Below are 72,089 nucleotides of genomic sequence, written 5' to 3' on the forward strand. Positions count from 1 at the left end.
TGGGTCAGAAAAAAAGGACCAAAAAATCAAAAAATAAGAAAAGACTTGGGTTGCAAAACACCCAAAATTACTAGGTGAGCAGCCTTCACGGGCCCTCACTGACACTTCTAGGGGATCCAAGTCATATGAACCTACGCTCTGGACGAGTGTTAGAGCACGAGCATATTGGTAGTGCCTCCATTTACGCGGGCACCCATTATTCCTCCACCCTAGGTTCTGGACCTTCGGCCGGGACTCAAGGTAGCGCGACCCAAGATCCTCGTATCGCGTCTAGTGATTCTTCCTCTGGCTACGAAGTCATGGAGGGGCATCCTACACCAAACCCTGATAGTTCAAGTCAAGACATGCATGCCATGGGCCCACGGCCCGGGTCCAGCATGTTTAGCCGCTTAAAAGAGACCCTTAGTAGAGCTACTCGCTCCGAACATGCGGTTAATGAAATAAATGAAGAGAGTGGGGAAGTAAATTCGTCATTCATGCCTAAAATGGACCCTATGCTTCTTGAGAATGTGCATGTGAAAGTTCCATCCACTGCACCTCCTGATCCTTTAGGACTATCTCCCTCTGAGGTTTTACTACGCGATGGTAGGAGTCTTGCCGAAGTGCAAGAGATAAAACGCTATATGCAAGCAACCAGGGAGAGGGAAATTGAGAACCTACAAGGGCTAGAACAAAGTCGAGCCCTGAAAGAAAAGGCTTCTATGACAAAAATTATGCCAGCCGAGCAACCGAGTGCTCCCAAGGTAGCAGTCACGGAGGGGCAAGCGATGGGGAGCAATAATGCTTCCACTTCAAGGGAAACCTCCAGTACGCCAGGCCTAGATGGGATATTCCTAAACGAAAATTGGGAGTATGACCTACAAGCAGAAGCTTTAACTGATCGGTACACAGGACACACCTATCATGTGGGTTGGTTAGATGTTCTACAATCCACATCGGGTGCTACTAGCATAGATGAGCAACAACAGAAAGTCTGTGATGTCCTCCATAGGATTGTCGAGTTAGAAAGACAGAACACAGGGATCAACATGCCTTCAATAGGCCTAATGAGATTCTTGGATACGGGAAAGGCCAACCAACCAACCCTATCACAAATGGAGACTCCCTCAGTGAGCCCCCTTGATCCTCCATATGTTGTTTCGCCAGGAGCCTCAGTACAATCTGAACCCACAAGTGGCAGCTTTACCTTCCCAGATCTAACTCATCTTTCTCTTAATGACACTACAGCTACCATGCATATCCCAGTGGTGAGCATGACAAGAAGTACACCATGGAGTTCATTTGTTAATACTGCGCCGATGCCTAGTAGCACAGTGCCCCTAGCTATACCTACATGTATGTATCAATCATGTGCACCTGTCGTACCTCAGCCTCATGTAGCTCCTACACCTCCGATTATTCCAAGAGCTTACAATCCACAATGGAATTATCCAAGATCTTATTCAAGTGGAGCCATGCCATTTAATAATAACATGCCATATCAAGCACCCCCTATGCCTAGGGCCACGCCTGTAAACTTTGGACCACCGTCTGGTACACCACCATACGAAATTTGGGACCCAAGAGCCACACGTATGCCAAGGCCAAGGCCAACTCCCATCTCACATGTGGTTCCAAGAGCACATACACCCATTATACCTGCTCAAATAGGAGATTTGGCAGCATTTTCTCAAACTATCGGTCGCTCTATTGCGGAAAACATGCGTAGTGCACCTGATAGAGAGCCTAGGAGCAAGGCAGTTCAAGTAGCTAAGCTCACACAGAAATTCAGTGGAGACGGAGATGCTAGAAAGCATATGGAAGTCTTTGAACATGTGTGCGATTCCTTGGAAGAGCCCAATGAGCTACATAAGTGTAAGGCTTTGAGTTTGACCCTAAGCGGAAAGGCTGGAGATTGGTATAGAACCTTAAGAGTAGAAGAGAAAACGATCTACTCTACTCTTAGGAGACTGTTCTTAAAAGAATACATACAAGAGGGAGTACTTTGGGGTGTAGCCTCTTAGCTCCAGAAAGCCCAACGAGAAGAAGGTGAATCCGTGAGAGACTTCATTGTTCGCCTAAAGAATTTGAATTCTCGATGCAATCCAAACGAGCAATTCAACAACAACCAATTTCTCGATAGATTCATTAGGGGACTACGACATGAAAGTATCTATAATGGCCTAGTCATTAGAGGTATCACTACTTGGGAAGCAGTCACCATGAATGCAATCCAATTGGAGGATAATTTAATGATTGCAGGAGAAAGAGTGTCTGCCAAGCCGAAGTCTAGTAGCTCGCAAGCATCAGGGCATGAGCCAATGAAGATAAAGCCAATCGTGAAAGAGCAAACGATATCTGAGATGACTTTGGCAGATCTCACAAAGGCCATCCAAGCCTTAGGGGTAATCGTGCTCCACAAAACACTCATATGTATCCAAGAAGGGAGCAACAATGGTGCTCAATTTGCTTGGGCCTACATACTACGAGTGAATGCCCTACTTTCAGAGTAAAGTTTAACGGGACTTGTAACGCGTGTGGTAGGTATGGCCATCAAGCGAAGGATTGCCTAATGCTTAAACGCATCATGGAAAATAGACCGCCTATAGCTTGGGCAGACTCACCTCGAGTTCCTACATTGATGCCTACCCCACCCATGGAGCAACAGTTGCCATTACAACACATGGTCCCTAGAACCCAAAATGTGGTCCAAACCACACCGTTGCCACCTCCAGTGCTAGGACCGCAACCCCCTCATCCAAGAGTTACACCTATGAACCAAATAGGTTGCGAGTCATCTAGTACTTATGTAGATTGCGAAGAAGACATAGACTCTAGTATCACCTATGGAGTCGACATGCTTGAGGAGTGTCCCATGTACTATATGGAAGACCATTGGGGACAAATCAAACCGGTATATCAAGCTACTGCGCTAGCAGCAATAGGCCAAAACATTAATAGTTTTACCAAGAGACCACCTCTTCAGTGCTACGAATGTGGTGGACCACATCGAGCAGCTGAGTGCCCCATTAGAATGCAAAAGAATGCTGCACTAATGCAAACAAGTCAAGGGAATGCATTGGCAATGCCAATACTCACTTGTAATCGTTGTGGCATAGATCATTTGATCGCACAGTGTCCTAACAATCCAAACGCACCGAAAATCACACCATTGAACATAATAGAGATTGTTGATGGGACACCACCAACTATAAACATAGCACCAGTGAATGCACTCACACGGTCGATGCTCCAAAAGCAAAATTACATCCTCGAAGAGAGAGATGCTGCATCCATTGGCCGAGCGAGAAAGAAGAAAACACGAAGAAAGAAATCCCTTAATGCTTCTAGCTCAAAACCTAGTTCAAAGACTAACATAGGGACAGGAGAGGATCCCGTGTATATGAATGACCCTGAGGATGACTCAGATTCGATAGAGACCACGGAGACCAAAACTGTTACTACAAAGGAAAAAGCCAGTGAAGAGGATCACGAGAGGGAATTACGATGAACACCAAAAGAGTATTCAAAGTTAAACTACCCAGTTGCGAACCCCCAAGATAAGCCACGAGAGACAAAAAATGAGGATTGCAAGAGAAAGATTGAAACCTATCCAAACCCAACAGTGGAAATTGAACGAGTCCAACAACTGAGGGGTTTGGTGGAAGAAACTCAACAAACATTAGAACCTGAACCCAAACATATCCAGATGTCGGACACAGTGTTTCCCACACAAGTTCAACCTCACAAGAACTACAGGCCGTTATCTATACCCAGTATCATTCGGGAGGAGAGTGAGGGTAGGACATCTGAAAGTGGACACACACCTTTCCTACTAGAGAGAATGTTTGGTGAGGGAATGCCCGACCCCCTAGAGGAAGTGGAGATTCCATGTTCACCATTCTCTTGTCAGGGTCCTACGTCCCACAAGATGCCATTAAATGTTGCCAAATTGATGGATTTCATGTCTTCAGAAGTTAGAACCACCATCATGTCCAAACTATATAAAGACCCCGAGCTAGTCTCAGCTCTTCGAGCCTTCCTCAATGGAGAATTACAGGCCGGATTACCACAGTTTGCACATATGAACAAACCTGACTCGGTAATGAATGATGAGGAACATTTAGCACCACCATCTGACCTAGCGGGACATGAATCTGTAATTGAAGTACCCGTTAACAAGTTGGGGCAATACTTTTAAGGTGATGAATCTAATGCTACTCTACCAATCACTACTAAAGGATTAACTGTAAAGGGAGTCCTTGACGGTGGTGCGGGAGTCAGCATGGTGACAAAGAGTTGTTGGGAGTCTATGGGGCGACCTCACCTTGAAGCCACAAGCGTAGTGGTAAAAATGGCTAATGGATCTATTGTTACGCCTATTGGAATGCTAAAGGATCTCAGAATCAAGGTCTTGGGACACAAGGTAAGGCAGACTTTCATTGTTATGGATTTTTCCAAGCATCCTATGTCATTTGAGATGATCTTAGGGCGTCCATTCATGAGGGAAGCAAAAATGGTGCATGACTGGTCCAAAAACCACGTCTACTTACAGTTCCAAGACTCTGTCATTCCAGTTGATCTTTTAAGTGGTCGAACGCATCCTCTAGGAAATAAATTCATCATTGATAATCGATCAGACACAACAATTCACTTAGCTCCATTACAGTATTGTTACACGTGTAACGAAGACACGGATATTGGGGAGAACTCTCCTTATATGGATATCCTACCCGGAATGGTTGAGTCAGACAATGTCAATTGGGTACACCTAGCGGCAACTATAGATACATGGGGAGCTAGAGGAACAACCTGGGTAACACCAGATGGGGAAGAGATACCACACATTGCACCAGTAAACATGTTAGGTGTAGCGCATGTAACATCCGATGATAAGAAAGAGGCACACCTACCTGAGAGTGAAACCGATGATTCCTCAAAGGCTTCAGGCCAATACACATCAGAAACGGAATCTCAGGGAGAAATGACTCTTGTGTCCCCATCATTACTCGCATGAGTGACACGACGACATAAATAAGCTCAATTCTCCAGCTTGAACATAAGTCACACCAAATGAGAAAAATTAAAAGAAAAATTTATGTACATGCAAACCATACGCACAGAGTAGATATGACTTGAAGCTTTAGGACTAACCTCTGAGCATGTGTGCACTGCAGAGTGCCCTACTGTGACCCTTATGTTCATAATCTAAGCTGTGAATTGACATGACCTTGAAAGTCATAATCTAAAAATAAAGAGTGATCTATAGATGACATACCAAATAATTGAGATTGCAAATGGAACGCCCTTTCTTTGATGGTGAGAGCATCTATTTTAGGATCCCTAATTGGAATGTACAATCACTTAGGCAATGGCACTAGAGCAGGTACCGATAAGCTCACTTTGCTAGTGAAGTTCTGAGTGCTGAGAATTGTTGAAATTGATGTTGGCTCCACTCCTTGAGAACTTTTTTCGTTGATTCATGTGAGTCATAGTACCCACTTGCTTTTCACTAACTGATCCAATTGTTGTTTTGACTTGTTATTTTTCTTTGGTTGATGGCGTAGAGAAGACAAAATTGGAGATGAGAGTGTGGTGCTCTGAGGTACCACTTTTTGCTCTATTCTTGGCAACCATAGAGAGGTAGCTCTGTCATAATAGCCTTGTGCTTGAATAACTCTCTTGGGCACCCAAGTTTGTGTTGTTGTTTGTTGAGGTTTCCACTCTCGATGACTTGGCTGGTATTTGGACCGTTGCTTTGGTGGAGTCCTGATAGTTGGCATTGTGTGCTGATAGCGAACAACTGGTATAGGCTCCATCATTCGTGAACTCTTAGGAACCTAGTAGATGAGCTCTCCCCTTCCATAGCCTTGTCTTTGGAGAAGTGTTTTCTTTACTAGCCACCCAGAGTGTCTATATGTGGAACTAGCAGGAATCCATACTAAAGGATCAATTGAAACTTTGTTGGAAGCAGCAGATTGTGTGAAGATTTCTTTGTCTCGTAGAAGATCCTGTACACAATTGGAACTAGGTTCTGTAAGGGTACGAAAATTTACCTTGATGGTGTATGGGCATTCATCCCAATTCAGATGTCCTAATAACCACATTCAAGGGCACCACTTCCACTCCACTTTGAGATTCACTAAGAGGAAGTACCACATCAATGAAATCCTAAAGTAGCATGAGGTGTCACAACTAGGTTAATCAGTTTACTTGGGTAGTCCTTGGACATATATTCAATGCCATATCCTTCACAGTATATTGGGACTCTAGGACAGCTTGATCCTCTTGGTCCCGAGTTACCTTCCCTTCTTCTCCGACAATCTCTAATCCAATGATCTAAGCTGCATTCAAAGCAAGGCCCAGCTATACGGTGGAAGCATTAGGACCTGATGAAGCTCTCTGTGGCCATACTCGCCTTGTTGTCTATAGCCCCAATTAGTTAAAAGCATAAGTGTTTGAGCGTTCATCCTGATCATGTGATCTGGATTCAAAATCTCATAGTCAATGGCATAGTCTCCTAGTGGATTGAGAGCCAATTGATTGGAAGGGTTTTCATCCCCATAGTATGAGCTAGTTGGCACTATCTCCTGGGATAAGTTGTCTTCCTCTTGGACTACATAGCATAGTGGGACAGTACGAGGGGGTGTCGATTGAGTATCTAGGACTAGCCAAGCTCTTTCTACTGAATTTTGGTTGGATCAAGCAAGTATGCCTTGAGTCAGGGTACCTCCTATTTCCTTAAGATACCTCTGATGATTGTAGCACTTGTTGGTCTCATGATTTTTCCATCTTTGATAGGCATCACACCATTTCAAAGGGGCAGTTCTTTGCTTAAGAGATGCTGGATGGAATTTTGAGGTGTCCGACTAGATTGATTCAATCTTAGATTTTGTCTAAGCCTACAAATCACCATTTCTACAATGTTCTATGCATCTGGCCCTACTCTATCTCCTCCTACACTCAATACTTGAGTGCTATCTACTGAGAGATTCCCTCATCTATTGTCGTCTATTCTGTGAGCCTCTAAGCAAAAAGTGTCAAAATCTATGTGCTTTTGTGAGAATAGCATCTTACACATTTGCTCGTCACACAATTCTTCTAAGAAACAAGAAATAATGCATTCCTCCTTGGGAACCTTGGATTCCAAACATTGAGCAATGTATTGCTTTAGTGGGTATATACTTGCCTTAACAGTCTCTTGTTATTCCTATTTAAAGTTCAAGATTTTTGTTGTTGTGCTGTGCTTGATCCCAAGTTTGGAATGGGCTATGAGCACGTCAAAATCATAGAGCACATACGGCTTGAGTGTTTGAAACTCAAGTGGTGCGAGTTTTCTCCCTAAAGATTGGGCATGCCATGTATAGTGACTAATTTGTGTGGGGAAAGAGCCTCATATTTGTTATCCCATTTTTTGTTTATGCTTATTGGGGAGGAATCCCTCCCTTCAAAGACATAGAGTGTGGTTTCTAGGGGATAATCAATTCCATCCATGATTGTTGTTTTGCAAATTCACCTATATTTTGGTATAGGAGCACACTAGTGTTGTCTACATACACCCTTTTTGTTTGCATTGTATAAATTGGTTTGGGAATACCAAAGGGTTTAGAGGTTACCTCTTCTAGTCCCATTGTGAGCTGCAATGTCCCCATTACTTGCCAATGTATATCCTAACTTCCTATCATGTACATATACACAAATCAACAAAGATGAGTCTTTTTGCAACACATCCTGTCAAATACGTACTCCCGTGCGAGTTTGTGCATACAATTAATTAATAGTTGAAGTGAATAGTTGCAAGGGTGAATTTTAATTGTTTAAATAACTTTAGAAAATATGAGAAAGTCATGGAAGGACCTAGAATATTCTAGAAGGTTCTAGAAGCTTCTTGTTAACCCTCACGGCACACGGACACCCTATGATCTATAAACGTTGTATTATTTAGAGTCAGGTAACGGGCTTGTCGGACCAATAGGAAAAGGGTAGGAGTGATCGCCGATGAGAGGCGCACTTTAACTTGGACATTCAAGGGATTAGTTGGTTAAGCATGGGCGCCCAAGTGTGAATGGGGTGAGCTCCTATAAAATCCAACTAAACCTAATTTTTACTCATTCTCTCATTTGTGCAATAGAAGAGTGCTCTTGCTCCATCTCCATCTCCATCTTCTTCTTCTTCACCTCCTTGTGTGTGTGTGTGTGTGAGAGAGAGAGAGAGAGGGAGAGTGTGTGTGCGATCGAGCATTACGAAGGCACGACGGCAGCGAAGCGGTTGAGCGCGGCACGACTGCAACTTCTTCTTCATCGCGGCGAGGAATCCACCATGAAGGCGAGCGTAAAGCGGTGAGTGACACACCCTTTGTTCTCTTGAGCTTGCTAGTTTAGGCTTGTTGTGTGCTTGGAGCCGTTTGTGGCTCGCACACGGTGTATTGGCAAGTCCCTTGCTTCAACAGTGCGGCAAGGAGCGCACATTTTTGGCGCCGCTGCCGGGGATATGCCCTACACTAAGCTCGGTTAGCACTTTACGCTTCCTTGTGGTGCAGCTTCTATCATAGAAAAGGCAGGGAAGGAGTGTGTGGAGATTTCTGTTTTTTGCGTTTTCTGCATTTTCTGTCAAGTTTCAATTTCTGCTATTGTCTGTGCTTTTTCAATTTTCTGCATTTCTTACGTTTTTTCAATTTCTGCAATTTCTGCAATTTCTGCGCGTTTTCAATTTTCTGCAATTTCTGCGTTTTCTGCATTATTAAAAAAAAAGTTTATTTTTTTGAAAAAAAAACTAAAAAAAATAAATAAATAAATAAAAAATCGGAAAATAAAAACGCGAGGGAGCGGGCGGTGAAATTTTTCGAAAATAAAAACCGGGAGTTTTAAAACGGACGGGTTGGTTTCGGGATCGGGATCATTTCCCCAAGCCCAAGCCCAAGCCCAGGCCCAGGCCCAGGCCTCAGTCCTATGATATATACTAGACTCACTCTTATATATATACCCTACTCCCTCAAGAGAGAATGAGAGCATGTGGGACAAGTCCTCCACTCTCCTCCTTTCTCTTCCCACTTGCACCCTTAGACTTTCTAGTTTGGGCCTAGTTCCCTACTGAAAATTGACAGTTTTAGGGATTCCGAGGGCATAGAGTGACCAAACGGAGGGCTGTAAAGCACGGCACGACCCTCTAACCGATACGCTCGTTTCGAGCTATCACACGGCCCATTCCACGACACGCTCTAAAAAATCTAGTAAAAAAAAACAAACAAAAAACACGCTAAAAACTAGTCACAAGGCCTCCTAGAGCAGCTTTTTGACACCTTAGGGTATCAAAAGCACATGCACTTACGCTCTGGGCGGGTGCTAGAACACGAGCATATTGAGGGTGCCTCTGTTCATACGGACACCCATTACCCATCCACGATAAGCTCTAGACCCTCAGCGGGGACATAAGGTAGCACCACCCAAGACCCTAAAATAGCCGCTAGTGATTCCTCCTCCGACTCAGAAATCATGGAAGCATACCCTACCCAAAACACTGAGAGAGAAGGCCATGCACCTCCCGAAGCTCCACAGCCTAGTACTAGTATGTTTAGCCGTTTCATGGAAACATTAGGTAGAGCTACTCACTCGGAACCTGATGCAAATGAAGCACACGAAGGGGGTGGGGAAGTGGACTCCCCTTTCACATCGCACGTGGACCCCACACCCCCAAAGAGTGTCCATGTGGATATCCTACCAACTTCTTACCAAGAAGCCCCTGTTGAGCTGCCTCCTTCAGAAGTTCCCTCTAGAGTACCGTTGCTGACAAGTAAAACCACGGGGAGCAACATTGCTTCTACCTCACAAGAAACCGTTAACACGTCGACTCTAGAAGGATTGTTCATTAATGATCATTGGACATACGACCTCCACACTGAGGTGTTGACGGATCTACACTCTGGCCACGCCTACCATGTAGGATGGATAGAGATTGTACAATCCACCTCTAGTGCCACGAGCATCGAAGATCAACAGAAAATGATCTGTAATGTTATCCATGGCATTATTCAATTAGAAAGGCAAAACCGAGGGGTAAATATACTCTCAACTGGCCCCATGAGATTTCTGGATACGAGCAAGGCTCAACAGCCTACTCTATCACAAATGGAGACTCCTCTAATGAGCCCCATGGACCCATCCTACGTCATTTCACCGGGGGTCTCTATGCAATCTGAGCCTCCGAGCGACAACTTTAGCTTCCCTAACTTGGCTCAACCCTCTATTAAGGAAAACACAGTGCTCACTCCAGGGATAAGCCTGATAGAGAATGTACCGATGACATCTACGGTTAGCGCAGTGCCACTACCTAGTGTCGTAGTACCTAATATGGGGCCTCGACCATATGTGCCTCTAGCCCCTTATGCACACATGGCCCCCACACCTCCAATTGTACCACTTGCTTATGCTCCTCGAGTGCCGCTCCCTAGCTCTTATCCGAGTGGACCTATGCCCGGTTATGTTCCATATCCTGCATCATCCACACATATGCCAAGACCGGTACCCGTTCCTCTCCCACATATGATTCCAAGAGTACCTCCACCGGCCCTGCCTCCTCACATAGGTAACTTGGCAGCGTTTGCTCAAACCATAGGTCGATCTATCGCGGAAAATATGCGTCATGCATCTGATAGAGAGCATAGAAGTAAGGCAGTACAAATTGCCAAACTCACGCAGAAATTCAATGGGGATGAAGATGCTAGGAAACACATTGAAGTGTTTGAACAAGTATGTGATTCCTTAGGGGAACGCAAGGAACTACATAAGTGCAATGCCTTAAGCTTGACATTAAGTGGGAAGGCTGGAGATTGGTATAGGACCCTAAGGGTGGACGAGAAAACAATCTACCCTACCCTTCGAAGGTTGTTTCTAAAGGAGTACATACGAGAAGGTGTGCTTTGGGGTGTAGCATCTCAGCTACAGAAGGCCGAACGTAAGGAAGGAGAGTCAGTAAGGGACTTCATTAGTCGTCTAAAGCACTTAAACTCTCGCTACCCTGTAAATGAGCGCTTCAACAATAACCAACTGCTTGATCGATTCATTCGAGGGTTGAGGAATGAAGGAATCTATAATGGACTAGTGATTAGAGGTATCACAACCTGGGAAGATGTCACTGCCAATGCAATCCAATTAGAGGACAACTTGATGATAGCAGGCATGAGGGTGTCTACTGACACGAGATCCACTAGCTCACAAGCCATTGAGTATGAACCCATGACTGCAAAGCCCATTGCCAATGAGCCAAAGGTATTTGAGACATTCTTGACAGACCTCACCAAGGCAATCCAAGAGTCTCTTAAGGATAATCGACCCCCTCAAAATAGTCACATGTATCCAAGAAGGGAGCAACAATGGTGTTCCATTTGCTTAGGTCCACATAGCACTAGTGAGTGCCCTACGTTTAGAGTAAAATTTAATGGAACTTGCAACGCATGTGGTAGGTATGGTCACCAAGCTAAGGATTGTTTAATGATCAAACGTATGATGGCAAATAGACCACCTGTAGCCTGGACGGATGCGCCTCGAGCTCCTGTATTGATGCCTACTCCACCTGTTGAGAAACTACCGCAACACATGGTCCCTAGATCTCAAAATGTTGTACAAGCTACACCGCTACCACCTCCTGTGCTAGGACCGCAGCCCCCGCATCCAAGAGTCGCCCCTATGAACCAAGTGGGTTGCGAGCCATCAAATGCTTATCCAGATGGCTGTGAGGAGGAAATAGACACTAGTATTGCCTACGGACTTGATACATTGGAAGAGTGTCCTATATACTACATGGAAGATTGTTGGGGGCAAGTCAAGCCGGTTTATCAAGCTGCTGCTCTCGCATCCAGAGGTCAAAATATCAACACCCAGGCTAGGAGTCCACCTCTTCAATGCTACGAGTGTGGTGGACCACATCGAGCAGCGGAGTGCCCTATTAGGCTGCAAAAGAATGCTGCACAGATGCAAATGAATCAAGGGAGCACGTCTGCAATGCCAATACTCACATGTAATCGTTGTGGCATAGATCACTTGATTGCCCAATGCCCCTATCACCCAAATGCGCCTAAAATCACACCCCTGAATTTGGTCGAAATTGCTAGTGTGACATCACCAATACCACCCGTCACACCCGCTTATGCGATTACACGGTCCATGCTTCAAGGGCCAGGCCATATCCTCGAAGAGAGAGATACCATTTCAGTTATCCAAGCAAAGAAAAAGAAGACACGAAGGAAGAAGTCGCAGAATACGGAAAATTCAAAGCCAAGTTCCAAAACAAACATAGGAACAGGAGATGACCCCGTGTATATGAATGACCTCGAGGATGATTCAGATTCAATCGAGACAATGGAGACTAGAACCAATACCACAAAGGGAAAGACCGACAAAGAAAACCGTAACATGGAACCAAATGAAAACCGAATAAGAGAAAACCATAAGGAGCCTCTGAAAACACCACAAGTGTTTCCAAATCCAATCCAAGACCCCCAAGATAAACCGCAGGGGCAAAAAGGGAAGAATCGTAAAAAGAAGATTGGGACGTATCCAATCCCAGTAGACGAGATTGAGCAGGTGAAACATCTAAGAGGTTTAATGGAGGAGACTCAAAGGAAACTAGAACCAGAACCCATGCATGTCAAAATTCATGACACAGTGTTTCCCACGCAAGTTCTTCCACCCCACATGAACCATAGACCGTTAGCCATATCTAGTATCATCCAAGAAGGGAGTGAGGACGGGACATCAGAAAGTGAGCATACACCCTTCTTGTTGGAAAGGATGTTTAGCGAAGGAATACCTGATCCCATTGAGGAATATGAGATTCCATCCTCACCAGTTCCTAGTCAAGGACCTACACCCTGCAAAACGCCAATGAATGTTGCCAAACTAGTGGACTTCATGTCTTCTGAGGTCCGAACCACGATCATAGCAAAGCTGTATGGAGATCCTGAGTTATTCCTTGCACTTCGAGCATTCCTTAACGGAGAGCTACAAACGGGATTACCGCAGTTTGCGCAACCAAATAGGCCTGACTCGATTATGATTGATGAGGAAAATCATGTGCAATCACTTGACTTAGATGGACACGAGTCTGTGATCGAGGTACCCATTAACGAATTAGGGCAGTATTTTGAAGGCGACGAGTCTAATGCGACCCTACCCATCACTACCAAGGGATTAACTATAAAGGGAATTCTTGATGGTGGTGCGGGAGTTAGCATCGTTACAAAAGATTGTTGGGAATCCATGGGAAAACCCCGCCTCAGTGTTACTAACATTGTGGTAAAGATGGCAAATGGTACCATAGCCAAACCTATGGGGATGCTCAAGGATCTTAAGATCAAAGTTCTAGGACACAAGGTACGACATACGTTCATTGTAATGGATTTCTCTAAACACCTTATGTCATCTGAAATGATTTTAGGACGACCATTCATGAGGGAAGCACAAATGGTTCATGATTGGTCTAAAAATCATGTCTATTTGCAATTCCAAGACTCTGTCCTTAGAGTGGATTTGGTGACTGGTAAGGTACACCCCTTAGGCAGTAAAACCATTATTGATCATCGCTCTGACACCACAGTTCACTCGGCCCCACTACAATATTGTTACACTTGTAAGAAGGATACAGACATTGGCCAAGATTCTCCTTATATGGATATCCTACCTGGGATGACTGAATCAGACAATGTGGATTGGGTCCACCTAGCATCAACCATAGACACTTGGGGAAACAGGGGGACGACCTGGGTAACATCTGAGGGGGATGAAATGCCTATACCCTTAAATATGCTACAAGCAATGCATATCGCTTCCAACAAGACTCATCCTAATGTCACGAAGAAAACATACAAGTGGGTCCCTAAAGCTTCTTTAGTGACCATAGCTAGTGCTAAAAGACAGAAGCCTTGTAAGAAACGTACCACTCGCTCCAAGAAAAGTAAGAAAATGTTGCGATGGATCCCTAAACGACTATTGGAAGCCCAAGGCTACTATCAAGGAAATGATCAAATCTGGGTGCCAAAACGTAGATTGTGCTCTTACCTATCACCTGACCCAAGTGAGCCCAATCCCGTAGCTCCAAAACGAATCAATGATCGTGGAAAGAAAAAAATCACAGAATGCTACACACCCGCTCCCGAGCTAGTTTGGGTACCAAAGAAAGAACGATTTGTTCCACCTAGCTCAGGAAGGGGGGAGTCCCATGAAGCTTCTAGCTCCTCATGTAATACATCCATAGAGGTAAAAGCTTCTACACAGCCTCCATCTATAGTAGTGGACCTCCATGAAGCTACAAAATAATCCACACCTCCCAGTGTTCAAGAATCACCTGATGAACCACTTCAAGTTCGATCCTGGGAGAGTACCTTACCACCCTTGCAACTTGACGAGGCACCTAGGGTAATAGAAAACTACTGGAAAAAATCCTCACCTATTACCAACTGGAACAATTGGTTTCAAAGGGTGACAAGCTCATTTCAAATGGTATGATCTACCCAAGGAAGGGGGGAGTGTTTGTGGACATCCATCATTCACTTGCTTCCCTCTCAACCTTTTTCCCTGACCTCTCAATTCTAATCTTAGGGAATGTACATATAAAGCTTTATACTCACAAAAAAAAAAAAAGCAAGAGCAATTAGCAAACGAGTATGCACAATAAAAGTCAAAACATTGACTCAGACCTACACATGTCACATCTGGTACAGTGAAACAGAAACCTATGCCATAAAAAACCTTTGATCCTCATCACTTGAGTGATGGAGGGTAGGTAAGATTAGTACGATAGGAGTGTTTCTGTTTTAGAGTTGAGTGATTAGAAAAGTTCTCTTTTCCCACTGATGTGCCTCCTAGAGGTATTGTTTGTGTTTCATAGTGTGTACAGGAGCGTGTTGCTATTGATAGGATTTGGACCTTCATGGAACCTTCAGATCAAGCGCGACCATCGACACAAACAGGTGTTTCTTGTCCATTAGCATTACCCTTATCTTTTTTGCATCCATGTTTGTCTGCTTTGATTGTGATTGGTAGCATAATATTCAGCGCATTGTCTTAGTATCAAACATTTAATTCAATGTAATGTTTTGTCATAATCACTTGTTTAGGTGTAAAAATCAAGCAGTCCGACTAAGCTAGTTTGACCAAGCTAGGTGTTAGAGATCTTCTCTTAATACCATGGGGAATGCCTTCTTAATAAACAATGGTTACTTAGGTTCTTAATCTGATTTAGGCAGCATTGTATGACATGTACTAGGGCTTTCTAGTGGGCTTAACCCTAATGACCTTTAGTTTAAGTATTATAAAGGGAGTTTACTAATGTGATGAGCCTGGGGAGGGTAACAGTGTTATATGACCCCCCAAAGTTACAAAATTAAAATGTTGAAAATGAACAAACAAAAAATCAAAGTGCCACAATGTAAAATCTTACGCTGGAAGAGAAATCTCAGCTTGAATTGGTACTTCACTCACGTGTATTGCCTATGGTACTAGAGCCCTAGAGGTTCCCAGTGTGGGCGCTTTTCCTTGAGAAGCAAAAAACCCAAGGCATACAAAATAAGCACACACATCATAATTGAATCAATGTGAAAAGACTTTGGGGGATCAAAGAAAAAGTAATCAGTCAGGCGATGATTTCGTGAGAAATTCCTTTTATGGTAGCTTAACTACAAAGTTTTCTAGATATAGCCTCTAGTCAGCCCTCGAACATGAATACTTGGCTCTCGCGATTAAACAACTTAATTGACCAGTGAAAATTAAGAAGCTTACCCATGGTATTAATATTCGATCTCTAGTGCCTTTCGACCGTCAAATTAGCGACCCCAGACTTGTTTAATTTTCTACCTGTACATCTGTTTATGCATTTGATTACATTGCAATTTAATGTTCATTGCTAACAAATTGTTTGAAATTCTTTTACCAATCAATTTGTCTACCTAAACTGCATATGCTTTTTAAGAGAATGCCATTACTGTGCCAATGTTGTTTGATTTTGCAGTGACTGAAGAAGGCTAAGGACATTCATCTCAAATGCTCTTCCACCTCGACGAACCAGCTTCAAATCAATAGCTTCCGAGGACGGAATCTACATCAGGAAGGGGGGAATGTTAACCCTCACGGCACACGGACACCGTATGATCTATAAACGTTGTATTATTTAGAGTCAGGTAACGGGCTTGTCGGACCAATAGGAAAAGGGTAGGAGTGATCGCCGATGAGAGGCGCACTTTAACTTGGACATTCAAGGGATTAGTTGGTTAAGCATGGGCGCCCAAGTGTGAATGGGGTGAGCTCCTATAAAATCCAACTAAACCTAATTTTTACTCATTCTCTCATTTGTGCAATAGAAGAGTGCTCTTGCTCCATCTCCATCTCCATCTTCTTCTTCTTCACCTCCTTGTGTGTGTGTGTGTGTGAGAGAGAGAGAGAGAGAGGGAGAGTGTGTGTGCGATCGAGCATTACGAAGGCACGACGGTGGCGAAGCGGTTGAGCGCGGCACGACTGGAGCTTCTTCTTCATCGCGGCGAGGAATCCACCACGAAGGCGAGCGTAAAGCGGTGAGTGACACACCCTTTGTTCTCTTGAGCTTGCTAGTTTAGGCTTGTTGTGTGCTTGGAGCCGTTTGTGGCTCGCACACGGTGTATTGGCAAGTCCCTTGCTTCGACAATGCGGCAAGGAGCGCACAGTTCTAGAAGGATCTTGAAGGATGAGGGAGTAATGATTATGCATGTGGGCTAGCCACCCTTATAGAAGGATGAGGGAGTAATGATTATTATGCATGTGGGTTAGCCACCCTTATCCTATTTGTGATTGGCCAGAAAAGGGGCTAGTGTGGGTTGTCAAATGTGATTGCCTAGAAAAGAGGCTAAGTAATTAGTGAAGGGCCAAAGTAATTAAGGAAATTTATACGTGGTGTGAGTAATTCTATGATGGAAATTAAGATTTTAAATTATTATTTTTACAGCATCATGTTATTGCTTCATGTTATGCTACTCTCATGTGAGCATACTTCCTCCAAAGCATATTATATATATTATGCTTAATTATTTAATTAAACCATAAATAATATAAGGATTTCTTATATTATTTGGGGTTTTATATTAGTTATACATATTATTTATTTATCCTCATGATAATTAGAATTAAATACCCTATTACACAAAAGTAATGCCAAATTTAAGATTTGGATTACTTATCTATCAAAAAGTAGCAAAATAATGGCAAATTTTGCTTAGGAAATTAGCCATAATTGATGTTTTATTTACCTATGCATTCAATTATATAAAACAAAGCTCATATTCTCAGTGAATGCATGGTAATTTTCACGAGGAAAATTAATTAATTTTGGACATGTAAAAGATATTAAAAATGTCATTTTTAGCTATTTTAATAAACAAAAATAGCTTAATACGATACAATTTTTTTAGATAATTATGAGATGTTATTTAGGCATGAAATAACATCTTGATGATTTAAAATTTCATAAGAAAGTTTTTCCTTATGAAATAGGACCAATTTAGGCTCATAAAGAAAATTGATTTTTTATTAAGGGGAAAATTAGAAAAAGTAGTTCATCGCTAAAAAGAAGAATTCTCTAATTTTTCATGAATTTTTAGCATTTGACAATATGCCACTATGCTCAGAATCAAAATTGCATCTTCTAGAGCAGGTCAAAACCGTGAACCCGACTAGAAATTTTTGGTCTTTTTTGAAAATTTTTGACACATCTGTTCTCTCTACTCAATGAGGAGATTACAGACATGCAAAAAGAGTCAGAAAATACCTCCAAAATCATGAACACGACTGGTCGATTTTTGCCTTTTCTATAAATTTTTGGCACAAAGGGTATGTACTCAGTGAGTATATACCATATATACAAAAATAGTCAGAAAATTACTGCAGATTCGTGAACCCGACTGGTCTCTTCAGTCATGTTCATGCAGAGATAGAACTGAACTAGGAAGGGTTTTGGAATTCTGACAGTACATATATTAAGTATATGCCTGCTCCAACTGACTTAGCCCTTCGTCATCCTCATTCACACACACACTCTCTCTCTCCAACAACAACCAAGCCCACCATAGCCAGGAGGTACATAGATCCCTCTCCATACACCTCCCCTCTCATTGTATCCCTCATCACACTCTAGAAACCTCCTTTCTCATTGTATCCATCATTACTCTCTCTCTCTCTCTCTCTCTCTCTCTCTCTCTCTCTCTCTCTCTCTCTCTCTCTCTCCAGCAACAACCAAGCCCACCATAGCTAGGAGCTACAGTAGATCCCTCTCCATACACCTCCCCTCTCATTGTATCCCACATCACACCCTAGAAACCTCCTTTCTCATTGTATCCATAATTACTCTCTCACTCTCTCCACACCCTTTCAAGCACTTCTATCATGCACATCTCCTAGATTAGTTTGTTTCTTCTCCATGATGGCTACCTCATCCACTCATAGAAGACCCAAGCAAGAGGTGCAAGAGTCATAACACAAAGGACTAAGATGGATTGCGCATTACTCAATCTTTTCATAAGGTTTTTTAGGTGTACATGCAACCCTATGTAGGCGGACCTCATTGAGTGCATGCAACCCTATGCAAGTGGACCTCATCGAGTGCATTGTGGTGGATTTTCATTAGAATCGGTAAAACAATCAGCATATTCATTAAGAAACAACTTTAGATTTGCTTCTTCTTTAAATGAATCTTTTAGCTCACATGGTAGAGAATTAACATCATTCATAGAGTCTTTGACAAAAATCAAGTAAGCGGAAAGAGTAGACTCTATTGAATTATTCAAAGAATCATGGGCTAGGGATAGTATGCCCCTTCTCATTAACATCTAAGTTAATGTCTCTACCTTATGCTGAAAAGAAACGGTTCTATCACGAAACTTAAGATTGGCAGCCATACGATGAAACCAAGGCGTGCCCAACAAAACATCTTGATGCTTAAGAGGAGAAATGTAGAAATCCTCTTGATCCACATACCCTTGCATATGGATGCGAAGCTTTCCAATCAAAGGAGTGACTGAGACCGTTGGATTATCAAAAGCCCCATCAGCTTCTAGCGCATCTCGCATCTCATGTGCATGAATTCCCAATCGACTTGGCGACTCCCTTGAGATGAATTTGCGATTGCAACTTGGGTCAAACAAGATAAAACAATCTTGATCACGCACTTTTCCCCATGCATAGCATTGGTGTGATTTATTGTCTTCGTTTTTCTTGTTTTGAGAAGTAACCAAAGATGCTTGTGGATTGTCATTCTTAGCTGTCCATGAAGGACAAGCTCTATAGGCATGACCTTGTTGTCCACACTTGTAGCACCGGTTCTCTTTGCGGTAGTGCTCCATCTCTTCTAGAGAAAGATGTTGCTTGCCTTTGTAAAGGTCTTTGTCTTTCTTCTTTTCCCCTTTGGCCCAATTATTATTGGGAGGTCTCTCCCCATTTGGTGGACTTTCTCTATGCTTGTTGGATCTCACCACCGTCTCTTTGTAGTAGCTGTAGGAAAGATCTTAGCAGCTACAATAGAGTGGTGTATCACGATGGAGATTGTTTTGGGACTTTGAGCATTAACATATGCTCTAAAATCATCGGGAAGTCCAACACAGTTTTGCTGCTTTTGCTCAAAGAATTCCATCTTACTAAATGCAGTGGCTTTGAGATGTAGACCCCAAAACTTATCAATGTACTTTTGGAGGGTTTCTCCCTCTTCCAATTTGAAGCTTCTCCATGCGGTTAAGACTTCATCTTTAGCGCCTTCGGGGAGAAATTGCTTCATGATAGCAGTTCGCCATTCCTTCCAAGTCCTTGGTGCTAAACGTTGAGCTCTTAGAGTAGCCCACCAATGCCTAGCTGACTTTTGGAAATACATTGCAACATGGCGTAGCTTAGAGCCTTCCGTGAAGTGCTCACCTCCAAAAGCGGCATCAGATTGTTGAGTAAAGTGTAGTACTTTATTCATATCACCATATGTCCCATCAAAGGAAAGGAAAGTAATATCTTCCCTTTCGAGGTGGTGGAGAGGATCTAGCTTCTTGTGTGCTCGCATCGTAGATGGAAGAATTGGGTGATGAAGAAGGAGGAGAAGGGGATCTCCTCCTTCATTGTCTTGGATTCCTTATTTCACTACTCACATTGCTAGAAGAGGAAGTGTTGTAGCGTGAGCTAGCACAACCTCGCTTTGTTGAGTGAATAGGAGAGCGTTGTGGACGGCGTCGTCTTGGTGGCATCTCTTGGTCGGAGAGCCTACAACGGTCCGCTTCACTCCCACCTTCTTGATCTTCATAAGCATTGCTAGGATCAACACTTGTTCTCCCTCGTTGAATTGGATACTTTAGCTCTTTGTAGGTAGAATTTCTTCCACCTCTAGCTAGTGATTCATGGCACATTAGAGAACGAGTTCTATCTTCTTGAGCGGAAGGAAGCAAGTTGTTTCTGCTTAGTTGAGCTTGCAAGGCTACTCACAAATGTGGATTGCTTTGCGCTTCATGTAGCTTGTGAGCAAAGTAGCGGATTGCTCTTATGACTTCATTGCTTGCTTCATCTTGTAGTAAATCTATCTTTTGCCAAGCATTCAAATCAATTGACTCTGGAATCAAGAAAAAGTCTTTGAGTACTCCACACACGCGGTGAGAGTTCCTCCTACAAGTTAGAGTAGAAGAGCGGGGCGTAACAGTGCTATCTCCCAGATGACTAGCTTTTGGAGACTTTCCACATGCTCAATAATACCAAAGCCATAGGCTCCTTCCAAAGAAGTGTATTACTAAAACCAAACTTACCTTCGTAGTGTAATTTAGAATGTTTTGTCTTCAACAAGATAGAAAAGCCTTCAGCTCTCTGATACCAATGTTATGAATATGGAACTTTTAGATTTACTTAAGTAGCATGTTATGTGGCAATTGTTGCAATATTGACCAAGCAATTGAAATAACAATGATAAAGCATGAAAATGATTGAACATGACACAGCAATGAGGGCCCATTCTACGAGGCCGGTCCCCCCTCAAAAGGCTTTTGTATTCTTTATGATACAAGCTCAAAAAGGATCATAGCTTGTGCGAAATACAACATAGGATCTTAGCAACTTAGGATCTCCATAGCCGTAGCATCATAGGAGCTTAGAGAGACTTAAGCTCTCTCGTTTTCCTCTTCTCAAGCCCTCAATTACCTCGTGGGAAAAGAGAACTAGTGGAGAAAAGGAGTAGAGTTCATATAATCAAGAGGGAAGCTTGTATGCATAAGATTCATAAGTTAATACATAGCTACCAAGGGAGGTCCAGCATAACCAAGTTGCATATGAGAGAAAGTGAGAGTAGATGAGTGTAGATCTTGAAGAGAGATTTCACTAGTGCTCCCCCATGTTGAAAACCGAGCTAAAATGCAAGAGATATGCCCTCATGAAGCTCACCTTTTTTCATGATCAAAATTAGGCTTCAAAAAGAACTTTTCTGCTATTTTTAGGAGCTAGAGAGAGAAAGACATTGGGCTAGCTTGTGGAGCAAGGAAAAAATGCACATTTCATCTTCCTCCACCCCTTTTTGGACATGTGTATGCCCTAGTTCCCACTTGCAACTCCTCTACCTAACTCCCAGCCTTCCCGTAAGCAGTATTTTGCTCTTTTTGGCCCTCCCGGGAGTCCGTTTGACCTCCCGTAAAGCATGTTGAGATCCTATAGTTTAATCCTTTGCACTTTGGGAGTATCATTCACTTGTAGACAATTCACATTTCCTGAATGCACTCCTTGCACATCCCATTTTTAACATTTTTACACATTCTCTCTCTAGAATCCTAGTGAGAGAGTGTCCGTTTTGCACTTGTAAAGGTTTATTATTTTTACTAACATAAATGAGAGTCAAAATAAACCTTTTTGCAAATCATTGTATTTAGCATATGCTTACCTTTGCTTTCTCTCTCTAGATAGCTACTTTTTAGAGAGAGAAAATCTTGTGAAGCTTATAAAAATATAAATATTATGACTCTCTCTCTCTCTCTCTCTCTCTTCCAAAGCCAACTCCGCTTGGTACACTTTATGTTATCAAAAGCCAAAAAGGCTGATACAAAGTATTACATCAAATGACTACATAAACCCCTCAAGATACAACATCAACTACAGGAGGAGGGGAAAACCCGACCCACCAAAGGAGCCAAAGGATTACTACACTGAGATGATTGAAGCCCCTAGAGGGGCCTTTCTTCGTGAAGCCTACTGTAAACTGCACAAATTTGTTGACCACCACTCTCGCAGGGGCACCCAGCGGTGTAGTCCAATGCTTAGCCACGACCCACAGAACGGGCTTTGCTTCCAAAGATCACACCACACTTGAAGAAACCAATGACAGGAGTAGCCAGAAAGAGGAGACGAAGAAGCCAACAAACTGCCTCGAAAAGGAAGGAGCGAGGGGGAAGAAACATTTGCTGAAGAAGCACCGCCACCAACCCGACGAATGCAATGCTACTTCAGTCCATTCCAGGGGACAGATATCCGGGCTGTGGAGGAATTACCACCCCCCCCCCCCCCCCCCCCCCCCCAAGAAGAACTGACAAGAAGCGCTGAGCAGAAAAACACCACCGCTTGCAAAAGCAACAACAACCAACGAGACAAGGAAGGTGTCGGGGGAGAGAGCCGGCGCCCCATCCAACAACCAAGGGGTAAACCAGCACACCACCAAACATACAAGCATAACAAAAAAAAACATACACAAAATACACACACACACACACACATACCCAAAAAATCCTAATCCCCGAAAACACAAAAAAACAGAAACATAAACACACACACATGCACACACAACACACACACACACCCCACACTCACACTCGACACACACAAATACCCACACCACACACACACATCTGGGAAAGAGGGGGCAGTTGGCGTACCTGTTGGTGAAAGGATGGAGGCACTCTCTCCCCGGTGGGGGGCAATTAGCCAGTGCCATAAAGGCACTGTTGCCTGGGGCTTGGCACGTGGAGCCTTCCTATCACGAGCCTGTACGGATAACTATCTTTTTGTTGGTTTCTTTACCAGTATCTTATTTGTTTTTACTTTTTGGAAGTATCCCTCTGGAAATCTAAACGCCTAGGAGTTGCATGGCCAGTGTGAAACAGACGGGAATGTCCAATTCGAGAGTCAAGTCAAGGCAGACACTTAGGGTCACGTTAGGCCAGTTGGCACTGTAGATGGACAAGTTTGCTTGAGGCTAGCCAATGTGGGGTCATCAGTAGAAAAGCACTTGATATCTGGGCTACATTACATTTCTGGGTGTAGTTACAGTTGACAAAGATGGTTAGATGACCAGTGAGAATGTAATGGAAGCATCTCCAAAAATTTAGGGATGCGTTCACGTCATTGTGTCCAAAATGACAAGGGAAAGACATTATTACTTTCCATTGAAGTCATCTGATGACTCAGTTGAGATATTTTTAGATCGGAAGGTCCACTACGGAAAATAGCCTAAAATCTTGCCAAGTGTCAAAAAATGCATGAAAATGCCTAAAATGAAACATACGTGAGATTTATGAAGAGATGGGAGTGGCATTTCTCTTCTTTGTGGTGGATTGCAACAAGTTGAGAGCTATGGAGGCTTCCCTTTCCCCGTTTTCTATGCATTGGAGGTAGAGCTTGCTCCCTCTAGCCTCTCTTTCTCTTTTATGAGCAGTGGTAATGCCCCACTAGTGGGCTAATCATATGAATTATGTATAGCGAGTGCGGTTCATATGCTAAATGTTGAGCCAAGAGCCTCTTTAAGCAGGAATAGGAGTAGCTAACTGCTACTCCAAAGCAGGAACAAAAAAGGGTGATAACCTCTCTAAGAAAGTACTGTTTTCAGCCATAAAACAGAGCTGTTTTTGGGCGGTTTTGGGACTGTTTTGTACCCATATTGATGCCAGAACCAAGGGGCACCTAACCTAGGATGCAGGGGACAGTACAGGAATTGTGTAGAGCTGAAAACATGTCAAAATACAGGTCTAACCAGTAATTACAGCGGGCTGGAATTGACTGTTTTGGACTCCTAATGGAGGGTTTTGACCAGTGGAAGAGTTTCCCTTCCTGTAGACTTGTTCTAGGTAAGTTATGGTACAATTATGCTGCCGAAATCTTCCTAGAACAAGTGGAATTCAGCTATGTACAGGTCAAGTGCTTTATAGCACTCCATCTTTATCCTTTCCCTCTCCTTAATGATAAATAAATACCGCAAGGGGCGCCGGACTTCGGGGCCAATCAGGTGTTGAGTGAGGAAGTGATTTAATTGTCTTCGTGAGAGTCAGGAGCACTTTAGCTTCCTCGCTCTCTTTTCTTCTACTATGTCTCTAAGTACATGTAAATAGGTGACATAATTTGGGTGAAAGCAATATAAGATTAGTAGACTACCACCCTTTTTTAGTGAATAGGCCGGTTTGACTTCCCCCCCGAGCCCCCCCCCCCCCCCCCCCCCCCCCCCCCCCCCTCTCTCTCTCTCTTTTGAGTAACCATTGGGCTTGTATCCTTCATATTACATGAGCCAAAAAGGAAAATTACAAAGTATCACTGGTTACATAACGGGGAAAAAACCCCTCAAAATCAACATGAAGTACAGTAGGAGGGGAAAAGTGCCCCGCCCCATCAAAAATAAAAGAGAGTTGGATGACGACCAAAGCCCTTGGGGGCACTTGTGTGAAGTAGCTTCGGGCGGCACAGATCTGCCGAACACCATTCCTGTAGGGGTATCCAACGATGACATCAGGAAGCACTCAAAATTCTTCTCATTGTCCATCAATTCAGGCCTTGCTAGAACACAGCGGTCCAACCAATCACGCAGCAGCAAGGGAGAACATTTTGATGAGGAGCAACCACAAAGGAGAAAAAGTATTGATATGATACGGTGGTGATGTTTGTGAACCCACTTAGGACCGTCGGGGCACTTTTTCCCTCATTAGGAGGTTTTTTTGCCTATGGATTGTATATATGCTCATCCTGATTCTAGGGCTACTTATATTTGTACTTGCACACTAAGTAATACTACTTTTGTGGGGGGTTTCTAATCATCGAGCAAAAAAACATCGAGCGAAAATAAATCCGAGCAAATTGATACAAGAGCAACAATGGTGAAATAGAAAAATCATGCCATGCACATAACTTTCATACCACAATTGACACTCAATTGACAAAAGATGAGACTTTAGAACAATTTATGAAAGGAGTCTTTGAATGCTTGCAATGCCGGTGTACAATTAAAGATGAGATTTGTTGGGGTACCATGAAAAAGGAGTCTTTCCTTTTGCCTTTTCAAAAAAAGATCGCCTTTTTGGTTGAAGCTCAACTTACAAATAGAAAATGCTTACACTGGTGCAGTATAATAGATATGCCCTTCAAATACTCTACGTTCCCCTTTGCCTCAGGCACAAATCAACCCATGCAGATTTGGCGAATTTACCAGCTAAGATGTTTAATTCATTCGAATAAGTGCTGCTAACGTTTGAATTAACGCGCATCAAACAAGATCCTTTAAGGTTCACTCAAAAAGGAAAAAGGTGTGTGTCCTTGGCACTTGAGTCGGAGAGCCGGGTGGCAGATAAGTGGCGGGCATGGTACCACGCGGCACAGGAAAGGTAGGAGACGTTCGAGGCGACGCAGAGCACCGTAGGTTTTTTATATATATAAAAGAGGTTCCATAGTAATTAGGTAGTTTGTCGTGACAAGCTGGCTTAGCTCAACAGCACGTTTGTAATTTTGCGATGTTGTGAGCTCGATACGTGAGTGTTTCTTCACCATTTAATAAACATTCTGCAAAAACTAAAGCTTCATTGAATCTCCAGAGATTCGGTCTAATGATTTGAGGGGAGCGCGAATAGTAGGTATAAATGAGTTCATCAAATACCAACATATTTATTGTTTTTACTTCTAAACTCAGGTCCAATACCACACCTTGTTTCCATTTCATACTTTATGTATTGTATTTAACATCTCTATCCACCTTGGCAAATGCAAAACTCCCCAACCAGTGGCTCTATCTTAATGATGCATTAATTAATTAGCAAGATTCCATGTTTTCTTATGTCAGTGTAGAGAAAATGGATTGCTTGACCTTGTTCACATGGAAGCCATACCTCGACATCACGAAACACATAAGCATAACGTTTTCCCACATTGATGTCGATTTCAAACATAATCACCAGATTGCATTAAGACAATGGAGTTGATACTCAAGATCACTGTGAAAATTCAGTTATAAGATGCATAGTTACATAAGGTCAGCAATACATGTTGGAAGTAAATAACCAAAATGGCAGTACATGCTAGCAATAAATAACGAAAATCCACAACAGCAAAAGAACCCAGCAGGTGTTGAGACTGTGCTCGCAAAATCGCCAGCACATGCACTGATATTTTTTCGCATGTTGAGAGTCCACTCAACAAGATGTCTGTTTAGCAAGTTTGCAAGCCTGCATAAGAGTGCATTCAGCTTGCTGAGCTGTGTTTTCAACTTTGATACCTCAGCACGCAGCACCAAGATTTGCTCCTCTAGCTTAGAAACCTGGATATCAGCGACATTTGTCTCGCGTTCATCGATTGCGTCCTTTAATCTATCTATTGCATCCAGGACATCGGATCGAAGAGCTCGATAACTCTCTGCTCGATTCCTAGAGACCTCGTGCAAAATTTCTGATACCATCTCCTCGATCTTGTCCAATCGTGGATCCTGAATTTCATCTAGTGACTTGTCTACTTGCGTCTCTGTCATCGTGTCCACCAAGTTCATCTGGTCCATTTTACCCTGCATTCACAGAATAGAAACTTTTAGCCTCATCACATGCAACAAATAGAAGCAATTACAACGAATTAGAAATACATCGTATCACGCAATTGTTGTGACGTCAACAATACGGACCAACGGGATATAGTCATCGCCTATTTGTGGGCTCCCTCCGTCGCTATCATCATCCCCGTCATTGCGGTTTTGTTCACTATGGTTATCTTCGCGATTAGTTGGCACGCTTGCTGGACTCTTGAGAAGATGCTCGATAGTTAGCAAAATGCAAAATCAAAATCAATCCTATGCGTATTCATGAACATACCTCTCAATTCCTTGCCACCGAGAGTGGAACCGGTCGGCACGTGGGTGATTTGTACTACATTCATCGTTGTTGATGAAGATGCTAGCGACATCTTGGTACGTCGTGGTTGATGGATAAACCATGCATCTCCAAAGAGCTTTTGTCTTGCCTAATTGCATCCCCCGGCCTTGATAGGGTGTGACCCACGCCGATGACGAATAATATTTCCTAGTTTTTAGCATCTTGTGCACAGTCGACAAAAAATCGTTTCCCAATGGATGTCCCAATCTAAACTTCCAGAACATATATGTCCTATCAAATATATTTGCAGGCGTCAAACAGACTTTCTTCTTCAAGTCGTCGCTGCCATACAAGCTATACAACTCTATTTACTTGTTAATCTCATCTGCATGAATATTGTGCATCACGACTTGAAAATACGGCTGGTCTTGGTCCTTCAAGCAGTAGCTAGGCATACCCTCGAAGGTATGCATATTACGCTGTTTCAAAGCACGGCAAAGCACCATCCCACCAGCAGGCACAACCTTGTCCCAGCCCAAGTACTGCTTCACTTTCCTATTTGCTGCGACCAAGGAGCTAGTCCAAAGCCGCATTACCATCTGGAAGTGCAAGTGAAAAAGAGTGCCGCCTCTTTCAAGAGCACAAAGACCAGCAGCTGTGTCCCTTTCAAGGAATGCATGCATGGAAGCTAACAAAGCTACATCAATATCGCAACCTCCTACAGACACCGTGACACTAACCTCCATGAGCCTAGAGCTTTTCGGCTTCTCAGACCTACCACTACGAGCTGCCAATGACTCAACCCCATCCCTTTTTTGTTTTTTTGATGCATTGCCCTCATTTGCATTCTGTCTGCAGCGGGCCTCTGCCTTGAGCCGAACCATAGGCCTTTGCATCAAACAATAATATGCAGCAGAATACAAATAGAACAGTACGCACTCAGACTGTTGACTTGAATTCAGCAGACAATCCAGTCCATAAAAAAAAAGCATAGCAGAACTTACCTCATCCTGGTTAGATTCACCAGCCACTTGCGTGCGTAGACAAAACCATCTGAACCAGCTTGCGAGCACTCACTAAAAGTATCCGCCCTCTTATAAAATCAGCACAAACACGCGTTTGTGCCCAGCAGTAACAAGCGCCAGTTGTCCTGACAGATGCCCGACCGCCTGGCTCGGCTTTGATTTGGTTTCTGCAGTTTGGTTGGCATCTACACTGATTCGCGTTAATTCGACCGGGAAAAAGCCATTTTCGGGACCTACTAGAAATTGAAGATAGTGGAGAGCATGTTCCGAAATCACTTGTGCAAGTTGGCCTCTTCAAGCAGAAACTTATGATGTAGAGAAATATAGCTCAAAGGGGCCCTTCGGTGGTATGCTTTCTTCATTGTAAAATGTTTAGGTCAGGGTAGTTTACTTACAAAATTTGTTGTTGCAATACAAACTCCGCAGAACCAAGCAACTGAGCTTCAATATCAAAGAATGGTGCATTTTGTCGTAGGAAACCCTCTCAACCAGTACCGCCAGCTAAGCCATGACCTTGAAGTTTGATCCACCTTCTCTTTGTTTTTCGAAGAGCCATCAGTTGTTGCATCTGCAGTCACCGCTTGCGCTAGAACTTTCTTCAGTCACCGCTTGATCCTTTGTTTCTTCTTCATCTACTTTGGAAAGCTCCCCTGGCTTATTGTCAAATAGACCCTTGTATTGTTTGCGTGCATTTACTTCAGCTTTGTAGTATTGTTGGTGCGTGGTTGTTGGTGCGCCGTTGCCACCGTCAAATAGCTCAACAGTCTCGCCATTGTCCGCCAAGGCACGGCGCAGTTGAATTTTGCCTATCGCAAACCGTTGCATGCAGTACTTCCTTTGGTGGCATGTTGATAATTTTGACATTTTTTTAAAAAAATTGACCCTCCCGCATGACGCTACCCCTTCTTGGTCTGGTACTGCAACCAGTCCGCGCCGGCGCGGACTGGTTGTAGCAGCAGACCAAGAAGGGGTAGCGTCATGCAGGCAGGCCCGGCGCGGACTGGTTGCAGCACCAGACCATGGAAGGGTAGCGTCATGCAGGCAGGCCCGGCGCGGACTGGTTGCAGCACCAGACCAGGGAAGGGTAGCGTCATGCAGGCAGGCTCTTTTTTTTTTTTTAAAAAGGAAAAATTACCAAAATACCCCTCTAATTTGCGAAAACTCCCAAAATACCCCCTATAAATTCCCAAAATGCCCTTCAAATTTTCCGAAATTCCAAAAATACCCCTGGTAGGGAGAGTAAATTTCTCTAAAAATAATTTTTTTTGGTAGTAATTCAAAAAGAAGACTGATTGTCTATCGTACAAGATGCTAAAACTAGAATTTGAGTTGGTTTTGTAGGCTGTGGAGATGAATTGCTTCATTATTTTTAAACATCATTGCCTTCTTTTGTGAGGTATTTTGTGACAAATTGCATGCTAAGCACTCGAAAATGGATCTCAATTGTCAGAAAGAAATAAAGATTAGAAATTCTTGAACAATCCAACATAAATAGATACAAGGGTATTTTGGTAATTTTTGAAATTTGAGGGGTATTTTTGAGAATTTCCACAAATTAGAGGGGTATTTTGGTAATTTTTCCTTTAAAAAATGTCAAAATGATATGCACCAAACCAAAGAGGGGTAGGGTCATGCGGGTAGGGGTAGGGTAAGGATTTATAGGGAGATTAGAGGCTTCTCACATTATACATCTTTTCTAATGAAGCATGACAAAAAGAATTGCGCTCAATTATGGCCGCACGCCATGGGCTTCTATTAGGAGCTTGAGTGTGTGTGTGTGTGTGTGTGTGTGTGTGTGTGTGTGTGTGTGTGTGTGTGTGTGTGTGTGTGTGTGTGTGTGTGTGTGTGTGTGTGTGTGTGTGTGAGAGAGAGAGAGAGAGAGAGAGAGAGAAATTTATGACGGTGTGGGCTAGCTGATGAGATTAGGGAGATTGGTGTTATGAATGCAACAGCTTGTCTTCTTTGTTGATGATTTTGTTGATAAGTAGAGTGACAATAGTGTTTCTGTTTAGAAAAATTCCAGAGCTCCCAAATAGCTAGCAATTGGTAATCACATTGAACATGGGCATTGTCATTAGGTAAAGTGAGTTGAAGATAGAGGCTAGGGAAGGAAGGAAAAGCTTCAATTTCCTTCTATAATGATATTTTAGATATGGATTAATCAATATTTAGAGGTGTTTTGAAATTAATTAGTTCTTCTTGCTCTTCATGATTGCAAGACCAATACCTCAAATAATGTCATGTCGTTGCATTGTGTGATTAAGCTTATTTTATTTGTGACATAAAGGCGCCCTAATCTCAAATTTTTTTATATGCTATAATAATGCAACTTCATTTTTGATATTTCCTCATAAGAATCAAGATAATATGCTATTATTTTGTTATCCCTCATGCTTGTCTTTTAACATAGAATGGTGTGTTGATCACAATGAGTGTATTGATTACATGATAAATGTGTAAAATACGATTATTACTAATTGTGCAATGATCGAAGAGGTTGTTGTTTTTTTGGTTAAAGATTTGGGTGTAGTCTTGGAATCTAGAGCCTCTCAAAGAAAAGGAAGAGGGTATGGGGCGCACAATCCTCTATGCAGTGATCAAGTGAGCTCTATGTCAGTCACATAGGACTTTGATGATAATGATCTCCATGGTGATGAGATGAGAGCACAAACATTGGCTTGGGATCATTAAATGAAGTAGATGCTCACACAGTTGGGCAAGAGGAAACCTTGAAATTGGCTCCAATTTTGGTTCCATGGAATTAGTCATCAAAGAATGTCTGAAATAACTTGCTCGATTATTTTGTTGCTCGAAAATACTCGCTTGCCAATTTGTATAACCCCTTTTGTGTTGTGTGCTCTTGATCTTCTTCTTCTTCAAGCTTTGTGTGCATTCTTGCAACCCTAATTCCAACATTTGGTATCAGAGCCGGCTTCTTCACCTTGAGCAAGGCTACCAACACTATCCTGAAGCAGGGAGTTCTCTTAGGTGAAGGAGATCTAGCTATAGTGTCTTGTTTACATAGTAAATATAAATTTATACATCTTTCGAGCTGTTTCAGGCACGTTTTGGGGGTCGTTCGTGTGCTACCAAGGTTTATGTAAAGCTCCTTGGTGCTCTCAATTTTGCTTGTTCTTCATTGAAACAATAAAATTTCTCATAGATTTGTTGTATTGACACTATGTGTGTTCCTACAGGTTGTGCCAATACTTTTCATCTCATTGCTTTGGTCATTTTGTAGGTTTTCATCGACAATGTCTGAAAATGATGTATTTTGCATGTTGTTTGCCAAGCTCGATGGCAACAATTACCCATTGTGGGCATACATGATGCATCATGTATTGGTTTCCAAAGGCTTTTGGAAAATTGTGCAGGGTATTGATGTACTTCCAAGATCTATGAATTCTGGTACTGTTGAGGATGTGGCAGGTCCTAGCACACCTAGTGCTATTGCAGTCTTTCCCGTTGTTGGGGACAGGTTCATTGGGATGGTAGAGATGCGCAAGCACATGCCTTGATTTCATTATCTTCTATTAAGCATACCATTGCCCCATACATTTTTTCAACAAGGACATCCCAAGCAGGCTTGGGATATTCTTACACATCTTTATGCAGGGTGCAATGAGGCACATGTTGCCTATCTCAAAAAACAATTAGAGTGTAAGCGTATGGAATAAGGAGACTCTATGGACATTTTCATTACAGAGATTAAAGATCTCAAAGAACAAGTAATTGATGTTTATGAGATCATTCTAGATAGTTCACTTGTGCAGACAGTTCTTGATGGCTTATACCATATTCTTATCAGGGTTTTGCTTCTACTTTCAAACTTGTGACAAAGGGAAATCCTAATGCTATCAAGTTTGATGAGCTGGTTGCTATACTCTTGCAGGAAGACCAATCTACGCAAAATATGTCTAAGTAGCATGTTGTAGATTAGGCCTTTGTGATTGCTCAAAGAGGCAATACAAATACCTCTTTAAGTAACAAGCCGAAACCAAGTGTGATAAGGGTGTTGATAAGCCAAAGAAGAAGCTGCATTGTAACTATTGTAAGGCCAATGATCACCTCATCAAGAATTACCCTAAGTTGAAGCAGAAGAAGTGAAAGAAGAAAGAGGCTGGCATGGCTATTGCAGATGCCTCTCCATCTAAATTTGAATCTCTAAATATGGTATAGGATACAAAATGGGCTTTTAGTGTACACTGCAATTATAACCCGTCTATACATGATGCATGTATGTTTATTGCGGATTGTGCCATAAAACACATTACTTCGCAGTGTGACTTGTTCACTTGCCTTGATTTTGCCCCTACAGGGAATACTATCACATGCATAGATAACTCCTTGTATCTAGTGAAAGGGGTTGGTACCATTGTGCTTCAGAGCATACATAAAATTTGATTTCTGTGGGACCAAGTTTGCTTGCCACATGTCATAGAAAGGCTAAATACATTCCTTTCTTTTCCCATTATGGGCGTATTAAGGCATCCCACGATGGCCCATTTCATGATTTAGTTTGATCAAAGTGACTTTGTGCTTTGTCAAAATTGACACTTGTCATACATTATGACAAGAGAAGCTATGACAACAATATTTGCCACAAGAACACTTTAAGAAACACATGCATGAAGAATACACTCATAGGCTCTATTCCTGCATCTTTGGGTCATTTATAAAGCCTCCAGATCATAACATGGTTATGCTTTTGAGACTACAATACCAACTATCATTATTAGCATGTATCCCATTATATATAAAACATATATATGCAATCCAATGGTTCGTTATAGTAAGGGTAGATGAATGGCACACCAAGGATGCACCATCAAGGGGGCATTTGGTAGGTGTGTACCCATGGTACAATAAGAAGGGTATTTTTTCAAATTCCTATGCACATGCACCTACAAGTGTGGAAGGTACATGCCTTCACATCCCTACATTGCACATATATGCACATGTGTCCACCTACCTTCTATGCATGGCACATTCACCCTCATGTGATAAGACAAAGATGATTGGATACCATCCATTGGCATATATGTAATTAGCATGTTTTTGCAAAATAAGGAAGTAACCTCAAGGTTCATGGGACTCATTTTTCCCATGAAGGGGTTACTTGGCACCTAACCTCCCCTATTTCAACTAGGGGAGTTTATTTTGTAAAGCTAGTACCTTCCCTCACTCTACTATGCTTAGTTAAAGACATGGTTATTATTTGAATTTCATCACTCAAAGATGACCTCCCATTGTCAAAGAGAATGGTACAAAGGTCAATGATGCACCTGCTCTACTGCTGGAGTCACAAGTCACCTTCACCATCAAATATTTCCTTGAAGCCTTATAACACACCTTGTAAATACATGAATGCTCTCTTTTTGTTATATCTTCTTCTCACTCCAAGTGCTTCTAAATAGCTATCATGAGGGAAGGGTCCCACTTGTCATAATCCCACACCCCCCTCATGATGGCTACCTGGGATTAGCCATCACCATCACTTTTCCTAGGTTACCTTAAGGGTAACTAGGCACTCTTCTCAAGTATAAATACCCCCAAGTTCATAGGCTTTTGGGTGGGTGGGGGGGGGGGGGGCTCATTTGATAGTGATAGCAAGCTCTTCTTCTCCTAAGAGGATGGGGGCTCTTTGTCTACAATACTAGCAAGTTCATAGGCTTCGCGGTTCAATCTTTTAGCATTAGCATTCTCTTCCTGTATGGAGTGGAAGCGTTTAGGCCATTCCCACTTTGGTTAGCCCGCATCCTCCTCCTCAACCTCTTGAGTATTGAGGGGAGTATTATATCCATTAAGCCTCTAAGTGATCTTGGAGAAGAGGAGTTCCTTTCTTCCCATTTCTTCAAGGACTCAAATCATTCTAGCATTGCAAATTATCCTAAATAAGCTCTTCATATCTATCCCCACTCTCTCTATCTCTGACATTAAATACACCCATGACACTTTCAATAGGTTTCCACTCCTTGTAGGATGAGGGGTAAACATCTATAAAACAAAACAAAATAAAATTTATAGGGATAATTTAACATCATGAATATCTGATAGTAAAAAGATTTAAAGAGGTTGAGAAGTGAAAAGATTTGCAAAGGATAAGAAGATTTACAATTTGGCTTGATAATTTGAAGATAATCAGTTCGTTCTTGAAGTTTTTGCTCTCTCTGCATATACACATGGTGCACAAGAATTTCCTTCACAGTCTTCTTATCATCCTTGAATGAGAAATCTATTACTCTTGCCTTCCAACATGATATAAACTCATTAGAGTTTTGCATCTTAAGTTTTCTAGATTACAGTAAAATCCAACTACCCTTAGTAATAGTTAAAGGTATCTAGTTATTATTCTCACCTAATGTATTTGGTAAAGTGATAGCTTCTATATTTGGGCATGGTCATTTGGATCTCTGAGGAGTAGCCATTAGCAATCAGAAAGAGAAGGGAGATAATTAATTAATCAAAAATAGAAGGGAGATAATTAGCCAAAATTACTTGCAATGTGACTACAAAGTACAGTGTGAAGAGCATTTCAAAGCTTAATAAAGATTCTCTATTGTGTCCCAAGCAAGCTGGCTCTACCTACCATGGTCTAAAATGCCCCATGGGTCAATGTACAAAATGTGGCGCAGAGAAATTTGTATGTTGTCCACAAGAGCTGCTAAAGGATGCAAGAACCATCAAAGTCAAAGTATTTAAGGATGTGGAAACAGGAAAATGTGAAGGTGGAAAGCAGAAGAAAAGGAAGAACTTCTATGCGAGGAGATGATCACTGCTGATTTGCTACAGGTATTCAGAAAAGTTCTCCAATTTTTCATCAAACATGACTTCGTGTATCGATGGCAGGGTGAACAGTTCAAAGCGTGCATCACACATTTTCCTGAAGATGTTGTTGTATATGTGGTGGATTTTGCTGAAAATTATTCATTCAAGGAGCAGAATGAGATCCAGTCGATGCATTGTTATTCCATTCAGGTCACCATTTTTGTACACATTACTTACTATCATGTTGGACCTGAGATAAAAAAGACTTTGCACTTTTTCATTTCTGATGATGAAAATCACGACACTTTGTTTGTCCAACACTGCTTTATGCTACATTGGCAATGGATAAAAGATAGAGGCTTGGATGTTAGTAAGCACTGGGTTTGGTCAGATGGGGCAACATCGCAGCTCAAGGTAAAAAGGCCTTTCTATTTTGTTGGTAGATATGATGCTTTGACAGGGAAAGTGATGGTGTGGAACTTCTTTGGAAGTGGCCACGAGAAAGGAGAACATGATGGGGCAGGAGCAGTTGTGAAAATGGCACTTACACATGAGCAACTGAAGAGCAATGGAGCTACGCTCAAATGTGCAGCTGAGGCTGTGCAATTTCTTCACCAGCATTTGTCCGATGGGTCCATTGCTCACTACCCTTCCAAGCATAGGCAAGTAGAGCGTGTGTTTTGGGAGGTCAAGCTTGGAGAAGTGTCCCGGGAGAACAGATGGGATTGTGAAGCTATCCCTAATGCACGCTCCATACATTCTGTTAGGGGCTACTCAAAACAAGATGGCTCCTCCATCACACACAGGAAACTATCTTGCTATTGTAGTGCATGCATGCACAACCAGTGGAAGAATTGCAGCAACAAAACACACGTGTCTAGCTAGAGTTTCCACAAAATCGCTCAAGTGATGGTGGAAATAGTGATGACGAATCTGAGGAGCCTATCTATGAAGGGCACTATGAAGCATTGAGTGATGCAATTTAGGTAGGTGACAACTTGGCTCTCAATGCTGAGGAGGGGAACGAAGAAGGTGTCGACTTTTACTTGATCAAGTGCACAAGCACATTGGAGAATCTCAAAGCACACGATGTCGATAGTTGGGGCAGTGGGTTTGAAGTAGGGTCTCACATTTTGAAAGGCCTCTATTATAAGCAAGTCGATGATTATTTTTACAAGCTTTTGGGCAGAAACACAGTCTTCATGTGCTCCCATCTTGTCAGGTGTATAAAAATCCCACTGACAGTAGTCCAGGGTGCTAGGGGATCGTATACGATCTCACCGGAGGTCTTTGAGTCTGTATATAACAGCATGCCATGGGAGATATAATTTTAATCGTTTGGTTTTTATATGAGCAAACAAGTCTTGTCATTCTATTCATATGGTCTACATGCGTTGCTAGTCAGTTATGCAGGGTTAACAGGTACAATTGTTTACCATTCGCTGCCAAATCAACAAGTAATTTGTCCTATTTCTATCAATACAACTCTCATGGCACCAAAACATGGAAATTGAGCAAATCCTAAACAGATGATGTTTATGTACTCGAACTTAAGACCGGAACTTAATAAGATTTGCACTAAAGTAAATAGTGCAATGTTGCATAAAGCCAGATCTTGTGTAATGTACTCAACATAAGAGTGGAACTTAATAACCTTCTCAAGAAAAAAACAGTACATGGTCGCTTTGAGCGATGAATTATATTAGAGATTTTTGCAATGAGCAAGAACCATAAAAAAGTATGGTGTTACAAATAGGATGACCAAAGGGGATTCTCTAAATATGCACAGAAGCTACATCCACTAGCTGTTACAAAAAGCAGGCTGTCCAAACATCAGAGGCAATCCACCAGTGTGCCCAAGCGTTTTTTTCCAGGCCGTTTATGAAAAGTAGAGTCCCACACCACCTTGTAGGCCTCCTTTTGCTATGGGCAATCCCCCACTTTGTCAGATGACTCCCGTTGAATCTCCTCAGAGGTATTCATTTCAATTCTACCACATATAACACTATGGCAGCACTCTAGGCTTCTCTATCCATGCAACTCTATAAGATCCTTAACAATCAAGTCCTCTTCACTGCCCCAGGTGCCAAACACATCTCCTCCTCCGGTAACAAAGTACGTTATATCCCTTGCCTTCAGGTACTTGTACATACATGGGGCAATCTTATGTGTAAGGAATGGCCTTCGAGTTGTATCGTTAGGTGAGCCAAACACTGGCACAATGCAGCAATTGCCCTAACAATTAAATATACACTTGTCCAAACTGTCATCAACCAATAGCGTATTGTGTGGACCAAACTGACCATTACACCTGTTCTAGAAATCATTGAGGTGCTCGAAGAAAATGGGTTTTTTGCCCTTGATTTTGTGATTATCAAGCACATCACAGGAAGTCTGTGCAATGAACCCTGCTACGAGTCCTCGTAAACCTGGAAAGCATTCACAAAAACGCTTTACAACATTATGTTCCATGACTGAGCTAAGATATTGAAATGAGTTGCTACCCACAATAAGAACTGCCTTGCATCGATTGCCTTGCATTGGGCCGCACAAGGAAGTATATCCTTCTTGGCTTCTCCTCCAGTACCTGGTCATATTGTAGATTCCATGTAGGGAAAAACATATCTTCTTCTAGATCTAGTTTATGAATCAAAAGACCATTCATATCCAAAATAAGAGCCCCAGGATCATTCTGCACACTTTCTTGGACAACATGATAATCCTCCTCAGCTAATGCAAGCATCTTGCTCGGATCATGCAATTTGAGAAAGCACATGAACATGAGCTGGATGCATACACATGTGCCAACCTAATGTGGTACATCCGCTTGAGCGCCATGTACCGTTGGAGAGAGGGAATGGGGGAACACACCCGGCACCAACACAAAGGACTCTCTATAGCTCAGGGTATCCACAGCACCCCTATCCTCTCAGAAAACACCTTCAAAGAAACACTTTACACTAGCAGACCACCGCCTGCTCAATTTTCACTGCTCACACACTCCATAAATCCACCACACAAGATACACCTGCTACCACTACCAGTCTCCACCCTTACACACACACACACACACAACCACTCAATCTCACTCTCTCACTCTAAACACCGTAGGTCCGGGGAGGCACACACATTCACACAACCGGCACCGAGGAGAACCATGAAAGCAAGAGAAAGAGAAGGGGGGAAGGGGAAACAATAGCACGTGAGGCAACTGTGGCTTGATTGGACTTCAAAATACATATACACCGACTTGCACTACCATCACCATGGCCATTTTCAAGCAAAAATTACGAAGGGGCTAGCTTGCTAGAGAACTCCACTTTGCAGGCTTCAAACGACACCCAAAAGGCCAGGAAAAAAGCCCTTAATTTGATCTATTTTTGACTTTTATAGGGGGGGCCTTTAATTTGGGAATTTACAATTTAATTGGTCCACTTGGCACCTTAAATTAGCTTTTTTGGGAAAGGGGGCACCGCCTTGCTCTATCTCTCTCTTCTTCACTCTTTGCACTTGGGGGGGGGGGGGGCATTAGCGATGTAGCTATTGCCCCTTTGCTTTTCTCATTTTCTTTTTTTTATTTTTCATTTTTACCCCTTTGTGGCCTTAACCTTGCACTGATTGATTTTGACTTTTTTCCCTCTCTCTCCGACTCCTCTATCACCTCTCTTTTTTTCCTCCATTTGGTCCCCTCTTTGGTCCACTTGGCCTTTGTTTTGCCCGGACGGCCCTTGAAGTGGGCTCCTTGCCCTGGCGCTTGTCTCTAGTAGCTCTCGGACTCTCCCTCTCTCTCTTTATGCTCATTGCCAGTTCTATGGGACCCTCCCCTTGCCACCAAATTTTCTGGCTGTCTTGACCTCTCTTCACTTCTACGGGAAGATTCCCTTATCCACACACCGGGGAGGGGGGGCAATAGCAATGTCTCTATTGCCCTCTCTCCCTCTACTCTAAAAGATGGCGGGCCTTTGATGGCTGCGAGCAGGTGCCCCTCTTAAGAGCTTCCACGTGAGCACGGTGCTACCAACAACGAGCCACCCTGCTCCGCCACTCGCCGCCAGCCCGCGCCACCATGCACCCTGATTAGGCCAAAACTTCCTCCATCTCCGTCCCGTAGGGCCGCGCGACCACCTCCCACAGCGCTCACTGTGCTCACCATCGTCGTGGGGTAAGGGAGGTCCCCTCCCTGCCCCTTTGTACACAACGGAGAGTTCACGGATTAGTATATAAGGACTTCTTTTCTACGCACCGTCAGTGCATGTGGGTTTCTCATCTTGCCAAGTGAAAGCCACCATTTCCATGGCCCTCAAGCTTAAAAAAACTCCTCGAAAGGCCATTAAAACCCCCCCTTTTGGGTCTTCTTTCCCCGTGCATCCATGTACTCCCTCTTTGTCAGACCACCAAGCCGCAAAGCCTGGCCGAAAGCTTGCATTACCGGCTTGCTTTAACATAATCCCCTTTACTTCACGACTTTTCTAGGCCCTCCCAACAAGGCTGCGAAAAACCAGGAAAGGCATCTGTCACTGCATTCTCGAGTAATGGCCCTCAGATTTGAACCACCGTATCTTGCTGACCAAGAACCCGATCGACGAGCTGTCAATTTGTGTTGGCTCCACATGATGCACACTACCACCGGGAAACTTGACGAGGCCAAAAAGATTCCAGATGGCGTCTCCTCCAATGCGGTCAAGTAGGCTCAGACCCGGCCCCCGGAAAATCTTCTACTGACCATAACTTGCTATTCCGAGCCCGATTCGCAATCCGAGAAGACAGGCACGCTCCGTAACTTGAGCTCTATGCATGCATGCACTGAAGCAACCCGGGCCACCTTTCCCCAGCTGCCTTGCCCATCGAGGATCTGCTACACACTCCAACTTTAAACTTCAATATCTTACACACCGGGGCTCCGTTTGACGAGCCGTCTGGACCGGCTTCTAGAGCACGCTAAACACTATGTTCTAGGACACTGATTTGGCATTGTGAACACCTTGACTTGTCATCCCATTTGGACTATCCTGCAACACTTTTGGCCTAAAAAGTCGCTTCAAGCATACATTCCCGCTACCCTTTGGCTGCATAGGGCCTTGGCACTTGCCCTAGCCTTCTGCACTGCACTCGAATGCCACCTTTGCTTGGCATAGACCATCTCCTAGCTCAAATTAACCTTGGATGCACCATCATTGCCCAGCCCCCTCGTCGAACATTTATGTTCGGCCAAAAGCATATGTACAAAACTTTGAAACTGGCACACCAACTGATGATTAAAAGCACTCACAAAACCATAACTATATGTACAGGCTATGTACAGAAGCTTCATCTCCTTTCTTTCACTCCCTGCATGCCTTAGGTGGGTTGCCCACCCCTTGACTATAATTTGCTGCACTTCAGGCACTAAATCCCTCTCGAAATATAGTTTGAGCCGCACACCATTCACCCTATTCCTAAGAAGCTTGCCATTTGCTCTTACCAATTGATAGGTCCCATTGGAAAAGGCCTTTCACACCTTGTACATACCCGTCCACTTCTTCTTGAACTTCTTCTGGAATGTGAAATCCAGGTAGCTTTTGTACTTCATGACCAAGTCTCCTTCCTATATCTTCTTGTCCGGGAGGTTCTGATTGAACTTGGCAACCCGCTTCTCCCTCTGCTTCACATAATAGTCTGCCGCTGTCTCTCTGTCCATCTGCAAAGCCTCTAAACTGGATATTCGATCTTGTAGAACCCCTTGCTGAGTGGCATTGACACGCCACATACCCTTTAAAGCACCTAGTTGTGCATTCACTATAGACTCCTTACCATAGACTAGCTCAAATGGAGTGAAGTTTGTAGCCACTTTATAGGAAGTCCTATACGCCCACAAACACTTCTCTAGATTTGCTTCCCACTCAGCTTCCTGCTTATACACGTACTTCGTTAACATTTTGACGATTTGACCATTAGCACTCTCGACTAGACCATTGCATTGGGGGTGATAGGGTGAGGAAAATCGATGTTGAATCTTCAATTTCTCCACTAATGTGCTCATGAGCTTGCTTCTAAACCCTTGACCCCTATCGGAAACTAACACCCATGGAACAACAAAACGGCAACATATATTATCAAAATCAAACTAAGCCACCACATTGGCATTTACTTCCTTCATTGCTTTGGCCTCGACCCACCTTGTAAGGTAGTCAATGGCTACCACCACGTACTTCTTGCCACTTGTAGACTTTGGGAGAGGGCCTATAGTATCCAGACCCCACTTCTCGAAAGCACTTTGTGCGATTATGGGGCCCTGTGATTCCGCTACTAGTCGTCTTTCACCTATAGTCTGACACTCATGGCACGTCTTACACCAGTAATGCACATCCTTCACCATGGAAGGCCACCAAAAGACTGCTCTAAGCACTCAAACCAGAACCTGATCTTTGCCTTGATGTCCACTCTCTTCATGGAATTGCTCCAGCACCACTCCTATGTCCTCTTTGTACAGCAACCTTCTAAGTACTCCGTCATGCCCATAGTTCATGAGATCCTCACCCACCATTGTGAATTTGCGGGCCTTTTGCACCACTCTTCTCTTTTGTAGCTTGGACAAACCTTCTGAACATTGCCCTATACCCAAAAAACCTTCAATCTCCTTAAGAGTTTCCCTACCTGCATAAGTGGTTGGGGCCACATATAGACGTACAACATGCACCTGTAATTTGTTGCTAGCTAACTGATCCGCCTCTTGGTTTTGGTTTCTTCTCACATGATTGAATTGGACTTCTTCAAAATACTTCAACATTTTCTTGATAGAAAAGAACTAATGCTTCAAAGAATTACGCTTTACGTGCCATTGGCCTAGTAGTTGCTTGATAACTAGCAATGCATCTCCCTTCACTATCAACCTTGAAATGCCAAACTCTAGACACTGCTTTAGACCCAAATGCAGAGTGAGATACTCCGCCTCGTTATTGGTGTGGACATCCTCCAGATCATACACCTTTGAGAATATAGCTTTGCCGTGTGGGTTGTGTATCGCCACACCTCCTTCTGCCTTTTGTACTACCCTTCGATACGCTCCGTCGAACCGCATTGTAAAAGCATCCTCCAAGTCGGGTTTCTCCTTAGCTTCATCTCGCACCACCCTTGGATAGGCCGGCAAATCAATGGCCTTGCTGACAAGAATGTCTGCTAGGTGAGACCGACTCGTGTGATCTACCTTAAACTCGAATTCGAACTCTTGTAGCTCCAACACCCACTTCATAATCGTCCTTCCTAGATTCAAATGTAGCACTACTCTGGCAATAGATTATTAGCTTTCGCTTCGGTGTAGGTAGCCTCTCCTGGGCTAATCACCTTGCTCTCGAAGTATATCGGCTTGTAGCTCGTCCCTACCAATAGCAAATGTGCCCACTGTCATAGACACATAGAAGTCGTCCTCTTGATAGGGAGGACACACTGCTGGCAACTGACACAAAATCTCTTTGACTCTATCAAAAGCCTCCTGAGCTTCTCCATCACACTCATAATCATGCACTTGCTGAGCCCTCTTCTAAAGAGGATGCACATATTGTGACAACATCCAAAAGAAACGTGATATATGCTTTAACTAATGAACAAATGAAGCCAAACCTTGAGCATGTGATGGTGGCTCCATAAACACCAATGCCTTCACCTTCTCAAGATCAGCCTCTATACCGTTTTTGTGACACCACGTGACTTAACAGCTGTGCTCGAGGCTGTGCTAGCTTGCACTTCTTGGGATTCATCTGACCTCCTTCTTCATTGAGCCTTTGAAAGCATAACTGGAGCTTCAATAGGTGCTCCAATCTTGAACTGTAGCAGCCGATATCATCCATAAAGACCCTAATAAAAAGACCCAGGTATGGACCAAATACCCTGTTCATCCAATCTTGGAAGGTGGCATATGCATTTACTAATCTGAATGGCATCCTGTGGTAAGCAAAGCAACCCCATGGAGATATGAACATGGTCTTCAGCTGGTCTTAAAGCGCAATACCTATATGAAAGTACCCCGAAAAGACATCCATAATCGAGCACCTCTCATGCGCAGCCACCTGGTTTAGTATTTCATCTTGAAACAGCAAGGGGTAGTGATTCCTTTTGGTCACGGAATTCAATGGCTTGTAGTCAACACACACTCTCCATTTCCCATTCTTCTTAGGGGTTATGACCACTGGCGAGACCCTCTCTGACTCTTTCACAGGAAATATGATGCCTGCATCCAGTAGCTTATTGGTCTCCTGCCAAAGTCATTCCTTTTGGATTTCCCCTAGTCTTCTCAGCTTCTGCGCTTTAGGCTTATGTCCCTCCTTGAGAACAATCTTGTGCTCCACCCACTTTGCACCTCACAAATGCTTGTACTTCGTTGCAAATAGATTTGGATAGGACTCACACAGTTGAACATAGCCTTCCTTTTCACCCTTGGTAAAGTCTTTACTTAACATGCTTGAAACCTCCTCTATGCTTAAACCATGAGCTTGAGACTGCATACCTTCTTCTTTAGGCGGGGAATCGTCTATGGTGACCCCGAATAAGTCTGCGTCTATCTTCAGCATGTTGTCCTCACTCTCCTCTTCCTCTGTGCTAGTATAGACTTCATCATAGCCCATTTCTGTCTCGTACTCATAGCTCGTCGTGTCGCCCTCATCTTTAACTACCATAGGACGAGAACTACTCTCCTTAGTCTTCAAATCAAGCACAATCTGTCTGCCTCTCTCTTTGTCAGGCAAAGTGAACACTTTGCTCTCCCAATCTTGCTTAGCTCCTATCACCAAAAGCCATGGCCTACCCAAAATGATTGGATAAGCATTATCCCCTGCCTTTATCACGAAAAAGTCTATCAGGCACTCTATGCCCATTACCTTGACCTTCACATCCTACACCACACCCAGACACCTCGCTTTTGGTATGGTTGGTCATCCTCATGTGTACATTTGACTTGACTACTGCCTTGACTCCCGTCTCTTTCATGGCCGCTTCCATCATAACACAAACTTGTGCTCCACCATCTATGTAGGCTTGTACCTGCATCCTCTTCTCTATAATCGCATCCACCAACGTAAGAACATGAGTGGGGCTACCTACCCTCAAAGCCAAGTTTTGCACTGCTTACACATTTCCCTTAGCTCTTGGCAGCCTGGTGCTAACACTTGTGGACCACTGTCTTCTTAACTTTGGATTTAAAGCTAACAATTGACCAAGAGTAATATTTGCATTTTTATTTTGAACATCACTCACCTGATTGTACTCGGGATAGCCACGCCCCAGCTCAAAATCCACCTGCTTGATCTTGCGACGCCTCCTTCTCTTGCTAGACTTGGGTTTCTCTCTACCTTCGTACACCTTCTCTTTGCCTTTGCGAGCTCTAGTTTCTCGCTCTGTCTCAGTCTCTCTCTCAGCTCTTGCCCTCTTATTGGCCAAAAATTCGACATCCTACTTATCCACCCCTATTATGTTTACTCTTGGGACCTCACCTCCATTTTTCGGAGCTCGCTGCACAGGATTCTCCACCGCTTGCTCTCTTGGACCATTGTATTGTCCTTGACCTCGACCTCTACCAAAAAGCTGGTTATACCTCCTCTTTCTCTCTACGGCTGAGGAAAATCAAGTGCATAGTGCCCTTCTTCTCCACAATTATAACACCTACCTGGCAGTGGCCTTGCCCTTCCCCTTGCTCCTCTCGGCTGTCCTCTATCCATGACACTGAGCCACAAATCCTACATTTGCTCGGACAAATCTTGCACCGTGTGCACCCAATTTTGCGGCACAACAACTACACCTCGGTTTCCATGATTATCTTCGTGTGCAGCCTCCCTTGGACTTTGCGGTTGAACATGGGCCATCGTCTCATAGCCTGACACGCCTTGCTCTATCTTCTTCTTTATCTTTCTAATCTTCAATCATGCAATGGCCACTGCACCATTGTCATTCTTTGGGCTCTGGAAATCAACCTTCTCTCTCACCTTGGACGTATTTAGAGCGTTCTTTTTCAAAGATTTGTATTCCATTCCATTTAGACCTTATCAGTGAAGTAGGTAGACACTGGGTTTAGTTCTTCATAGAGTCTAGAAGTTGAGGACTTGCTAGAACTATTCTTGAGAGGTAAAGAGAGTTGTGAGTGAGATAGCCAAAAGCATTTCATTCTTTGATTTTCTTACTACTTTCAGAGTGTTGTACCATTTTTCGTTACAATTTTATTTTCTACCATTTTATTTGTTTTTGGATCACGTTTCATTTTAGTACTTAGGAGTAGGGTAAGTAGAAACTACCACCATTAATTTTGGGCTAAAAGATTGAGGGAAAAAATCGCAAAAACCATATTTTGGCCGAAATGACCATAACTCTAAAATTCTGAAAATTTGATGGTAGAGACCTCAAAAGTGATCCAAATTCAAAAATTTGTGGATGAAGGGCATCAACATACTTTCTAGAAGCAATCTGGAAAGTTTGACCAGATTCTATGGAGGAACATGGATCACAATCCATGTACCCTAGAGACCAATTTTGCAAGAAACTGATTAGTGACATTGTGCATCAGTGAGACATTGCTCTCATCTAGTTTTCTTGAAAGAAAAACTCAAAAATCACATCATAATTGGTTGTTAGGGCAAAAACAACAAAACAGGCATTGGAGATACAAAATTTGGGGTTTTTCAATTTTTGGGATCCAAATTCAGAAAGGGGTGAGATTTATTGGCTTCTACAGGAAATAGAGAACCAACAGTTAGACAAGTTACATAGAGACATTGCTATGTAAGCTTAGAATTGAGATTGCAAATCTATTGTCACTCCCATGGAAACTAGTTTGAAATTGAGTCTTCATGAGTGTGGTGATCCTACCGATGTCACTCTTTACCAAACTGTTATTGGCTGCCTTATCTATGTATGCAACACAAGGCTACATATTTGGTTTGCAGTCTCACAAGTCAGAAGATTCATGCATAGCCCAAGGTGTAAGCATTGGCAGGTTGCAAGAGTTTTTTTCTACTTGAGTGGAACTTTACATCTTGGCTTGTTTTATCCCAAAGGGGGATCATTGCCGCTAGATTTACATGCTTTTTTGAACTCATATTGGGCTGTTTATTTTGACATGCAAGTGTCCACAAGTAGTTTTTGTTTCATGCTTGTCAATTCATGTATCTCATGGTTGATCAAGAAGCAACCTACTATGGCCACTTCTAGTTGTGAGACTGAGTACATGGAAGTCTTCACAGCTACGGTTGAGTGTGTATGGCTTAGATGCCTTATGGCTGATTTGGGTGTCGGACAAGACACTACCAAAACTATATACATTGACAATCATAACACATTCACAATTGCAAGAAACCCAATTTTTCATGCTCGCAAAAGCACATAGAGGTGCATTACCACTATATCAAGGAGAGGCTCTCAGCAGGAGAGATAAGCTTGGCTTATGTTCCAACACAAGACAACCTTGTAGATCTTTTCACAAAGGCATTGTCTCGTGCAAAGTTTGAAGCTTTTTTCAAAGCTTTGGGCTTACTCCCCTTTGTGGATTGGTCATGTCCTCATAGGGCATAGCACTTTCCTATACTCTATGTACCAACTCGCGTTCATCGTATCACTCCCAAGGGGGGTTTGTTACCATATACATGTGGTAGTGATGTGTGTGAACACACTTAGGACTGCACCGCCGGGGAATTTTCTCCCTCATTGAGGAGGTTTTGTCCCGCGTACATTGTATATACGCTCATTACGCTAGGGCTATCTTATCTTTCCATTGCACAGTAAGTAATATACTCTTTGTTGTGTGCCTTGAGATTCCTTTGTATCCTCCAAGATGTGTGTGTTTTCTTGCAACCCTAGTTCCAACAATTTACGCTCTCTTTTGTGGAAACTAGGCTAACTTGGTAACCTCCTACTCTGGGTTCATTTGGTAATAGCTTCCTAACCTTAAATACATGAATCCACAAAAAGATTTGTTTGCAAACCCAACATCTTACCTGGTAGGTCGGATGGTAGTCTTTCATGTCATCACCTTGCTTTGAATGCTTTGGATACCTCTTAGCTGTTTGAGTGCACTTGTCACAACTACACAAAAATTTGACCGAATGTACAAAATTTGCAAAAATTAGGTCAAAAATTGTGTGGAAAGTCTCTAACTTTCACGGAGTGCTTTATGATTTTAGCTGTTTGTTTCTCTCAAATAAGGTATCAAAATACCTCTCTCAAGATTCTCTAAGGCCTGGGACTACAAAATACAATGTCTAGGACATGTGGCTCCAATTGTGATTGCTGATACTACAGGGATTTTTCATATTCAACACTTCTAGTTGATAGCATGTAAGACAAGGGGAACTAGAAACTAGGAGTCCACCACCCAACCACCCACTATATAGCATATCCCCTCGCCCTTTGCCCTAGTTGGACTCCCTTTCCACATTGCCTAGACCGGCCTTGCCCTTGTCTAGTCCAGCCTTGTCGGTGTCCTGACATTACTCCCCCCTTAACAAAGAGTTTTCATCCTTGAAAACAAAAGTTGGGAACTTCTTCTTAAGAACACTAATATTTTCCCAAGTGACACCCTTCATGGATCCAGCTGTTTGGTTGACCGAAACAGGGTTCAGCAGGAGATTCAATGAAACCAAGAGTAACATCTTGATTTTTCACATTGTTGTCCATATGCAACCATCTTGTGTTACTGATTCCTACCCAATCATAGTGTGTAGACTCCATTTAGAACACACATGAGTATGCAAAACGAGTTATCACACAAAGATGTACCCTAAAGAGTACCTCTTTTCACTTTTCATGAAAGTAACTTGCTAACATGACTCATCAACCAAGTTTAAGTCCTTGACTTGTTTTCCAAGTTCAACAGTAAATAACCCCACCATAACTAGTGTTCAAGGATGAGAACTTGATTTAAACATGAAGAGACTACACCTAATCGCAAACATGCTTTAACTTATGGTAAGCAAACTCCAAGTAGAGCAATAAATGCTTACTGATTGGATCGTGTGGTGCTAACGTACACACTTGCATATCCTTTAGCACAAGATTACACTTTGTAATCTGCATATCCCCTTGGACAAGTGATAGTACTGAGGTGTGTTTCCCCCACGGTTTACAGCAAGTCTTTCTATATGGCTAGTAAACGGGGATCACAATATTGTACCACATTGCTGAGAAAGCCACAATTGGATGAATTGTTGGAGCTATATATGGCTCACTCTACTCAACTTGGTTTCACCTATATATTTGTATCTTGTCCTCAATATGAATCAGTCTTTGGGAGCGTATATGGTGTGTCTCTTGTCTCGTCTCTCTTTCTCTCTACATCTCAACATGGTATCAGAGTGGTAACGATCACGCGCTTATTCAATTCATGGTGACAAAACAGTATGTGTATGCGATTGCATGTAAGATTCAAAATTGCTACAAATTTTATTTTTGAACATTGATTCTTGTTAACTGTGGTTTTTTTGTGTTAAGAAGAATATGATTAGTGTTTTATGTGGCGTTTATTTCTAATCAATCTAATCGTTGATTACGTTTTCTTGTTGATGACACCCTGAACTTCATCTCAATTTTCTTGCTGTTCTGCTCAAAATTTGGAGAAACGGAAAAAGAGCGATGGAACGTAGCGCAATGGCACTTTTCATCCAAAACTTGTTCGTCTCCTTGAGCTCTTCGATTTGAGTTCTAGGTTTGCGTCAATCGGAGTTCGCAGCAGAAAGTTATGCTGTTTTTACTGCAATTGAGCTTGACGCAGCTTTCTTCGTTCTACTTCTTCGTGAAGCGTCCACGATCGTTTTTCTTATTTTGGCGTTAAATTTTTTGAGAAGATTTAGATTTTTTCTATTCGTATTGTGGTCGTCAATCTTGCGTCTCACGCCACTCTATTTTGAGGACTCTTTTATTATTAACGTCTCCTTTACCCTCCCTTTTTTGGGTGACGTCTCTCATATCTTTGGACGTTCCTTGAGCATCCTTCTTACGTTTATCGTTGATAGAACGCGGTCCTTATATCTCTCTCATTCTCAATTGCGTCCTTCACCATATATGGTGTGCAGATTCTGTGATCTTATCTTATACGTCTTCTCGCAACAAGATATGGCTATGAATATTCTCGTCAACGGCTTTCCTTCGGGCCAGCATTCTGTTCCTCCTTTTCAAGGTCAAGGTTTTCCAGGCTGGAAAGCAAAGATGTTGTTAATTCTTAAAGGCGATGAACTCTCCGATGTTGTTCTTGGAAATTGTGTTTGTCCACCTCAGCCTGTTGATACGGATAATGATAACGTGCTTATCACTGAAGGACCTATATTTGAAGATTGGAATGTTGCCTATACGGATTGGCAACGGCGTGATAAAGCAGCTCGTCAGTATATTCTTTCTGCTCTTACTGATTCCCTTTTGCTTGATATGTATGAACTGCCTACTTCCCACGACGTATGGAAGTACCTTATTGCAAACTTTCAGAAGAAATCTGTCACAAAAATACTTTATTTGAGAGGGTTGCTTAACAAGTTACAATATGAAGTTGGTACTGCCATGACGGGACATATTGAATCTTTCAAATCTATTACTAATCAACTTGCTGCTGCCGGTGATCCTGTTCCACAAAAGCAACTAATTACACTTCTCCTTGATACGGTGAAGGACTCTTCTTATGATAACATTGTTACTATTCTCTCTAATAAAGATGGTCTTGATTTCGACCAAGCCTGCATGTCTTTAATTGAATACTCTCAACGTCAAGAACGTCGTAATGCTGGTCATGATACAGCTATGATTTCACAAGAGGAGACTGAGTCACAACAGATGGAACGTGCTTTTTATGCTCGAAGGCGTCTATTTCAACGAGGAAACCGCAGAGGTGGCCGTCGCGGTAATATTTTCTCTCATCTCAAATTTCCTAATAAGCAATGTTCTTACTGCAACAGAAATGGCCATACTGAAGGTGATTGTTGGGCACGTCAATATGATGAAGAACACAATATTACCACAAAAAAACCACGTTTATCTAGAGACTCTTCTTCTTCTTCTTGTGAATATTGTGGATGATCTGATCATCCCACTCATATGTGCTATAAGCGTCGATTCGACACAGATCGGAATAGAGCATATGCTACTGAACATCAAAACAACATTGTACCAGAAACAAGCTGCGTCCTATGTTCAGTTGCTCCAGACAGAATACTTCATGTACGTGATGGATCACTTTTTATTGTCGATTCTGGTGCTACAGGAAATATGACATATCAGTCTAAGTGGCTCCATAACTATCATCCACTGCCAGTTCAACGCGTTGTTTATCTTGCTGATGATACTACTTGTCAAGTAAAGGGTATTGGAGACTTATATCTTGGTACCTTATCTTCTTCCACTCGAATTTTGCGAGGAGTATTACATGTACCAGATCTTCAATGTAATCTTCTTTCAGTTGCTAGACTTGTTGATCTTGGTTTGTTTGTTGGATTTTATCATACCAAATGCCGAATTGAGAAAGATGGATAGACTATAGCCACTGCTCCTCGAAACGGTAATTTGTTTGATCTCTCTCTCAACGATGCTGTAGCAAATGTTGTCACTGCTTCAGGTGATCATGATTGCAAAGTATGGCATCACCGTTTTTTTCATGTTGATTTCTCAAAACTCCTTGATCTTCAACGGCGTGATCTTGTTCATGGCATGGATCTTAAAGACCATCCCCATATGGGAATATGTGAATTTTGTGCTCTTGGGAAACACAACCGTAAACCCTTTCCTATTTCAAATACAACTCATTCTCATGACATATTGGATCTTGTTCATACTGATATATGTGGACCTCTACCTTCTTCGAGATCACAATATCGCTACTTCATTACTTTCATTGATGATTTCTCAAGGTATACGACTGTATTCCTACTTAGACAAAAATCTAAAGACTTATCTGTTTTCAAACAATTCCACAAGGCTACGGAACTTCAAACTGGTCGTCGCCTTAAGAAGCTTCGTAGTGACAATGGAGGCGAATATGTTTCTCGAGAGTTTATGAGTTACTGTGCTGACAGTGGAATTCATCATGAACACACTATTCCATATTCGCCTCAACAGAATGGTGTTGCTGAACGAAAGAATCGCACTATTCTCAATGATGTAAGATGTATGCTAATTCATTCTGGCTTATCTCGTGTTTTTTGGGCTGAAGCTACTTTGACAGCAGTATTTATTCAGAATCATCTTCCTACTACTGCACCCTCTGGTAAGATACCCATCACAGCATGGACAGGTGACATTCCTTCTGTGTCTCATTTTCAAACCTTTGGATGTATTGCTTATATTCATGTTCCGAAAGAAACACGAACAAAGCTTGATGCTCCTGGTCTTAAAGTTATTTTTATTGGATATTCTGACACTTCCAAAGGCTACAAATTCTATGACCCTTCCTCCAAGAAAGTAATTGTGAATAGTGATGCTACTTTTAACGAACAGCTTATGGGAGGCTCATGGTCCATGCATGATTCTGATGATACTAAATCATTGCTTCAGGATTTTTCATTTCTTTCAGAAGATGAAAATCTTCCTATAGAGCAACTTTCCTCTTCACAACCATCCATTCCGAATGTTGCCAATGATGATATTGATATTTTTGTTGATCTGCTTATTGATTTTGAACATGGCTCATGTTATGTTTATGATGACGATATTGCTGATAATGCTTTTTCTACTTCCGAAGATCCCATTACTTATTATGATAAAGCTATCTCTTCACCACAAAAGGATCAATGGCAAGAGGCTATGGAAGCAGAGAACGATTATCTTATCTCTAAAGGTACATGGATACTAACTGAATTACCTCCTGGTCGTACAGCTATTAAATGTAAGTGGGTGTATAAGACAAAAGTAAAATCAGATGGATCTTTTGACAATTTCAAGGCGCGTTTAGTTGCAAAAGGTTACTCCCAAGTAGCTGGTGTTGATTATCAAGAGAATTTTTCACCAGTTGTTCGCATTACAAGTGTTCGAGTTTTATTGGCATTTGCTGTTCAATTTGATTTAGAAGCTCATCAAATGGATGTGCGAACTGATTTTCTTAATGGTGACTTGGAAGAGGAAATTTATATGGAACAACCAGAAGGGTTTGTTATTCCAGGTAAAGAAGACCTTGTTGCTCAACTCCACAAGGCACTATAGGGTCTCAAACAAGCTTCGCGAGCCTGGTATACAAAATTTGATCTTTTTCTCACCTCTAAAGGATTCATCTCTTGCTCGTCAGACCCCAACTTATACATAAAATGCCAAGGTAGCAGTTTTGTGATTCTTGCTCTTTATGTGGATGATACCATCCTTGTTTCCAATGATTTGGGATTTCTTCAGCAAGTGAAAAAGTTATTATCTTCTGCATTTGATATGGTTGATCTTGGAGAGATTCACTCGTGTCTTGGCATTCAAATCCAACGGAACCGTACAAAAGGTATTTTATTCCTTCGACAATCAAAGTTTATTGCAGATCCTATTCAAAAATTTGGTATGGAATCTGCACATTCAGCCAACACACCTTGTCTTGCGAGCTCTACAAAGAACACTTCTGACAATGGCGGTCAACTTGTCACAAATAAACCTTATGCTAACTTGATTGGATGTCTTCAGTTTGTTGGCATGAACACTCGTCCTGATATTCTGTTTGCTGCTAATTATCTTGGACAACATCTTGCATGTCCTTCTCTTAAGCATTGGTCTACTGCAAAGCGTGTATTGAAATACTTGAAAGGCACTACAGATTTTGGTTTAGTCTATCGACGACAACTCACATCGGATTCTATGCAATCTCTTTCTCTTTTGGGTTACATAGATGCAGACTGGGCAAGCTTACATCTATCTATGCGATCTACTAGTGGGAATTGCTTCTTTATAAATGGTTGTCTTGTTTCTTGGACCAGCAAGAAACAACGTTGTGTTGCAGTTTCTACGACTGAGTCAGAATATGTTGCGGCATCACTTGCAGCTCGTGAGTTGATTTGGATTCGACAAATGCTGGTTGATATTGGTCACTCTCCTCTTTCTAGCACACCCTTGCGGTGTGACAACCAAAGTGCTATTAGTCTTGCAAAAGACTATGTTCAACATAATAAGTCAAAGCACATTGCTGTCCATTATCGTTATGTCAAGTATGAAGTACGCAAAGGAACCATTATGGTTGAACACTGTCCAAGTGACCAAATGATTGTAGAAATTTTGACCAAAGGCCTCAACGAGTCACGTTTCATCCTCTGGCGCTTGGAGCTTGGAGTTGCTTCAGCCTCACTCTTTCTAGATTAGCTTCTTTTTGCAAACATAACAAACTGGCAAAATTTAGTTTCCCAAAACATGCATGCCAAAGTTTTTCATATGAAACAGCCTTTGAATCCACAACAGCATTTGCAAAAATTTTCCCACACTTTTCATACAAAGTGAGCTTATATAGTCACATCATAAAATACCAGATTCAACAATTTCATCACCAAAATTTAGATCATGTACTGTACATCTGTCATCCAAAAATTTGACTACAAGACCAACTCTAGCAAGTGTAGATATGGACAAAAGATTCTTCTTTATCAGAGGTACATACAATGCATTACCAGGTGTGAAAGAACTCTCAAGTGAAAAAGTAAGCACAATCTTTTCAATTCTCTTAACCGGATAAGAGGCATTTTTGGCACAAGTGATTAAATTCCCATGAGGGACATCCTCGAGAGAGGTAAACAAGTCACAATGAGAGGTAATGTGCTTTGTAGCACCATTTTCAAAGTACCACACATGAGTAGCTGCAACAACTTACATTCATGCATCATGCACATAAGGATCTTAAGTACACTCTTCATTAAAGGCCCATTCTGCATCAACATCAGCATCACAATCTCCTTCCATAGAAAACTCAACAATAGCTACACTTGTAGTAGAACCAGCCTCTTTCTTCTTAGCATCAAACTTGACAGTTTCTGGATTTTCTTGGGTCATAAGTATCCAAATACTAGCAAAAGTTTGGTAAGAATCTAACAAAGCATCAAGAATAGTCTGCATAAGGAAAATATAAAAAATGACTTCACCTGCAGAAATAAGTTTCTCATTGATATCCTTAACACCAGCAAGGAGAGTGTCCATCTCATCTTCCTCATGCATAATCTTTGACTCTAGCTGTTTATGCAACATCGCAATTTTAGCCTCATTGTTGTGGCTTGCATAAAGACCAACTAGAATATCCCAAGTTTTTTTTGCAAATTTTTATTGAATATGAGGTGTAATAGTGCACTTCACAAAAAAGTTACAATGCAATCAAAGCATGAGCCTACGTATAATTTACATTCCAACGAACTTGCTCAACCATAGGCAAAAGAACTCTAATAGCAGCAATCTTGCCACCAAAACCTTTAACATCTTCAACATTTCCTACATCCTTAGAAAACTCCCTTTGACACAAGGACATGTTGCATCATATAAGCCCACATAGGGTAATTGTCCCCAGCCAATCTATCCTTACCAGAAAACATCCACATATGTGTTGTTGTCAACCATGGAAAATGCTGCCCCAAAGAGGAGAAACTGATGTGAAAACTGATGCTACACATTGTCACGAGTTTTTTAGAGCAAGGGATTGCACAGATGTACATACCCATTCATGGTGCATCGAATAAATAATTGCCCTTTTTCCAAAGCGAGGTGGTTACGTGGGGCCCACATGTGTACAGGTAGGACAACATGTACATAGTGCATTGATTTTCACTATCATTAGTACCAGTGTGTTTTTTCTACAATAATGAGGAGTTGGTAGCGCATAAAACTTCTCGAGGAAGCTATCCGCGGGCCGACGACATGAGGTAAGAAATTGCGTCAGATGGCATCTAGTGGCGTCAGGAGGTCGAATGGGGTCAATACTTGCACGTGGAGAAGTACGAGCACAACGTGGATGTTTTCTTGTGATAATTATGCAAAAAGGTCAGCATGAGAAACATATTTTGGGGCCACTGCACATGGTGGAGGGATGAATTATTGAAAAAATTCGAGTGCCAGGTGTGCGTATGGATGCAGCAGGGTGACAACTATGCACTGCGAGGTCAGTTTTTGGCATGTTCGGGGTCCGTTTGAGGTCATCTAAAATGCCAAGGGTGCCCAACTAATAAAGCTAAGCATGGGAACTGAAAAAACAGAGATAAGACTAGAAAAAACGTGGAGAGAAGAGGAGGAACAACCGCAATTGTGTTTTTGGGGTTTTTGGAGCCTGTTTTGGCCGTAAACGGCTCATTCGAGGTCGGATTTGAGCACTTTGACATTGTAGACTGGGGTTTTGGGCCGTTCCGGACGCGATGATGCTGTACATTTTGCCAAAATCCTCACTCTTTTTTTGTTGTTTTGGTTGTGTAAGTTTCTCCTATGAGCGAAGCTTCTGCTCCAATTTGTGATTGTATGTGGCAAGTTTTACCTATATTGTGTGAGCTATTTGCCCCATTGGTGTTGGCCCAAGATCTATTGTACCTAAACATCATAAATTCTCCTCTTTTGAGCTGAGTTTTTTGGGTGTGTGTGTGTGTGTGTCTCTGTGTGGAGTGGGTAAATGGATAGTCTCTCTCCTCTCACTCCATAGGTGTGTTCCCTGTCTCGGCCAGGTGTGTTGTGTAAGCCGAGTGGTGCCCCATAGTGTGTGTGTGTCTCATCCCAAGAGTGTGTGTCGGGTCATTATAGAGGCGTTCTGTGTGTTTTCATCCCCCTCACATTCTTTTGGTGTCCCCACTGAGGATCTTTTTCGAGTACCTTCTGCTTCGAGATTCGGGATTATAGGTTGCAGATTACAAGTTATAGCATACAGGGACAGGTACAGGTACAGGTGATTCACATAGGTACAGGTAGCTAGAGTAGAGTGACACACTGACAATGAGTGTCACTTGGAACTGCCGTGGGTATGCATCATTTGGCACCTGTTTGAGCGCATTGTTTGCTGGTATTGTATGTTACTTGTGGAAACTTCCATTGTACGCCTTTGTGGATCCATACTTGGTTTTATTTGGCAGTCCCAGCCATTTCTGAGACTTGACTATAGGTGATTTGCATTATTCTTCGTGTGAGGGTCGATAGCGTGAGGTTTTATTGAGTTGGGGGATTCTCAAATGTGGAGATCCTTTCGGTGATACAGGTAGCTGGAGCACCCTTTTCGTGACCTCGCCATTGGCTATGTACTAGTGATTCCTAATTGATGCTCGAGTTCTATTGTTGGCAATTTATGCATACATATACAGTCTATATTTTGGGTTCCTACTGCTCTACTTCTGGGGAAACTCTGCCAAAAATTTTCCAAGTTATGATGGCTGGTGTTTTGGTCTTTTAAGCCATTTATGCTAATATGCTACTGAAATTTTGGCAAAATCAGAGCATAAGACAGGTGTGCTTTCTTGGGAGTTGCATGGTTGACTTTAATGGATGATCAAAATGGCCCTCAATTCACTCCTTTTCATTTAACTTAGAGAATCCAGATAAATGTTCTTGTGTCCAGGCAGATTTTTTTCCAGCAGCGCATAGTCTTTATGTTCAAGCCAAGAAGATTAAGAGAGATCCTGGAATGTCCTTTGCCTGTTGTAATTCCGATGATTAACTATGAAAACTCATTTGATGTGCATGTGTTTGTCCTCATCTAAAGTTGAGCTCCATTGAATTTTCTGGGAATTGAGTCAGTCAAAAGTTTTGGGTTCTTGCACGTGTGTTCGAAGGGGTTCTCAAAGCATTGTAACTTGGGTAGCCATGGCTTTCTCTTATCCGGAGTTTCATGGAAGAAGCGATGAAAATGTGGAAGATTTTTTGAAAAAGATGGAGGTTGCCTGTATTAGCAACCAGATTGCCTTTAGGTTGCCTGTATTAGCAACCAGATTCATGACCCTGCGCAAATGTTACGTCTTCTCCAGATTTGTTTGAAGAGTGATGCACGAGTTTGGACCAAAGCATTTGAAGAAGAGTTGTGTGGGGTTGATCCACCCATAAGGTTGAGTTGGGACAATCTACGGCATGGGTTGGAAGTGGATTTTGTGAAGATAGAAGATCCTGACAAAGTGTGGCAAGAAGTACAAGGTTTGGTGCAGAAGGAAGGTGAGCCAGTAGATGCGTACATACGTAAGTTCTCATTGGCATGGGAGAGAATGTGCAAGGCCTTAGCACCACAAGTACCCCCGCCTGACATGACGAAGAAGGACATGTTCTTGGCTGGTCTTTGGGAGAATATACGTTGGAGAGTGGAGCTAAAGAATCCTAGGACATATGAAGATGCACTAGATGTAGCAAGGAACAAAGAGTGGAAGTTGAGGAGTGGAGTCTTTGTCCATGAGGTCTGAATTCAGCCTATGGATTCTTCGCAAGGTCGCATGCCAGGGGTTCATCATGAACCAGTGGTTTTTGTTACTCCTCAAGTTATGCCAGCAGTGGTCACTACAGCAGTGCAAGATGATAGCCTAAGGCAAGACATGAGGCAAGTGGTAGATTTAATGAAGAATCTCAGCCTAAACATGCTAGGTCAAGTGGGAAATAATTGAGGTCGAGGGAGGTTTGAAAATAAGCCAGGAGGTGAAGAAAGACCTAGGAATGGTGTTGGATAAAGCAATGGTAGGTTCTGGAGGCAGATGCCCACGTGTTATAATTGTGGAGAGTTGGGTCACATCAGCCCGCAATGTGATAAGCCACCAAGGATGGGGGGAGACATGTATCCATTGCCAAGACAGGTGCTAACTAGGTCAAATGGTTATGGCATTGAAATTAAGGGAGAGGAAGGAACCAGTGGATTAACCCAGGAGGAAAAGGGAAAGACAAAAGTGCTAAGTGTAGTCACCGTGGAGAAGGCATCAAAGCTAGAGGATACATTAGTGATGCCTTAGGAAGAGGACCACAGAGGATAAGGAAGGAATAAGTGACCCAGGTCCTAGTAAGAAGAAGGGAAAGAGCCATGAAGGCGAGAATGTCAAGGACAATAGGAAAAGAAGGGCTCGTCGCAAGTTTCATGTTTCAGATTTTCCACTAGGGGATGGGCAATTGAGCTATGACTTGAAGGAGGATCTGACAAGCAGGAAGGCAGATATTACTTTCAGACAGCTTATAGAGATGGTGCCTAAGCTAAAGCGCCAGTGGAAGAGGATGGTTAACCCAATGGAGAAAGAGCCAGAGAGAGGTTCAGTAAAGGTGTTGGCAATGGATGAGCTACCAGACATTTGTCCAATAGTAGATGTGTGGCATAAAAGAAAAAATCTGGGACAAGGCTATGTTGATGGCGGAGCCCAAATATGTGTCATAACACACTCATGCGTTGAGAAGATGGGTCTTACAGTGATAGGGGTGTCAGGCTTCCGGATCAGATTGGCAAACCATCAAAAAGTAAAATGTTTGGGTGTTGTAAAGAGCTTAGAAGTGGAGGCATATGATGCAAAGGTAGTGGTTGATTTTCATGTAATGCCAGCAAAGTTGGGAGCATATCCTATTATACTGGGTAGACCATGGTTACGTGCAGTGGGAGCTGTTCATTGGAGACCTGGTACGATTAGCCTCTATGGAAAGATAGGTGCCAAGAAGCTTTATAATATGGACACAAGGAAACAATTGGAGGAGCTTTATGAAGATGAGGATGAGTCTAGTGATGAAGACTATTGCACAGTGACTGATGAGGATAGTGGTAGCACTACCAACAATGATGAGGATGCTGATGTTGCATTTCTTTTGATGGATAAAGAAATTCAGGAGTCTGGTTTAGTTGCATTTGCGAATGAGGTTGAAGATGAAAGTGAAGGGCCTTATGAAGTGATTGAAGGGCTGATGCAAACCAAGGTTAAATTGTCAAAGAAGCAGGAATTGATGACACAAATGATTAGTGGAGACCTCTCAGCTATGGAGAAGGAGATATATTTGCACATGCTGGCTAGTTTTCCTGATTTGTTCATTACTTCATATGAAGAGATCAGAGGGTTCAAGGGAGAAGAGATGCATATAGAGCTGAAAGAAGGTGCTAAGCCAGTGCGACAAAGTTTAAGAAGGATGGGTCAAGAGCAAATGAAAGCCTTGAGGGAAGAGGTGGACAAGTTATTGAAGGCAGGGTTCATAGTCCCTGTGGAGACCACAGAATGGGTGAGTCCAGTAGTAGTCAGTCCAAAGAAGGATGAAAAGTGGAGGATTTGTGTAGACTTTAAGCACTTAAATGCAGCCACTAAGAACAACCCATATCCTCTTCCATTCATTGATCAGATCTTGGATTCAGTGGCAAGTTATGAGAGGTACAGTGTGTGTGATGGTTTTTTAGGCTATTTTCAATTGAAGATTTCTCTTAAAGACTGCACAAAAACAACTTTCATTACGCCATGGGGCTGCTATTGCTACACAGTATTGCCATTTGGGTTGTCAAATGGACCATCTTTCTGTCAAGAGAGAGAAAATTGGGCATTGGAACCATTCATTGGTACTTGTGTTAAGGCTTTTATCGACGACTTCTGTGTCTACAACAGTAGGGCTGAACACCATGAGAAGTTGCAGATGGTATTAGCTCGATATGATGAATGTGGAGGACAACTAGATCCAAAGAAGTGTCATCTAGCACAGCCAAGGGTGAAGTTATTGGGCCACATGGTGTCAGAAAATGGCATTGAGGCTGATCCAGACAAGGTTAAGTCTATTATTCTTCTTCCATCACCTACGAGTACGAAGCAATTGGCAACCTTTATAAACAAAGTGAAGTATATGGCGCGGTTTATTCCATTGTCTTCACAGCTTCTTTATCCATTACAACAAGTGGCAAAGCATGATCCATTGCAATGGGATGACAAGTGTGAAGAAGTGTTTCAAGAGGTGAAAGAGGTGTTAGGGGGGTTGTCAGCCATGCAGGCTCCTGATTGGGAGCAAGTGTTTTATGTAAATCCGTCAGTAGGGTATGATGCCATTGGAGCCATGCTATTGCAAAAGGGAAAGGGCAACCATTATATGAGGCCAGTGTATTGTGCAAGCCGAGTGAAGTTGGTACCAGAGAGAAAATTCTCAGAAGTAGAGCTAGTGATGGCCAGTGTAATATTTGCTTGTCGATGATTTCGTCATTACTTGCTACCACGACCTTTTGTTTTCTTGACGAGTTACGCCTTTTTGCCATGATTAATTAATGGCACTAACATGTCAAATGTGGTCAAGAAATGGGTAATTGAGCTGCAAGAGTTTGAGTTCTCTTTTCTAGTGGAAGACAGAACAAGAGCTACCCTAGCTGATTTGTTGACTTAGAAGGAGAATCCCCTCCTTGTTAAGGAAGAGGTGGTGAGAAAGGTAGTTGAAGAAGTTCCATAGATCAGAAATGCACATGTTTTGTTCTTTGATGGCTCATACAAGAAGAGCCATGATGCGGCTTCAGGGGGTATAGCACTCTACAGTCCAGAGGGGCAGTTAGTATGCAAGAAAGGGATTAAGTTGGATGCGCATAGTAACAATGAGGCTGAATAGGCTACATTGGAAGCTGGATTACGCATTTGTTTGAAGCATGGAATTAGAAGGTTGAGCATAAAAGGAGATGCCTTGTTAATGGTGAAGCAAGTGCTGGGTGTGTGGAAGAGCAAGAAAACCTCATTGAAGGAAATGTGTTTCAGAATTAAAGGCCTGTTAAAAAAGTTCGAAGCATGGAGCATCAAACATATTGAACGTGCTCTAAATGGCGAGGCACATGAAGCAGCTCAAAGCATGATTGGGGAGCTATTTGTGTGGAGGACCACTTTACCTCTTTATCATGGCCGGGAAAGTTTGGCTCAAGAAGAGGAGTTTTTGCTAACAAGAATCACACCGAAGGACATTCAGAAGTCTAAGAAGTATGGATTTGTGCGTAGAGCATACAGGTACAAATTGATTGGTGATGTCTTATACATGAAAGGGGCTGATCTTGTGTTGAGACGTGTACCTTGGCGGGAGCAGCTTTATAGAGTGTTGGAAGAGAATCATGAAGGAGCATGTGGCGGCCATTTTGCTCTAAAGATCACCTTGCATAAGATCTTGCAAGAGGGGTATGTATGGCCTAGTTTGCACAAGGATGTTCACCATTGGTGTAGGTCTTGCAATAGGTGTCAAGCATTTGGGAAGCGAGTGTTGAAGCCAGAGCTACGAAAAACCATTATGGCATTTGATGTGTTTGAAAAGTGGGGGATTGATGCAATAGGCCCATTACCTATCACAAGCAGGGGCAAAAGCTATATTTTGACTGTAGTGGACTATCTCTCTAGATGGTAGAGGCTATAGCAGTAAAACAAATCACTGCAAAGGATGTAGCAAAATTTGTGTATGATGAAATATGTTGCAAGTTTGGGGTGCCACTGGAGCTACTTTCAGATAAGGGGCCAGGATTTAGAGCTAAACTGCTAGATTTTTTATGCGCGAAGATGAAGATTAGACACCAGCATACCACTCCTTATTATCCGTAGTGTAATGGCTTAAATGAAAGATTCAATGGTGAGTTGGTACAAATTCTTTCAAAAGTGACAGAGCACCAAGGAAAGAATTGGGATTTGGAATTGCCTAGTGCATTATGGGCTTACTGGACTTCGGTGAAGACAGGTACAGGCCCGGGGCGGTCACTTTTTAGAATGTGTATGCTATCACGTGAGTTAACCGGAGAGGATTATTAAAAGATCAAAATGTATCAAAATGTATACATACAGAGGGGGGTGGGGGTTTTTTAAATAGTCAGGTAGTGTAAATATAGTATGTATATTAAGGTATTATTAATAACCTCTTGAACGCATGGGATATCGGAAGCTTTTGATAAGTGACCGCCCCGGGGGTACAGGGTTTACTCCATTTCATTTGGTATATGGAAAAGAAGCACTATTGCTTGTGGAATCGAAGTAGAGTTGCCTGGAGTCAAGATGCTAGAAAAGCTGCTTGGGCCGCCTAGTGATGCATTCAAAGAGAGGCTGTTACAATTACAAGAGGTTTAGCTGGATAGGATGAGTGCATTGGAACATTATGGGCAGATGTAGGATAAGGCTTTGGCAAAGATAAATAAAAAGGTCAAAAGTAAGGGTATCAAGAAGCATGATTTGGTTTTGCGCTACAACAATAAGTTGGACAACACCTTTCAAAAGAAGTTTCAAATTAAGTGGGAAGGCCCTTTCAAGGTAGTGGAGTGTTTTCCAAATGGTACATATCAGTTGGCTAACCTCGATGGGGTTCTACATAAGTCAAGGGTAAATGGATTGCGTCTTAAATTGTATCATGCCAGGTTAATGATGGTGGAGCAAGATGAGCTGTCTGTGGAGCAAGTAATGTATGTGAGGGATGAGGAGACTTGTGACGCGGAGAGTCTCATATCTCTTTTTGCTGCTGCTGATCATGAATGATCTAGCAGGCTAGGGGATGGGTAAATTATGTCTGGAGTTTTTTTGGAGCAAGGGATTGCGCATATGTACATACCCATGCATGGTGCATCGAATAAAGAATTGCCCTTTTTTCAAAGCCAGGTGGTTACGTGGGGCCCACATGTGTACAGGTAGGACAACATGTACATAGTGCATCGATTTTCACTATCACCAGTACCAGTGTGTTTTTTCTATAATAATGAGGAATTGGTAGCACGTAAAACTTCTCGATGAAGCTATCCACGGGCCGATGACATGAGGTAAGCAGATGCGTCAGATGGCATCTAGTGGCGTCAAGAGGTCGAATGGGGTCAATACTTGCACGTGGAGAAGTACGGGCACAACGTGGATGTTTTCTTGTGATAATTATGCATAAATTTCATCATGAGGATCATATTTTGGGGCCACTTCACATAGTAGCGGGATGCATTATTGAAAAAAGTCGAGTGCTAGGTGTGCGTATGGATGCAGCAGGGTGACAACTATGCACTGCGACGTCAGTTTTTGGCCTGTTCGGGGTCCGTTTGAGGTCATCTAAAATGCCAAGGGTTCCCAACTAATAAATCTAAGTGTAGAAACTGAAAAAACAGAGAGAATACCAAAAAAAACATGGAGATAAGAGGAGGAACAGCCGCAACTGTGTTTTTGGGGTTTTTGGAGCCTGTTTTGGCCGTAAACTGCTCATCCGAGGTCAGATTTGAGCACTTTGACGTTGTAGACTGGGGTTTTGGGCAGTTCTAGACGCGATGGCCCTGTCCATTTTTCCAAATTTCTCACTCGTTTTCTGCTATTTTGGCTGTGTAAGTTTCTCCTATGAGCGAAGCTTCTGCTCCAATTTGTGATTGTATGTGGCAAGTTTTACCTATATTGTGTGAGCTATTTGCCCCATTGGTGTTGGCCCAAGCTCTATTGTATCTAAACATCAGAAATTCTCCTCTTTTGAGCTAAGGTTTTTGGGTGTGTGTGTGTGTGTGTGTGTGGAGTGGGTAAATGGATAGTCTCTCTCCTCTCACTCCATAGGTGTGTTCCCTGTCTCTGCCAGGTGTGTTGTCTAAGCTGAGTGGTGCCCCATAGTGTGTGTGTGTGTCTCATCCCAAGAGTGCGTGTCGGGTCATTATAGAGGCGTTCTGTGTGTCTCCATCCCGCTCACAATGTGATGTGAAAAATGCCCAAAAAATGGAGAAACAAAGCGAGAACAACACGTGCTATATAGTACAAACCGTAGAAGACTTTAAGGGATATGTTATGAAAAGAATGACACTAACAAAAAATTGGTAAAAAATGACAAAATAGCTTGTGCAATATTGCCTGAGAGGATGCAACTTGCTCTGATACGAATTGTTGGAATTAGGGTTGCAAAGAAACACACACAGCTTGGAGAAGACAAAGGAATCTTAAGGCACACAATAGAGAGTATATTATTTAGTGTGCAATGGAAAGATAAGATAGCCCTAGAGTGATGGCCATATATACAATGCATGGGAAAACAACCCCTAGTGAGGAAAAAAATGCCCAGTAATCCTAAGTGTGTTCACACACATCACTACCACATGTATATGGTCACATAAATCAAGCAAGTCAAATCCCCTTGCACCAATATTAGAAGAGGGTAGCAAGATCGACACCTCATCCAACAGTTCGCTCTACATTATGGTTGACTAGCGTGTAGAAAACCATTAGACCATCATGGCTCAAGGAGGTAGCACCTCCATGAGAATGTATCAAGCACCTAGGTACATCATGATTGTTTTAGACAAATCAAACACACATGGATCCATTATCTACGCTGACGTTAGGGAGAAAAAGTGTGTTTGCATCGAGAAAAAATTGAGACAATCTACCTGTACGATGACGGCAATAGATTCAAAGACGGAGAGGGAGTTCATTACCTCATTGTTGGAGATCTAGAAAACTATAACAAATATGGAGACAATGTTGCAAATGGTGAGGTGATTTTGGAGATGGCATACATGCCGCCTTGAGTAGGTCTCCTTAATGGCATCAAGATATTTGACAAGAAGGTAGTGAAAGTGCCAACAAGCCAAGGAGACATAGCAATCTATGAGTATACTAATGGTAGGGACAAATCATCTTTCAAATGCCTAATGCCCTATGCATTAGATATAAGCATAGAAATAGTTTATGACTCAAACAAAGGGAATCACACAACGCATGTTAACAAGTATGGACACAAATATGAGTCAATCCTTTCTAAGGATGTAGAAAGATTGATAACTCCAGAAGTACTAATGCATGTTTCTAAAGAGAGGCAAAGGCACATACTAACCACTAGAAAGTCTACAAATCCCTTATCAAATGATTAGGACACCACGTTGCATACGAATAGACAATCGAGGCCCAACCCTCAAGACGAGCAAGCTACAAATTAGAAAGAAGATGGAGTCTAGGATCATAGGATGGCATCTTTACTTTCCATGAGCTTATGGAGGTGATTAACAATCTGACAAATAGATATACACCATGTGTGCAAGAATGGTGTGTGTAAGAGATGTGTAAGAGTGGTCAAAGGATACACTTTTTCTCCCAAAAAGGAGGTGGACAATTTTATGATTTTTGGCCTTTCATAACTCCCATATATGATCTCTGATTTGAGCGAAGATCATAGATCTGTACTCTGTCCCTCAAGCCTTTTCTGTAGATATGGTACATGATATGGTTTTACACGCTCCATTTTAAATTCCATTTTAGGGGGGAAATTTGAATTGAAATAAAGTAATTGTTTTGCCTGTTTGAATTCAAAAGTTGTCCTTTGATTACTTTCTTAATGCTAAAGGTTTGAATTCCTTAAATTGGCAAATAAAGAGGCCCTCCTAGATCCATTCTCTTTCTAATGACTACCATCATTTCAAGCATGGCTTGAACAATATGCAAAACTAGATATCACAAACAAATGTGGTTATCAAGCTATGTCACGGCTAGGGACACCACCAATACCACTACTCCATCAATAGTACGAGGATGATAGTAGGACGAGAACGCAAAATCTAGCTAGGACACGAAGCCCTCATCGAGAACGAGATTGAAGAGAAAGGGTTCAAAGAGAGAAACAACCACCTGTGAGACCAGCAAGGAATTATGGATTAGGAGCACCCCTAGGGGAGGAACGCTTACCATACCTGACGCCAAAAAGAGCTCATAGAGGAGAATTAGGAGACCCTATGCTAGATTGATATATCAATGTAGGATCACACCATCTCAGGTCCATAAGTAGGTGAACAAGAAGTATTCCAGTGACAAAGATCCCAAGGATCGCGTGGTAGTATTTGTGCGTGTCATTAGAGCCGAGGAATTCCTAGACTTCCCAATGCAATTTGCAAGGTTTGGATTGACTCTTGAAGAGGACATTGTGAAAGGGCGGTGATAATGCGTGTGCTAGTCTCCACCCAACCGTGCTATCTTATAGCCTCTCCCTAGCATACACACTATCCCACCGTGTTTGTGGCCTTGCCCATAGGATCCATGTCCTTACATTACCCCCCCCCCCCCCCCTTGGAGAATCGTTTTCGTCCTCAAAAGTGAACGTAGGAAAATGTTTCTTAAGTGTGGAGACATTCTCCCATGTAAAACCTTCTTCAGGTCTATCTAGCCATTTTACCGACACCTGTCGTTTGACATCATGTCTGGTGCGAAGCTCATGAGAATCCAAAATCTTTTCGGGCTCATGAGGAATGCTTGGCGATTCGATAAGGTCAACCAGCACACCTGTGTCAATGACATTATCATTCTTTCCTAGCTGTTTTCGTAAACGGCTAACATGGGAAACAGGATGAACTCGTGAGTGCTCTGGAAGAGCTAACTTATAGGCCACTTGACCTATATGTTTGAGAATGGAAAACGGTCCACAATAGCGTGGTGGAAGTTTAGCAACTTTTCCCGTCTTTAGACTTTCTAAATGCTCCATAACTTTGAGGAAAACCTTGTCTCCTTCTTCAAAAGTAGCAAGACGTCGATGCTCATCTGCGTACTTCTTATATTGATCTTGAGCTTGCTTAACATTCTGTCGAGCAACTCGAAGCATGTCAAAATGGTCTTGGAGAAAATCCTTCGCTTGTTGTATCTTCTCCTTAGCCAACCCCATCGTAGCGAGTGATCTAGGTTGAAATCCATACAAAAGCATAAATGGACTAAACCCTGTAGTCACATGCTTTGAACTATTATAAGCAAATTCCAATATAGGTAAGTAGTCTTCCCAATTGGTTTGCTTCTTGCTAAAGTATGCTCGTAGCATATCCTCTAGCAATTGATTAACTCTTTCTGTTTGACCATCCGTTTCTGGATGATCAGTCGTACTTAGTATAGGTAAGTAGTCTTCCCAATTGGTTTGCTTCTTGCTAAAGTATGCTCGTAGCATATCCTCTAGCAATTGATTAACTCTTTCTGTTTGACCATCCGTTTCTGGATGATCAGTCGTACTTAGATTAAGTTTAGTATCCAACTTTTAGAACACAGCTCTCCAGAAGTGATTAACGAACTTTCGATCTCTGTCACTAATAATACTAGCTGGAAGACCATAGAGTTTATATATATGCTCTACAAATAGCCGTGCTAATTCCGGTGTCTTAACCGTAGTCTTAGTGGGAGTGAATCGACCCATCTTTGTGAGACGGTCTACAATTACCCAAATGGCATCATGGCCACGATTTGTAGTAGGTAGTCCTACTACAAAATACATAGAGATACTCTCCCACTTACCTTGTGGAATCTCTAAAGGATGTAAAATGACATTATCATTCTTTCCTAGCTGTTTTTGTAAATGGCTAACATGGGAAACAGGATGAACTCGTGAGTGCTCTGGAAGAGCTAACTTATAGGCCACTTGACCTATATGTTTGAGAATGGAAAACGGTCCACAATAGCGTGGTGGAAGTTTAGAAACTTTTCCCATCTTTAGACTTTCTAAATGCTCCATAACTTTGAGGAAAACCTTGTCTCCTTCTTCAAAAGTAGCAAGACGTCGATGCTCATCTGCGTACTTCTTATATTGATCTTGAGCTTGCTTAACATTCTGTCGAGCAACTTGAAGCATGTCAAAATGGTCTTGGAGAAAATCCTTCGCTTGTTGTATCTTCTCCTTAGCCAACCCCATCGTAACGGGTGATCTAGGTTGAAATCCATACAAAAGCATAAATGGATTAAACCCTGTAGTCACATGCTTTGAACTATTATAAGAAAATTCCAATATAGGTAAGTAGTCTTCCCAATTGGTTTGCTTCTTGCTAAAGTATGCTCGTAGCATATCCTCTAGAAATTGATTAACTCTTTCTGTTTGACCATCTGTTTCTGGATGATAAGTCGTACTTAGATTAAGTTTAGTATCCAACTTTTAGAACACAGCTCTCCAGAAGTGATTATCGAACATTCGATCTCTGTCACTAATAATACTAGCTGGAAGACCATAGAGTTTATATATATGCTCTACAAATAGCCGTGCTAATTCCGGTTTCTTAACCGTAGTCTTAGTGGGAATGAATCGACCCATCTTTGTGAGACGGTCTACAATTACCCAAAAGGCATCATGGCCACGATTTGTAGTAGGTAGTCCTACTACAAAATACATAGAGATACTCTCCCACTTACCTTGTGGAATCTCTAAAGGATGTAAAAGGCCACCTACCTTGAGGTTCTCTACCTTATTAACTTGGCACTGCTGGCAGTTTAGTACGTAATGTTGAACATCATGATGTAAGCCCGACCAATAAAATTGCCGTCGAACTAAGGCATACATCTTACGGATACCTGGATGACTAGCACTTGGACTATCGTGACACTCAAATAAGATTTGGTGCCTAGTGTCTGAGTCCTTTGGCACACATACTCTAACTTTGTGGAGTAAGTATCTATCATCAATGGAAAAATTCTTCCATCGCTTAAGCTCTTCTTGAGTAGGGGTGGAGCTCTGTGTGTTGGAGTTTCTATCTGCGCGTGCAGAGACATGTTGATCTGGCTGTTCAGAGACATGTGAGTGTGAGGGATCCCTTTTTAAAACTGCACTTCACACTTTAGCATATGAGTGATCTTGTGCACACTTGCCACGTAATGACTCCAAAAATCCACTCTTTAGTTCCATGAAAGCAAGTGAATTAATAGGAGGCATCTGACATAGTGCATTGGCTACTACATTATATCACCCCTTGCGATATAGTAGCTTACAATTATAATCTTGAAGGATTTCTGTCCATCTAACTTTACGGCCCTTCAAGTCTGTTTGAGTAGTAAACCATTTGATACTCTCATGGTCAAAACTACTTCAAACTAGGCACCATATAAATAGTGTTTCCACTTTCGTAAAGCGTGAATTATGGCATAGAGCTCTCTCTCATAGACATAATAATTCAGTTGAGCTCTATCTAACTTTTCACTTTCAAAGGCTATAGGTATTCCCTCCTGGAGAAATACCGCCCCAATGGCTTTATCACTAGCATCAGTCTCTACCACAAACAGCTTAAGGGGGTCGACGATTGCTAGGATGGGAGCAGTGGCCATAGCTACCTTGAGCTATTCGAAACTGTGTTTTTGGGCTTCTTCCCAAGAAAATGTCTTACCTTTTTCTTTAAGTTGATCCGTCATAGGAACAATGATTTTGGCATAGTCACGGATATATTGTCGATAAAATCCAGCCATGCCTAAAAATATTTGAAGCTCCTCAACCGTGTTGGGATGTGGCCATCGAAGAATGGTAGCGACCTTGTCAGTGTCCATCTTGATGCCAGAATAAGAGATCACATGACCGAGGTAATGTATCTCTGTTTTAAAGAAATTGCACTTGCTTTGCTTAGCATACAGCATGTGAGCTCGTAGCTGTTCAAACACTAATCGTAAGTGTTCTATGTGTTTATCTTCAGTCTTACTATAAATGAGAATATCATCAAGGAAAACCGCAACAAATTTTCCAAGATAGGGACGTAAGACACTATCCATGAGTGTCATAAATGTAGCTGGAGTATTGGTTAGACCAAAAGGCATAACCAAAAGTTCAAAATGCCTGAACCGTGTTCTAAAGGTAGTTTTGGAGATATCTTGCAGTAGGATAGGTACCTAGTGGTATCCTGAATGAAGGTCTATCTATGTATAGTATCTTGCCTCGTGGAGTTGATCAAATAACTCATCCACGCGAGGCAGAGGATACTTGTTCTTGATGGTTATCACATTTAATCCGCGATAATCTACCCACATGTGCATAGTACCATCTTTCTTTTTTACCAATAGAATTGGTGATGCCCAAGGCGAAGTGCTAGGTCTAATGAAACCACGAGCGAGGTAGTCAGCCAACTGACTCTCAACCTCCTTGGCTTCTTTAGCACTCATATGATAAGGTGGTTTACTCACCGGTTTAGTGTCTCGCAAGACATCTATGCCATGATGCACATCACGTGTAGGGGGTAAACCCGGTGGTAAATCACTTGAGAACACATCACTATACTCCGTGAGTAAGTGAGTCAGCTTTTGCCGTGCAAAAGGAGAAAGTAAACTAGAGTTATGTTGGGATGGATAATCTTGTAATTCTTGTAATTTTTGTTTTACAACAGTTGCACGTTGCTCTATAGAATTAAAATTGAGAGCACTTTGCTCATTAGATTTGTTAACACTTTGTTTATCAGTAGAATTCATTGCACTTTGCATACCATTACTAGAATTCACCGCACTTTGCTCTTGAGAATTCACAAGACTTGGAGACAAGCAGTAACACAAAAAGACTTCATCTATTAAATTTGCTTTCTAGAAAATAGAAAGCTCGACTGTACATATAAGAGGTGCAGATGGCATATTTTTCTCATCGAGCAAAAGCACATGTTTACCATTGGCCATAAAGGATAAGGAGTTGTGTTCATAACTAGTGTGCAATGTGTTTCCTAAACCATGCAGCCACTCCCGTCCTAAAACTACATCAACACGGTCCATGTTCATAACTTGGAAGTCAAGGGTCATCATATGATCTTGAACAATAAGCTCAACCCCTTGAACTACCGTGTCCCATACTTCTTTATCATTCCCAGACATCTACTCCACCACATACTTGTGAGAGCAGGGAGTTTGTGTAAGCTTCAATTTCTTGACTAGCTTATAGTTCAAGAAGTTATGAGTTGCACCATCATCCACTAAAATACGAACACGGTTTCCGTTAATAGTGCCATGCATGAGAATCAAATCATGGGGTCCAAAGGTGGGCTGCCACATTGAAGCAGGCACACAACACTTGTGCTTTTCTTCCATATGAAGAACCTCTACAACACAATATTTAGGAGATGAATCTAATGTGAGGTGTTGCACCGTGTGCATGGCCTTTTCTTTGCCTTGCAAAAGAGGACAATCTTTCTTGTTATGTTGGTTCAAAAGACATCTAAAACACAAATTGTGTTTCTTTGCACGCTCAAAATCAGCAGTGCTAAGAGACCCACGTGGAGTATATCGTGATTTCTTAGGCTTCTTAGCCTCTTGTGGGCGTGGAGAGGTAGATTGTCTCTTTTTCCTCTTGGAACGTGTGGGAGATCTACCTCGCCATTGGCTCTTAGCCACATTGCTCTTAGCAAAAGTGTTCTTAGAGTAGGGAACATTTCCTTTCCTCTCTTGGTCATCATCATATCTTTGTGCATGACCAATGGCTTCTTCCAAAGTTTTTGGATGTTGGGTCTTAACATGAAGACGATAGTCTTTGTCAAGACTCCCATTAAAACCCCGTATCTTTTGGAATTCATTTAGACCTTCTAGTTTTAATATGATTTCCTGATACTTTGAAAGGTACTGTGTGAGAGAGAGGCCAGACATGCAGCATGCATCCCATGCTAACCAATTCTTATCTTCTTCATTGGAGTCCAAAAACTCTTTGGAGAAAGAATCTTGAAACGTAGCCCAAGACGGAGGACTTGTTTCCACATCCGTCTTTATATCCGGGGTGTGTCTCAATCTATGAATATCACTCCATTTGTGTAAGAACGTATTGACTGCATCCTTGTTGCGATCACGCTCTTCCCCATGAAACTCAGGAATGGTGATATTCTTAAGTAATGCATTGCTACCTTCTGCATCTTCGGCAACACTTGTCTCTTGGACTCCTTGAGTTGTGCGAGATTGGTTCCCTTGAATCGTGCCACTTGTGGCTCCTTGAGTTGTCTGTTAATTCATAAATTTCACAAGTAAATCTGTAAGATTGGTAACATTTGCATTGAGTACAGAGAGGTTTCTTTTAAGTACGCTTTGGTGATGTTCTAAAGTCTTGAAAAAAGCCATATCTACAAGCCCATGATCTCCTAGATCATCATCATCATGCATATTAGTGTCAGCAGCACCTGTGGTGCCCTGATTTTGATCTACGTGCTCAAAATCAAACGTGTGTGTAGGTGGGATATCCTCACTGGCCATGGTAAACACACACTAATGCAAAGAGAGAAAAAGAAACGACAACTTGTACCTTGAGAAATTAAAGTCTTTGTGTTTTGTATGCTCCGCGATTTGCGTTGCATGCGAACCTCACCTTGCAGAAAGTTGAGCGCTTCACTTGTTGTTCCTTGTAAGAACACCTTTGATGATTCTTCACAAAAACTTGTCGTTTTTGTGAAGGCTTTTATTTAGTTTGAAGCTACGTCCTTGAGGAAAAAAGAAATTTTTGAGGAAAACTTGACTTCCTCCAAGAAGTGAAAAGGAAGGGTAAAGCTACTTCCTTGAAGTTTAAAGCTTTCCCTTTCCTTCTAGTTTTCCTTTCAACACAAGTAGACTATCTTTCCTTGTTATACACAACAAGAGCCAATAGCTTGATAGTAAAGTGTTGGCCTCTTACCCTCATGGGGTGGGTTCAACCCTCCTTCATGCAAGGGTTAAGTGGGCCTTCCTACCGCGTGCAACCAACGGCGCCAATAGAAGCCTTCGGAGCCATGGTGCTGTTGAGTTGTCGGTCGAGTTTGCCTTGGTCGTGCGTTGTGGAGGGTG

The 72,089-nt window shown here is 42.3% G+C and overlaps 3 protein-coding genes across 3 annotated transcripts; all 3 read right to left on the bottom strand.

Annotated features, from left to right (window-relative positions):
• Window positions 1-26,141: 26,141 nt before the first annotated feature.
• LOC147451530 (uncharacterized) lies at window positions 26,142-27,171 on the bottom strand. Its single transcript, XM_086520954.1, has 3 exons — window positions 27,041-27,171; window positions 26,854-26,963; window positions 26,142-26,739 (listed from the first exon to the last, which is right to left on the bottom strand). Exons 1-3 carry the CDS (start codon window positions 27,129-27,131, stop codon window positions 26,206-26,208), a joined length of 735 nt encoding a protein of 244 aa, XP_086377080.1. The 5' UTR covers window positions 27,132-27,171; the 3' UTR covers window positions 26,142-26,205.
• A 237-nt stretch (window positions 27,172-27,408) lies between these two features.
• Window positions 27,409-28,038, bottom strand: LOC147451531 (uncharacterized). Its single transcript, XM_086520956.1, has one exon. It carries the CDS (start codon window positions 28,030-28,032, stop codon window positions 27,409-27,411), a length of 624 nt encoding a protein of 207 aa, XP_086377082.1. The 5' UTR covers window positions 28,033-28,038.
• Window positions 28,039-36,861: 8,823 nt separating this feature from the next.
• Window positions 36,862-37,576, bottom strand: LOC147451532 (uncharacterized). Its single transcript, XM_086520957.1, has 2 exons — window positions 37,421-37,576; window positions 36,862-37,068 (listed from the first exon to the last, which is right to left on the bottom strand). The coding sequence occupies exons 1-2, from the start codon at window positions 37,574-37,576 to the stop codon at window positions 36,862-36,864; spliced, it is 363 nt and encodes a 120-aa protein (XP_086377083.1).
• Between the last annotated feature and the right edge of the window lie 34,513 nt (window positions 37,577-72,089).

Source organism: Adiantum capillus-veneris, chromosome 9 (assembly GCF_014529385.1).
Source record: "Adiantum capillus-veneris isolate H3 chromosome 9, ASM1452938v2, whole genome shotgun sequence".
Classification (NCBI taxonomy): domain Eukaryota; kingdom Viridiplantae; phylum Streptophyta; class Polypodiopsida; order Polypodiales; family Pteridaceae; genus Adiantum; species Adiantum capillus-veneris.

Bases quoted from the DNA above. Each gene is read 5' to 3' on its own strand.
- LOC147451530 (XM_086520954.1), bottom strand. From the start codon at position 27,131: ATGTCGCTAGCATCTTCATCAACAACGATGAATGTAGTACAAATCACC. The intron at 26,964-27,040 runs GTATGTTCATGA...TCAAGAGTCCAG, and splicing joins CGGTGGCAAGGAATTGAGAG to CAAGCGTGCCAACTAATCGC. The intron at 26,740-26,853 runs GTCCGTATTGTT...CTGTGAATGCAG, and splicing joins GCGATGACTATATCCCGTTG to GGTAAAATGGACCAGATGAA.
- LOC147451531 (XM_086520956.1), bottom strand. From the start codon at position 28,032: ATGCTTTTTTTTTATGGACTGGATTGTCTGCTGAATTCAAGTCAACAG.
- LOC147451532 (XM_086520957.1), bottom strand. From the start codon at position 37,576: ATGCTTGCATTAGCTGAGGAGGATTATCATGTTGTCCAAGAAAGTGTG. The intron at 37,069-37,420 runs GTACTGGAGGAG...TTTAATTGTTAG, and splicing joins GGAATCTACAATATGACCAG to GGCAATTGCTGCATTGTGCC.